Raw genomic sequence first — 69,599 nt, 5'->3', positions numbered from 1 at the left:
CCTTTAACGATTCGGTTCGTGTTTTCGAAATAGTAAACCGTCTGTCGCCGAGCATGTAGACCGGTCGACTCCGTTTCGCGAGTGGGTTCCTGTCTGAATGTGGGTGATGAGATTATCCAGACGTCCCAGCTGATTAGCACACACACTATCATCCAAGTGCAGAACGTTCCTGACCGCAGCGGCTCCAGATATTTGGCACTGGTGGCGACACGTCGATTTAGCAAATCAAGTGGACAAGCTGGACCGCACAGAACGCACGTAGGCGTATAGTGATACGTTTAAAACACAGAGCGACTTCGAACCATTTCAGTGCACTTATGGTAAACATACGTCAGCCACGTAAAAACTTAGAACGTCACCAAGACTGAACGTTCGACGGTTCTGAAGATAGATCGGTGATTATTTTGAGCAAACCTGAGACGACACTGTGTCACTTTAACCTCGCACTATCATAACCATTATCTGCTTACATCTACAAAACTCAGCACGTCCTTGTTCCAAAACACGACCTACGGACATCTGGGAGCAAAGGCGGTCTGATTTCTCCGAGATCTCGCGCGCAATCAAATCCAGCGTGACGGTTGATAACGATCTGTCACACTTTGGACAGGGTCCGCGGGTCGTGATGGGGCGCTCGTACGGGAAGGTCGCTGGGGAAGAGGGTGTTTGCAACACTCGGAACTAACCGACGGCCGATGGGACATCACCTCGAGAGGGTCGGAGTGGTGTTTACATAGGCTGCGTCATGGGCTGTCCCATGCTTGAGCGGTGTTTAAGCCATGGGGTATATGAGGGTATATACATATGAGCTAATATACTATATAGCTCATACCCTGGATACCCTGGATACTATATATGAGTATACAGAGTATAGTTATATGAGCTAATGTGTGAGCAAGTATCTGAGTCGGCGAGCGTGAGCCAGAGCCTGTGTCTGAGCCAGCGTCTGTCCCAGTCACGGATGTCGAGGGATTCTCTGCCGTAAACCGACACAGACGGCTCACGACGGCCACCGCCGAGGACTGCCAACGCCTGACCGAGCGATAACCAGCTCCTGACTGTCATATCCGCTGCCAAACACGACCCGCCGTCGAAACGGGGATTGGCGATCACGAGCCCCGAGCCTCGAGAGAGCTTAGACGCCCGAACTGGACCTGAGTGACCGTCAAGTCCCGATCTAGCAGATCGCAGAGTCCAAGATCAGACGGGTCCATGGGCGGGCCTCAAGTGCGTTCTCAAAACACCTTGACGTGTCAATATATGACAGAGGAAACCGCTCAGTCACCGCGCCGCCCACCCGCGGCGCCGTCGGCGGATCCGACACCTTGAGACCGTGACCTGCCTGCAGACGAGTCCCCTGCCCCATTCGCTTATCATCCGCCGCAACAGCTACTGTTTGACCATAACGGCTACCGTTTGTCCATAATGGGATGCGATGATGCCGTTCAAGGAAATCAACGGATCTGCTGCTGTATTCAACAAAGGTGTTACCAATACCGGGCCTTCGCAAATGATAATGCGATGCGTCTGGACTCAGGAATAAGCACCTGTGTATTAGCAAAAGGATGATCGTGGTACTCAGCATTCAGCAAGGTTTGAGGGAAGGATGAGTCGGCTGAAGTTATGTAGTCTTCAAAGAACTTCATAACAAAAGTGTTTGGATATTCATATGTAGTACGCCCACCGATTGAAAACATTTCTGCACCTGCTCATAGTGCATGTCAGCATTGAACAATGAGCATATCAAGAATTTACTTCAATTCATGTGCAATGTTTGTTTAAGCGCATCATGCGCCAACAAATCATGAACGGCTCACATTTCGCGATGAACTTTGAGAAGCATCCCTCGCACACCATTTCAGCCAATGTCACTCCCATTGTGATCGCTATCTGCGTTGTCTCCTCCCCGGTGTTCGGTGACACGAGCAGACAACAAAGACCGCTCCGTGTCACCGGAGCTCGGCAGTTTGACCGGGCGGGGAGGGAGGGGAGGGGAGGGGAGGGGATGGGGAACTGTTGCACCAACTCGGGGATGTGGCCAATTATTGGAGCCAAGGTCAGATCGAGGGCGCGCCGGCAGCAGAGCATGTACATACGCCGCCGTGCGCACGGCCGTGGTGTGACGGCAGACGACTCTCTCTCTCTCTCTCTCTCTCTCTCTCTCTCTCTCTCTCTCTCTCTCTCTCTCTCTCTCTCTCCTCTCTCTCTCTCTCTCTCTCTCTCTCTCTCTCTCTCTCTCTCTCTCCTCTCTCCCTCTCTCCTCTCTCTCTCTCTCTCTCTCTCTCTCTCTCTCTCTCACCGGTGCTGATCAACACGCCATCGTTACGTCACGTTACGTTGTCTTGGTGTGCGATGTTGACAGCTTAATTTGTGGTGTCATGTTACAGCGATGTCGAGGTTTTCGGTAACACCAATGTCAACCTCGCGAGGTGGTTAGAATCGAAGGCATACCTGTCAACATTTACATGATAGACGTCCGATCCTCTTTCATGTAGAAGACATGGATATGTACATAGTGCCAAACATCGTCCATTGTCAAACTGACAGGCTCTTTTCACACTGTCGTCATGCAAATCTCGTGTAATCTAAAGCAGGTGACATTCGATCGAATGTTTTGCACGGAGACGATACAATGGTCAGAAGTTTGGTCTCGTTTGCAGTTGTTTGACATTGTTCGTCGCTGAATGCGGCGAGACACCGCGGCGATCACTCAGACCAAGACACCTTGCCCGTTGTTTCTGGAAGTCGGGGACGGTAGCCGTTCATGTGACGGTAAATGTGACGGAGTACGTCACCGTGACGGCGCGCCTAGGCTCCATCGCCAGCCACCGTGCACAGTGGGTGCACGCTGCACAGTGCACACTATTATACGGTGCACAGCGCGCGTCCGATGCGCTTTGATTCACACCCAAACGAGGAAAGTGAAATGCGAGCGGCAGGCTGCTCAACAGGAGATCAGGAGAGTTCGACAGCTCGCATGAGAAACTGGAAACGGGCCGAGCAGTAGGTATACGAAAGGTTTGCGCAAGAGCATGGCCAAAAAGTGCGTAAGAAGATGAGAGAAGTTACGTTTAGGTACTGTTCAAAGGGATGACTTAATTTTCATTTTGTCACTTAATTGAAGACATTTCTCATGATTTTTTATTGGTAGGTATGCATTTATCGCAAGCCGTCATGCATGTCGATGGGCGGCAGTAAAAACGTTTCGGTCTCACACCTTCAATATAACTGCAGTGTGGCAGATTCGGAGCAAATGGAGTAATGGAGTATTATGTATGTAGAAGGCACGTAATTCTAATGACATGACATTGCCTCTTGTCCTATCAATTCCACGAACTATGGCTAAGCCTAAGCCCAGATCAGCATCACTCAGGCGCTAACTTCCGCTTACCTTCACGCAGAGCTGCTCGCATTTTTCCTCATTTTGCGCCGACACCTCCGGGAGAGAAACGGTGACTCGACAAAGCGCCAGCACCAGCGCACAGCACATGAGACGGTCGGCCATAGTCTCCAGTTCTCCGTACCGTCTCTGTGAGATCGGTCTGCTCGGCCCGTACCGATCACCTCACACCATGTCTCAGGGGCCTCACTCTCCCACAGTTAACGTCCCTCCCGCGCACTGTCCTGCCGATCACTGCCGGCGCGCGGCACAACCCGCGCGCTGCTGCCGCCGACACGGGGGAGGGGGAGGGGGAGGGCGCGCGCCCGGCGGAGAGCGCTGATTGGCTCCCGGCCGACTCGCTCCCACGGCCGGCGGGGGCGCTCGCCGGCCGCCCCATCGCGATCGGGATGTCTGCCTGACTGGGTGCTACCTGAGGATTTACGAGGTGCGCGGCAGAATAGCGACATTACCGTTGTCAAATGATGACAGTCAGAACATCCGTTCTGTATGACCTGGGGGTGAACGATGTAGCTGTCGTGTCCATGCACTTCATCCGTTTGGGAAGTTCGAAGATTAAATTGGAAATGTTGCAGCGACCAGCGATATCTTACAGCATTGCTTCTTTTTTAAAGAAATCACTGACAAAACCCTTCTACGGAAGGCATAGCCACACTTGTGCAGACCAGCCCATTTGATTTCGGTTGCTGTTTGCTATTTGAACTTTTGGTGACCTAAACTGATGCTGTAGAACATGCACCATAAGATTCATTTTAACAAATTGCATGAGATGACGTGATACAAACTTTTCAGAATTTCGCAATAAAAGTTGCGGAAAAAATGTTAGGTATATGCTGCAGGCTTGATGGAAGTGTAGGAGCACAGGAATTTTCGCTGACCGCCAGAGTATGTAAAACATAGACTTCGATTCAAGCCGAATAAGGCCAATTGTAGAAATTATCATTAATTTAGGTAGCTGCTTTTGTTTGTGTAACCTCGCTGCAATCGCATCATTATCATATCAAAGGAGGAGATACGAGAGCGGAAAGCCTTTCCCTTTCCGGGATCACCTGCTATTTATCTCACAGTTTTAGCTCACACCTAGCAGACAGCTACACCTATATCTCACCACAATTTATGTCTGTTTGACTGTGACTCAGTAAGACAACTGAGTTGCGGTTGCACAGCAAGTACGGCCATCAGTTGTGACTTGTGACCCCGAGCGAGCCCGAAGGACCGGCTGAGCAGTTTGTCTGCTTGAGGCGTGAAAAAAAATCGATGTATGTCGACTTCTTCAGCTGAAGAGCTTTCTTATACCTACACGTTGAAAAGCTGCAAAAACACATGCATCAAAACATATTCATTATTCATGCCGTTTTAAGGTAGTAGACATTGACCTCACCTCTAAAATGTAAGTTTTTTCGATATCAACGATCTATCCTCGGCGGAGCGAGTTGTTGGTTATTTTTCCAGCGGAGCGGTTGCGCTGCAGGCGAGCAGCAGTGTAGGGCGCCGCTGTCCGGAGCCAGTTACCGAGCTGATGAGCTGAACGAAGCCGCTGATCTCGCGTCTATCGGGGTGCCGGCCGAGCGTCGGGTGAGGGGAGGGGGGAGGGAGAGCGACCGTCGGCTCGTGCAGCTCGAGTCGACGGGTCGAGTCTGACGGCGGAGTAGGCCAGACTGCAAAAGAGGACTCTGGCAGACACGTGTGGCGGGATTCGTGAGGCTCAACCAGCAGGCTTTGTCAGACACGTGTGAAAGAACTTTGGATTTCCTAAAAAGACTCCGTCAATCTCTAAGTGTTTGACTCGAGGTCAGGCTTCGATGGTGGACTGGGTCTATCTTTTAGCTAATTTCACATTCTTTTATTATATCATCCTTATGTACACCACCATAGCTTCTAAGTGGCCCAAGTTTCAAGAGACACATCATCTCATCACAAACACTCTGGCGTAACAGAGCCGCTTAGCCAGCTAAGGCTGAGTATTTATCATGTTCTCGCCAGAGCCTTTGACTGAAGTTCTGTTTTGTGTCAGGTTATCATACGGCTTCAATCGATAATGTACAGTGTTCAAAGGTTTTACTGGAATGCAGAAATATTTACGGGTCAGTGGCTGTCGTTTACATGGAAAATGCGCTGCATGTATTCAATATGTGCAGCAGGGATAAATCGATGCAGGCTTGCGATTCAGGCCATATCATAAAGCTAACAAAGCGTCACCAAGCAGCATCAGGAGCACCTACCTATCCTACATTGAGGCCAAAAGGAATGCAAAAATATGTATATAGCAACAAACAAAACGGGATGACGATGAAAATGAGGCCCTATGGCGTGTTCGTGATGTGCCGTCCTATGGATATCCCATGCAAGATACATCTGATTCACGAGTATGGGTAAAAGTATTCACAGGTAAGTATAGTTGCAGTTCTAGATTGAAAATACATTTCATGTCGATTAAGTTTCGCAGCTTTGTAGGTGCATATTTACCTTTTTTAAGGTGTTGTGCAGCTTATGCAATCTATTGCCAATTAAAGTTGTTCACTTTTATCAATAGTAGAGAAGACAACGACAAAGTTCTTTTTTACGCTGCCCGAGGAGTAAATAGTAAGTTACCTATAGGATACGTCTGTCGGTTTGATAGTACTGTGAAGGAAACTAGGAGGGAAAAGGAAATTGCGAAGGAAAAACATTCATTTATTGTTTCGGCTCTCCTCCACCTTTACATATTTTAGATCACAGTCGTATTACTTAATTCTTCATTCATCAATGAACGCGACCCCATGTTATCTTTCGTCGTTTGCGACACTTGAATTTTACTTCCACCGCCCGATAGCATTGTTTACGCGTATGTTCGAATACAATAATAAACACTGTCCACATCAGAAGGCGCCGGCACTGTATCCGCCGTTCTCAGAGGTCAAACAGCGCTGGTGGAGGCGGCCGGCGGTATCGCACCAGCTGCCTGATTGGCCGAGCACACCTATACAGCTCACCGGCGGAAACCTGGCGGCGACTGCAACGGCGCAAAGGCGCTAGCACCGGAACACCTTGGTGACTGCAGCGCCCGGCCAGGAAGCTAACACCGGCGGCGGCGAGCGGAGAAAAACAGGACGAGCTCGCGGGCCCGGCTAACGCCCGCGTGTGTAACGTCCGCTCGCTAACGACAGTCCACCGTCGGTCACAGGTCAGAGGTCACAGAACTTTGCTTATGCATGTTTGGCGAGCGGTGTTATGCTAATCAGAGATTGCGCTGAGAGTAGGTAAAGTGCACGAAGTGAACTCCAACTTCGACGGAAAAGTATGTAAGACATTCAACTCTTGCCACCAAATGGAAAAATGTACTTTACAGATAAAATATTGTAATGTAAGATAAAAAATTTCAACTCATGGGCTGATTACGGTCTTTTCTAAGCTATTGTGTGATTAAATGGTTCACAGTTTGCAAGAAAACACATGTTTATCCTAACAATAACTAATAAGGTATATTACGTGCTATTATCACTTCATTCAAGTCACATCAGCGTAACGACAACGCAAAATCAGCTTCGAAATCTATACCCTACAACCTTTTCAAGGACTCCAAGCGGAGTTCTTTCCACTTTAATGTCCACCGGTGGGCAACTACAAGGCATTATGAGGCCTTATGTCTCATTAGGAATCCCCGAATATCGCACCACGTTCTGTTTCAGTTCACATTTGAATCACCACCGGCCTCAGTCACGTGGCACTGTGGCGAAGGGGGCGGCAGCTGAGGGAGATACCGATCCTGATCCCGCCGTCCGTCCGTCCGTCAGTCTGTCGCCCGGGGCGCGGCGGTCGGTATACCGCAGTGCGCCGGTGTCAGCCGGTATGGGTGCGGTGGCGCCGCGTGCCGACCGGACACAGGGCGTCTCCCGCCCCGCCCTGCGTCCGCCGGAACTGGCGCCGCCCCCGCCCCCCGCCCCCGCACCGGCCGCAGAGCGTGCCCCCACCCCTCCCTACACGGCGGGGAGCGGTAGAGGTCGGGTGGGCTGAACTTGCCCGAACCGAGAAACACACCCCCGTGGGAATCGACCGCCACCAGCCGGGCGTAGCTAAATCGGAAGGATGTGAGCGGAAATCAATAGAGGATTAAGTATTCAGTGTTTGTAACTCCCCGGTATTAGTGGGCTTTTACTGCCAGATTTATTAGCACGAATTCCGCTGTAATTTTGAGGCACGGCAACGAGTTTTGTTGGCAGTAAATCAGAGGACAGGTGCTCGCTATGATAGCCACCGGCCCTCAAATAACTAAACAACGTTCCACGGTGCACTCACAGGGGCGCCACAGGTGTGCAAGCCCTTAAAAACGTTCCTCTGTCAGCGGGCGACGGCCGCTGGCGTCGGCGACTTCCGATCCGCCAGGAAACGGCGGCGTCCGGGCGGCGGGCGGGCGGCGACATCCTGCCGCCCCCGCCCCCGCCCTGCAGGTGCTCTCGGGCCGCCGCCGCCGCCGCCGCCGCGCAAACACTGGCCGGGGTTGTGCTAATCACGTGCCCCTCTCTGGTCTGCGGTCACCCCTCCCTCCCTCCGCGGTGTGTCGGTCTCCCCCTCTCTCGCCGCCTTGCCGCTGGATTAGGTGAGATCGGAACCGCCGCCGGGCAGCAGAGGGACGCCAGCTGAAGGTGGCGTGAGAAGGCTAGGTGAAGACCAAGGGTGTGAATGGATCGGAGGAGAAGGAGCAGGCGAGAGAGAGAGAGAGAGAGAGAGAGAGAGAGAGAGAGAGAGAGAGAGAGAGGGAGAGAGAGAGATAGATAGAGAGAGAGAGAGAGAGAGAGAGAGAGAGAGAGAGAGAGAGAGAGAGAGAGAGAGAGAGAGAGAGAGAGAGAGAGAGAGAGAGAGAGAGAGAGAGAGAGAGAGAGAGAGAGAGAGAGAGATTTGTGTAGAAAAAGAGTGTGATGTGTGGGAAGGATTCCTCCTGGACTAGTCGTGTTTTTTATAAATGAATTGTTCCCCTAGATTTCAGCTTGTGTTACCAATAACAATTATTTTCCAGTAATGTGACTATAACCGTCATGAGGTGATCAATAGCCGCTGTTGACATGCGGCTTCGCGTTATTACTGCCGTTCTGTTGTTATTCCGAATCACCGCCGTTGATCTGTCGTTATCGCTCTCGATAGCCGGGCTGATCGGTCGTTATGTGCTCAGTTGCAGCCGTTATCTCACTCGATCAATCCGCGTCAATGACCGCCAACAGAACCCAACTAGCATACCATACAGGCGCCGGAGACCATCGAATGCCGCCAGCCAGCGCTCCAATTAATGAGAGCCATGCCGCCGTTCAAACTATAATCACAGAGCGGAGTGTAAGAGCATCTGCACAGGAACCTTGCCTAACAAGCTGAGGATGCGGTCGGAGTCACATTGGCTGCACGAACAGATAAATGGTAGCAATGCACAGTCTGTGTGCATGGCAACACACCTTAGGGAGTCTGTTGTGACTGCTAAGCACTGGCAGCGCTTAGCAGATATAAGCTTAGCAAATATTCCGATTGGAATAATATGAGCATAACAAATGAAAAATTCAGAGCCATTGATTTCCGAACTCTGTGTGGTGATCACCGGTGACCGTATATATCGGATCTCATCATCTTAAACATCAGCGTGTTTATGTGGCTGCTGCGTAGCACCGCTAGCGCAGACGTTGGACCCACCGTCACGGACGGGCTCATCGACTGAGCCTCGGCGTTCAGGAGTGGTCCGTCATACGCATAGCCACACAGACCTTGTATATTGGTTCAGATGGCGGGTCATTAATTACACAGTGATGTGGACAGTGTGAATTACGTCAATTTAAACGCCCAAGTTGAGGCTGTAAATCTTTGACGTTTAAATTAATTAGGCTACCGATGGGAGCTACACAAGATGCGTCGTAATGCACCGATCTAAAGTCTGGGTAAGTGAATGAGTTTGAACCACCAGAAGCAAAGTAAGCATGACATAACAATTTTGTAGCATACTCGTACATTACTCATATCGGAGCATCTCACTGTTCACATGACGCAAACAGGTATTCGCTCTGTATACACCTGTGTACACAAATGCATGCATTCAGATCCCATTCCGCAAATTATCGAACCACGACGCTGATCCGCATTTCACCGGTCGACTATCGGCGGTGATCTCGCAGCCCCTCGGAGGTCTGGAATGGCTCAGGGGCCCACACACTCGCCGTGGGCGCGTGCCTGGCGCCGGCAGTCGGCAACAGCGCTCATTATACAACGGGTCTGTGAAATATCGGTCCATTTGGCACGACCGCCACGGCCTCCCAGGAGACGCTCACCACACAGGGTGGCATATTTTTGCACAGATACCTACTCATCGGCACAGTGCAAGCGTTCAATATGGGAGCTCGGTTGTGTGAGAGATCCATGCATGCTATCTATCTCAGTTTCCTTCCGTTTCCTTCAACATCAACGATTGAAATAAAATAGGTACTTTCAACATCAACGATTGAAAGTTGAAACACTCATTGATTTCTGTGCAAGCTAGTTTGCTTTATCACATATTGAGCTTATCCATATATAGGTACTTGTCTGCTTTCACTTTTAAAAATAGTAGCGTTATGCTCACGGGTATGAGAGTACGACCTAGGATAAGACGATGTTATCAACTGCTTCTGGCAAAAATTGCAATTGCAATGATTTCGTCTCTAAATTTTTTTCCGCAGCCGATCTAAATTAAGACGCGTCAATGCACTCACGTCCCAGAGCCGGTTTTATATTGCTAATGTAAAGGCAGCAGCGTGACATGGTTTCGTCTTTTTGCCAATCGCACATAATGAAGACGACAATCTAGTTACCTTTGAGGCATGGCTAGTCATCGCCAGCACTGATCATTGGTCCCATTGGGAATATGACCTGTGACATTTTTTTTCAGCTAAACTGTTTGAAAATATTTGTGCCACTCTTACAGTACCACTTGCTTTTAGTGACGGGAAGAGGTGAACAATGTGATGTGATAACTCGTTGATATGATTTGTCGGTTTAAAATGGTCAAACGGGAGCTTTCCTGCACATTGTATTCCTCCTGTATTCCTTCCGTCTAGTATTTTAGCTGTCGAACTGGAAGGTGCAGAAGTCACTGTCATGACGTATAAGTTGTCATACTTATGTAAATGCAGTACGTGTTCGTTTGAATTGCATGCACTTTATGTTATTTATTTGACATATCATATGAGCCACTCGTGGGTCAGCACTAAACACGTATAAACAGCAATACCTTTACTAGGCACAGGTCTCCATCAGGGCCATCATTCCAGTTACCATGGCACTGCTAAATGTCGGTATGCTATTGCAGTACCCAACCATATCTCCATAATCTTCGCACCAGAACAATAGCCCATTTAACCGGCGGTAATCTCCGTGAATCGATACTTGTTAATAGAAACACAAACACAATGTCCCTTGTCATCATTCAGCGCCAAAACCATGAATGGCTTGGGTCATTTAGCTGCGCTCCCGTTAATTACCCAGCTGCAGCGTACTCAAAGAAAGCAAAGACTAGCTTGAGGAGATGAAGATGAGAAGCAAGACAAATCCTACACAACGAGCCAGCTGAACTTCAGGTTGTCTCTCAACAATCAGGGGGCACGCGACAGCCGGCCAATCTAGCGACATCAGATCAGAATTGCTCTCCTTGAAGACTACCCTGTGTGCGCAGCGAGCCGCATGAACTGAACATCTCCCTTGCACTCGAAGAAGTGTCGAGTGGCATACAGTGGCCAACAGAGGTCATCAGCTCAGCTGAACTGCGATCAGCGATGACCGACAAACGCTCGGCTTCTGTTTACGACGGTGTCTGACACCACGGTTAGCGTTCATGCAGTCAGATGTAAATCTAACCAGGACGTCAATGGTTGACGGGACGGGCGGTCTGGGCTAGAGGTGGCAAAATGTGGACCCGAGGACCCGGTCCAAAGAACCAGTCTGGACCCATATGGGTCCAGACCGGTTCCTGGAAATTTTCTGACGGGGCCAACCGGGTCTACCATAAACTGTACATCTTGCACACTACACATTATTGCAAAATATGAAGTGAATGAAGTGAATGTTTCTTGGCACACAGTAGCTCATGAGTATTCCCAGTGGGAAATAGGCTGCTTTACATGATGCAACTAATGATACCTACAAGTAGTTTGTATTAATTGACTTTTGGGGAACCGGGTCCAACTGGTTCCGATTCCAACCAAGGTCGGGTCCGACTGGTTCCAGAAATGTCCAGCCGGGTCTGGTTCGAGTCTGGTTCCCAAAATTTTCATCTTTTGCCACCTCTAGTCTGGGCCGTCTGATATACGGGCGGTACGGTACCTACGGCTGGCTACCTGACAGACCAGATCGACAGACCCCGGTATGGACCCGAGATGATGGGTAGAGAGGGACGGGAAGGGTGATGTCTGATAACCGCTGAATGCCGCTGAACATGTGACAGCTGGTGACATTTAGGCCGATTAATTGGTGGTTTAATTAGTAAATGACTTCAACTGATTAATTATTGCGTCAATTACAGTGTGGTTCAGCGCGGGTTGGTAGTTGCTACTTTTTAGTTGATACAGGCCGGCACAGCAAAAACGAAAATTACTCATTGTACTACTCGCCACGGTACGAGCAGCACAACATGACACAGGAGTACGAGTATGGGCCACAGCGTATCAGCCGAAATACGGTAGCATGTCGTGCCGCTACTCGTCGCAAAGAGTGTCACCATGTTAGTAGCATGCACAGACGATCTTATCTGCATGCTGAAGTTTCAGCTGAGTGAAATAGCAGCCAGGTGTCATACGAGTCACGCAGATTGATCAACCAAGATGTCTGCGTATGTACATAGTAACTGTAGCAATCAACTGTTTTGCATTCAATGCAGTTACCATCAATGAGCGATTGCACACAGGTACCGCTTGAACTTGTTTCTCTCCTCTCCGGAGTTCCCATTCATCGCCGAGATGGGCTGGCGTGACCGATCGGTGCTGGCCACCGGGCCGTCCCACGAACTCCTGAGACCGGTATGGCTCGGCCCGGCAGCGGAGGAGGGCCGGGGGCAGCCGGAACGCCCGTGAGAACCAGCCGCTGAACCGTCCACTATCGGCCGGACCGGTGAGCGCCGTCCGTGCAACCGACGGTCACGGAGAGGCGCCTGTGACCCCCGACCCGACCGCGACCGCCGCGACCCCGACCCCTGCCCCTGCAGACGGCAAGAGGCCAGGCTGGGCAGCAGCTCCGCGCCGTCCAGGATGAATGAATCGGAGTGCTTACTTCCCACTAGATACGAAGCCGATTGAAGTGAACGGTGATCACCGCTTAATTTTCAAATGAGCCTGTTGGTGTATGAAAACTGAAAATGGCAGTACATACACTCGTTTGCTTTCCTCCGTTTCATCAGCAGTAAGAAAAATAACTAACAAGTCTCGGATCTAAATTAACTCCAAAGATTCAATTTGAATGAATGGACCAGCTTCTTCGGGCCGCTAGACCAGACCCTGACAAAGCCTTGCCACAAGGTCTGGCTGTCAGTCACCGTCCTCAAATACCGCACCCACGTTCCTAACCAGCGCCCTTCCGAGCGGCCGGACACGCGTCTCTCGCTAATAACGTGCTCCCCTGTCGGAAGGGAGGGGCGCGCGGGCCAGGTGCTGCCGTCGGCCTGGGAGGGGGCCGGGGAGCGGGCCCCTGCAGGGGAGAGGTCAGCAGGTGGATTACCGTGGGAAGGCCCGCGGCGCCGCCTTAATAGATGAGTGGACACGACCGGCCGGTGGAGGAATGCCGGACGGGTGGTGTTGGTGCTGCACCACCCCGCCCGCCTGCATCTGTCGAGAGCCGCGGAATGCTGTCAGAGCGCTGTTTTTAAATGTCGGTCACCTGCCGGGGTATACGGATAACATCGGCCGGAAATGAGCTCTGCTGTAGAATGTAGATGTGGTAGAGAATCTAAACACCCAGCTGTTGAGGTGATCACCGAGCGGCTTTGTTTACTATGAGGTATTTCAACGATTACTCTTGCTTTTAATTCTTACGCACCTACTTTGTTTTACTACAGATTTAAAGAATGCAAGTAGGCGATCGCTCTGAACCACGATATAACGTTCATTTAACACAATCACCGTCCTGACCAACATGATGCATTAGCCTAACGTTAAGATCACATAGGGGAAGTTGGGGGAACGCCGAAGACTTTTTTTCTGACGCCCGTAGCACGCAAGGTAGACAACATACGCTATTCTTGTTGGCGTCATTCGAGAGGCCAGTCTTTTGCCTTTCAAACATACCAGGCGCATTTGATGAATTCGCATACCGTTAAGCGCACAAAGTAAAAATATCAAAGAAGTGACTTTTTCGGCGTTGCCCCGGACTGCGGGGAAAGCCGAAAATGGGAGAAATGATCTACGGGGAATGCCGACATTGATGTTTTGCCATTTTATCTCAAACTTTATCCAGAATTCATCAAAGCTGACACACGTTTCAAGAGCTTGAGGACGCGGTGCACACTGGAAGTTATAATTGTGTGATATAATAAGAAAATGCCAGGTAAATCATTCCTGATAGGTAACAGGCCGTTGTGTCGGTTGAAAGTGTAATTTGTGTGACTAAAAATACGTGTTGCTATTCTACAGCAGTAAAGTCCACGTAGCGTGCTTTTAACACGTGCGTAATCGCACGTTTTCGGCATTACCCCAGCCAGCCATACTTTCATTTGCAGGCCCATAACTTTTCAACGTGCTGTATAAATTTCAAATAGGCAGCACACTTATGCAAAGACATGCTAAAGATTACTTGACCGAATTAGCCAGACAAACGGTAGCATAATGAGTAAAAAATGCAGCTTCAAAGGCGCATGTAGTACAAGGGAAACGTACCTTGAAAACGCTCTTGGCGCCCTCACAGTCGAAGTATTCCGAATGACGACTCGTAACAAACATGCGATAATTGTAGTCACTTAAGCTTCAGAGCATCACTGACAGGTGGCATCCATGTTTTACGGTTTTCGAAATATCTCGAATTTCGGCTTTGCCCCAACTCCGGCATTGCCCCAACTTCCCCTAATATTTTTGACATTGCGAATATCAAGGCGCAGGAAATCAAGGGCCTGAAACGACATAACGGCCGACATTTTAGCTGCAATGCATCGCCTTGAGTGCATCAACTGCAACATTCGGCACGTGCAAGGTGAAAATTCAACGAGTTGAGAAGCGTTGAAAAATTGCATACAAAAGTTTCCAAGACGTTTCCAAGCTTGTCGAACGATTTATTCGAACGAATTTCGACATGTAAATTGATAAAAATTTAAAGCTGCGGTAATCTAACGTTCAAACGAAGTCAGACTATTGTGTCTCTTACAAAGCTCAATTTAATCTCGATTGGTGATTTGTGCTCGCCGCGACCATGGCGTTTTCGTCGTCGACCATCGAGGTGCCGCTGGCGGTGCAGCGGGCTCGGGAGAATCAGGTGCGTCGGTATGCCGCCTACCTGCAGCGAAGCCTGGACGGAGGCGAGCCCGACGACAACGAAGAAGAGGAGGCAGGTGACTGATACCTTCAGCGGCAGAGCGAGCTCGATGCTCGAATGGTTCGGTGTCAAAGATTAAACTAATTGAATGCAGCAGTTAAATGTAAATAGTTTAATGTGAAAAATGCACGGACGAACCATTGCTTTATCTTTACACGATCTCAATTACCCATATTAAATCAATTTTAATTCATGTCTCTTGGGCACCATGCCAAGTGCCAACGCTCCCCATCCGTCGGCAGAGGTGGACACGTGCTGGTCGTGGTGCGTCTGCATGGGCGCCCTGCTGGTCAACACATTCCTGATCGGCATCCACCACGCCTACAGCGTCCTCTTCATTGCATTCCGCCAGGAGTACGGACTCTCCTACGACACCGCATGTAAGTCGTGTCAGATTGGGTGGGAAGGACCCGCTATCTGGACGAAACTTTTAAAACGTGCGTCTTCCTTTTTTAGCCTGTTGAGCTGCTTGCTTTAATATTTATTCTTCAGCATCCCGTCATAGGCGGCGGGACGGGAGGGCACCGGGCCACCGTGTCCCCCTTTGATTTTGGCATTTTAACATTAGCCCTATGGGCGTTGCATGGAAAGAATGGGACCAAAAGTCGGCAGTGCCCCCCCCCCTTAATTGAAGGTGTTCCGCCGCTTCTGCATCCCGTCCCTTTCGGCAGCGTGGCTGGGCTCGCTCTCGTACGGCTTCTCGTCGTTTCTGGGCCCGTTCTCTGGCCTGGTGTTCCACAAGATCGGCCACCGGGCCTGTGCCACGATCGGCACCTTTATCGCCGTGGCCGGCCTGCTGGGCTGCAGCTTCGCCCACAGCGTCACCGAGCTGGCCGTCAGCTACGTCTTCCTGTTCGGCCTCGGCTCCAGTCTGTCCTACACGCCGTCCGTGGTCGTCAGCAAGTGAGTGGGGCCTATGGGAAGGGAAGTAAGCCCTCAGCAGGTATGGGAGGGGTTAATGAGCGAGAGATAGACGCTGCAAAGGCCCGGCGTAGCATGAATATGTCGTGCAAATATGCAGCAAGCATTTCAAATGCACGTATCATTTAATGTCACCGTAGTCCGAAGAGCGGAAATTCACGAGACTGACGATCGTTTATTGGAAGTTGGAAGTTCCGAACGGTGCAATGGTTGAGCGAAGTAGACTGCGCTATACATTAACAGGACACTAGGCATGTCCGACGCACATGAGTGCATGCATCGGAGTTCCATGGGCTTTGTCACCCGGTTGAATGTCCGGTTGGTATTTCCGAACAGAGTTTGCGGTGACGTCACAATCGAGGTTTGGAACTCTCTGACAAACGAACTCCCTGACAAACGACCCGTATAGGACGTCAATCGCTAGCTGATGAAACGTGCAGCAATTAGCTCAGTCATTTTGTCCACATGTAAACCCCCTTCAGACCAGTCTTCTCGCACCAGTACAACTGGTTCGGGGAGATGATAACATCTCAACCGGTGACTCATGCGGTCCAGACTACCCTAACGCTTGTCGGCGCCCACACGCGCACTGACACACACCGCGATCACGAACAAAGTGATTCACTGCATGACTCCCCTCTGGTCATCCTGACTCAATGAGAGCTGTCGTTCCCGGTAGCTCTAAACTCCATCAGAACCTGCGCCCAACGACAATAAAATTCCGTGCACGGTCACTGCACGCTGGGAGTGACCGGCGCGGTCTCAGCTGGTTTCAGCTCAATTCTGGGAGCTCTGCCGGCGCCGCCTTGTCATTGGCCGCCGGCAGCCCCGGAGTGACGATGACGCGACACACGGCGACACGGCACTACAGTCTCGGTGCCGTAAAACGGCCGCTGTTACACTGCTGCAGTCGAGAGAGACTCACAGGCTCGGCAGGTTTGCAGCCGCCATGACCGCCCAAATGCGTCACAAAGCGCGGTCGAGGGAGGCACCGGGTCACACCACGGATCAACGAGTGATATCATAGAGTTCCATGAACTCTGCAGAGCAGATACCTTCTCTTCTGGTGCTTTTATCCAATAGACTTGGACCGCATCCGAAGCGGACTGTTATGAACGGATTACGTTTGTTAGGGAATTCCACCCAATTGACCGTAAGCTCACACCTTCTTACACCTTCAGAATATTGTTTTTCAGATTGCAGGTCCAATACTCAGTAGCCGGCAGCATATGCATGTGAATTCATCTGTGATAATTGATAATATCCCAGTATATCGCTTTAGCGCATCGTCAAGGGTCGGTTAGGCCTCCGACACACGGCAGCCGGGCCGGGCGACATGCCATAATTCATAAACTGCGGCTAGGTTCGGCGTGTGGCCCGCCGGACCATTTGTTGTTTCAGCCGCCGTCCTTGGTCCATCTGCGAGGCCGCAGAGTACCACCACCAGTACTGTGCGTGACAAACAGGACGGCTGAATTATTCCACTACCGCGTTCGCCCATAAATAGTGTGTTTAAAACACACAAGCCCAAATCCGGCTGTTTTCCAGTGCGTCTATGATCCTGATTTCCGCACTCGGTGCGCCCGGTCGATCGGAATAAGGTGCAAGCATCACTTAGCGACAAGCGAAAATGCTATAAACGACAAAAACGGCGCCCGTCCATTGCGCTTCGGTCATTGGCGTGAAATATGAACACATACGCTTCTGTCTTCTAAACCCTATTGTTAAATGCTCGGCCCAAACACTTTATCTATACGGAATCGTAAATGGGGATAAGCACAGACGACATTCAACACTTATCACGAAGTCAGTCACGTAGACCCCGCTCCCAGAGTACCCCAGCTATTTGTGTCGACTCATGGTCGTTACATGTGTGCATGTTTATCCTTTCCCGTATTTACGTTATCTCTAACAGCCGTTCTGTTTTCTCCTCTGACCGGCAGTCCCTACTTTGACCGCCACCTGGGCCTCGCCACCGGAATAGTGATGTCTGGCACCATGATAGGGGGCATGATACTGCCTCCAGTTGCTCAGGTAAGCATGTGGGATTGGGAAGGATGAGACACGCTGAGGCACTGAATGCAAAGGCCGAGAGAAATGAACTGCACGTTACCTAATAGTCTCCTACCTTATCATAAATTTATGCTGTGCAGCCTGCAGGCGGGAAGCGCTGCCTTTTTTTACATGTATATTGTGGTAGTGTGTCTATGGTCTAATTAATTGTGTAGTCTGAGCACAGAGCATCCGTATATTAACAAATTCACCAAGCTACAAAAAGATGCCACCGCCTAATTTCACCCGTAGCTTTACCCCGCATTCGATGTCTCTCGGACGACGAAGATTCTATGCCGTCCCGCCAATCCCGTCCAAGGTCAGCGGGGGCGCGGCTGCGGTTATGGAATGTGATTGGCCGGACGGCGTAGAATCTTCGCCGTCCGAGAGACATCGAACGCGGGGTTAGTTATAGTCCCTATGCTACAAATGCGGTGCAGAACGTCAACTGTGCTGCCCCCTCTGCCGGCAGGTACTGCTGACATCTGTCGGATACCGGGCCACAATGCGAGTGCTGGCCGGAATCGGGTGTCTGGGGTTCGTCGGCGCCTCGACTTTCAGCGGCCGGGAGCGGCTCATACCGACCAACCAGACAGAGCCCGGCCGGCCCCGAGACGGTGAGTGGGGAGAAGGGAAGGAGAGAGCAAAATCCTGTCACACAAAATGATGAGTATGGATAGAGGAGAGGATGCTGTCAGATTACGACACTGCGGGCTATGTGGGAGACCAATACTGACAAAACGACAAAACGAACGGAAGCTTGCGCCTTGCAGTGTCAGCTACCAATAAGGTGCTAACTGCGCCGACCGTGCGACCTCCTATTCCAACGAGAGCAGTCCAGCTAGACCCGATCCCAACTGACATGGACCTGCCGCCCATTCTCCCTCGGCAGTGACGGTATACCTGCGTCAGGTGAGGAACACCCTCCGAGACCCCGTCTACTGCGTCTGGGTGTCGTGCATCATGCTGGTCCATCTCGGCTCCATGACGCCGATCATACACCTGGTGCAGCGGGGCCTGGACATCGGTGAGTGCCAACACGGAATGCTCAGTGATGGGAGAAAGACGTCTTCCTAGGACAAAGAGACGTACTGAGCCCTTTCCCCGTCCGTCTCCTTCTGAGGCCTGTGTCTTGTCAGTGCTTTCAAACCTTGTCTCTAATCATCTCTTTCGCCTTTTCCCCAGGTCTCAGTTTCGGCGAGGCCTCCTCGGCCGTATCTCTGATGTCGGTGGCCAGTGCTCTGGGCAGGATCGGCTTCGGTCGGGTCCTCGACCACCCTCGAGTCTCACAGAGACTCATGGCACAGCTCTCCATTTTCGGTGAGACGGCGGCGCCACCGGCACCGCCACCGGTTATCACAGGGTAACACAATTTTGTGAGCTACGAAGGTGATACATTCAGTTTAGTAGCGCATCGGTCGAAAGACATTGACCTGCTTCGGACACGGTACAAAGATGGGATATTAACAGAAGCTGTGTCACCATTGACAGATCTGTACCTATCTATAAATGTTTGTGCCTGTCCACTGCCTCCCCCCCCCTGACCGCTGCTCCACCCCCAGTGATGGGCCTGTCCCTGATCCTCGTGCCTGCCGTGGTGAACCTGCCACTGATGCTGGCGTTCGCGCTGGTGTACGGCGCCGCCGAGGGCCTCTACGTCGACCTGATGCCCCTGACCACACTGCGACTGATGGGACCGCGAGGAACGGCCGAGATCGCCTGGACGCTGCTGGTCGGGATGGTATCCATTCCGTGGATCATTGGACCGTTTGTGGCCGGTACGTATCCAGCAGTTACGTAGGTGTCACCGTAAAGTGAAGCATCCATCCTTGATGAATTCTGATGATGATGTTTAATGTTTATATTGGTTTAAGGGGACTGCAACAGTCATCGGCGTCCATTGAGCCATGCCATTGCCAGTTATTCGTCCACTCACCCATGTCGCTATACGTCCCGTATTTCTATTGTCAGCCGCTGAACTCATCCGTGGACCGTGACTAATTCCTCTGATCGGCATCGGACACTGGGTTTCACAGGTATTCTGCGAGAGACTGTGGGCTCCTATGACCTGGCGTTCATCCTCTGTGGAGCCGTCATCGTTGCCGCTGCCGGCATCCTGTTTGCGCTGCCGCTGGCTCTACGTCGCAGAGAGATGGGTGAGTGACTGCGACTGTTCACTGGTCGGGACCGTGCGATACGGTTGTGATAATGTCTGGTGTGGATAGGATAAAACTGCATGTGAGAATGGGACCTGTTTGTAACCGGCTTGGTCATCGCCTGTGTAAGCTAACTCAACTCTGCGCAGGGATGACGAGGAGCAGAAAGATCAAGATACCCACAGAACACAGAATATAAATATGACCGATATAGCTACAAAGCTCCAGGCAAACAGTCCTTCTTGCCCCATTGTCAGCTGCATGGATGGACTGACAAACTGTCTTCCCGTGCCCTTCATTCGCAGCGGACGGTTCGCCCGAAGGAGCCGGAGACGCGCCTGCACAGCTGACCCAGGCCAGCTTCGGCGCGCCCATTTTCGGCTACATCAGCATCCAGGACATGCCGCCCAGGTGAGTGACGTAATCTGTGCCTCAGCGAGAAGCAATTGGCATCCGATCGTTGCCGAGATCCGTGTGAAAATTATCCCTATCCTCTACCCTGCCTTGTAAGGAAATCTTTTCTTCTGGCATTATTGTGCCGTTTCTTACACGACGAGCACCACCGTCGATTCGCTCGCCCTTGATTGTTTGTGATCATGCTACAGACGGAAGAAAAATAGAATCAGCCTCTGACACACACACATCTGTCTGTGCTATTCCAGCTACCGGCAGCAGATCCGTTTCCGTCCGGGAAAGACAACCCAGCTGCAGCAGGGCCTCGGTCCGGGAGGGTTACAGAGCACTGCGCAGACCATCTCCAACCTGGAGATCCAGCCGCTCAACGCCAGCAGTCGCGCACACAACCGATGGACCGCCAGGTAGGCTGCTGTTATCCACAGCGTCAGTGCCGGGCACGGGTGAGCAGATGGACTGTGCTGGGGCTGAAACTGCGCGTCATGTGTCATGTGTTACTGCTCTGACGGGTGTGTGTATCTTTGTCCAATAGCCGGTCTCAGGAGGTCGTCTCTCGCCCTCTACCACTCGAGTACGACTCTCTGGCCGCGCTGCGGAGGAACATCCCCAGTCAGCGACCTGGCGCGGAGACCACCCCGCGGCCGGAGCCGGCAGCTCCACCGGCCGCAGCTCCGTCCGCCTCCAAGACACTGCCGCCGCCGCCGGCCGCGCTGCCGCCGCCCGTGGATCAGGTGCCGGCAGGATACGAAGCACTGCCCGTGGCCGGCTACCTGGTCCTGGAACCGGGCTCAGACCAGGCACGATTCGTGGTGGTGGACAGCCGCGCCGGGCAGACGCTCATGATGCGCACCTCTCTGACGCCCGGCCCGGCTGATGTAGAGGACGAGAGTGACGACCGACTGCGGCAGGTGCTGGAGACGATCGCTGAGGAGTCGCGCAGCAACATCGCCGTGGTGGACGGCGGCGAGGGAGCCAGCACGGCGCACGAGCGGTTCCGCCAGGTGCGCCGCGCCGTCACCGGCTGGCACGCCTACCAGGAGGCCGACGAGGCGGAGGTCACCAGTCTGACAGAGTCTCGGTCCGTGGAGGCAGCCACCGCCGGCCCAGTCACTGAGCAGGAGACGGCGCCGCCGCGACCCGCGTCCCTCTCGTCTATGGACGTGCGACCCACGGCCGCGACAGCCGCCTCGCTGTCTGACGCCGAGCTGGAGACGCCCGAGCAGCGCTCCGTGTCGCCCTCGGATATCACCCTGTCGGGTGTGGCCGACTCGCAGGAGTGGCACGAGCCGCGGCCCGGCTCAGCCATGTCCGACCGCGCCCGCTCGGCCGACACGCGGCGCCGGCGCAGTCTCGGACTCAGTCTCAGTCTCAGTCGGGGAGGAGAGGCGCGGCCCGCCAGCAGCGACCACGGCAGCCTGGGGAGCGTGTCGAGCGCGGAGGAGGCCGACTCGTCCACCGGCGACCGGCCTTACTACTGAAATAGCACAGAGCAGGCGGAGAAACAAGGAACTTATCGGGGTAAAGGTTACCAGGACCAACGACAGGCAGGGTAGCTTATGAGTAAACCCTTTAGAAAGCCCACGTGAGAGGGAGCTCGGAGAGTCAAAGGATAGCCACCCTGAATCCCACCATCCCTTACCACCTCAAAAACTTGATCATTTCATTCGAAATGTATTCGCTACCAGCTCCCGATGGGATGGATCACCGCAAAACATGGCCGTGGGGCGGTATAAATAAAGCTGATTTGGTCTGTGGACGGCCGAGCGCCGGACGGTACGGGGCGGTCCGATCAGGGTTTGCACCGGCCCGTGAAGCGCGGGTACAGACACACCTCTCGAATGTGGTAGCGGTTCAGCAGCCAGCAGAGTAGACGCTCCAGGCCCAGGCCGTACCCGCCATGCGGAGTTGTGCCGTAGACACGCTGTAACGAACAGCGGAGCGGGTGTTAGATATTTCCGGACCAGCCGAGTGTGAGGGGATGGTGCGTACTGGCTAGGGACAGCTACGATAGGCCATTTTTGAAGGTCCGCGGATGAAAAGCGTAAGAGGCTGGAACGATTTACAAGGCAGTCACGCTCAACTGACACTGCCCACAACTTAGGTTTTGGTGGGTAGAAAAGCCATGCGACGTGACAAAAAGATTATGCATCGAAGTGCAGGATTGCAGAAACGTTCATCTCACAAATGTCAAAAGGCAATGCTACCGAGCATATCAGAACCGGTTCAAGCAAGATACATGCTTTACCATGACAGATAGAAGATATGAATAGATCATCCCTGTTTTGGCACCCAGTGGCTACGACCAGAAAAAAACGACAACGATCAATGCCGACCGATTAAGTGCTGCCGATATAGGCAATTGTACCAAACCCATGACTCGTTGAAATACAAATACAGACTGCGCTGTCCAACTGTCGTCTCACCTGGTCCTTGTACCAGTAGTAGGGCTCCGAGGGGATGCCCTGCTTTTTAAACGCCTCCTCCAGCTGGGCCAGGTCGTTCATGCGCATCGACCCACCGACAATCTCACCGACGTTCGGCATCAGGACGTCCACCTGAGACAGGACGGGGGCGACGGGTCAGCCCGTCAACAACAGGCGGGTAAAAAAGACAATAGCTAAACTGACAATGGCACAGGAATCATCTGGTTTGCTGGGGCTTTGGGACGCGCCGACAGTGGAATTATTATGAGCCCAATAGAGGACTACAATGGAGATTGACACACATTTTAATACAAATGTAAAGGCTATTGAGATATCACAACACAAATTTTATGTTTCATCTATGAGACCGTTCACCCAAGATATCAGTATCGTCACCCTTCACACTTGAGCAGCCTTACCGACTCAGTGAGGCGCGGGTCCTCGGGACACTTGGCCATGTAGAACGCCTTGATCTCGTAGGGGAAGCGGCAGAGCATGATGGGCTCGTTGATCATGTCTGTCATCTTCCTCTCTGGCATCTCTGGGATGTCCTCGCCGAATTCGTAGAACGTGCCGTCCTCCTTGGTGATGTTGTTCTCCTTCAGGAACTTGATGGCGTCCGCGTAATCCATCCGGCGGAACGGACGCTTCGGCGGCTTGAAGTCCTGGAGGCGCAACATGAATCATGCAAAAATACATAAAAGAACTGACACATTCATTGCGAAAATGACAGGACGCTGACAATTTTAACATTACTTTTCTGATAAAAACTACAATAAATACACAACTACAGGGTGACTAGGAAGTCTGTAAAACCGAGGCTGAGTGACCTCGGAGACACACTGACCGGGTTCAGCTCGTAGACGATGTCGGCGAAGGGCGACTTGAGCACGCGGTCCACCACGTCACAGATGAGGTCCTCCAGCCGGTCCAGCAGGTCGTCAAACGTGATAAACGGACACTCGCCCTCAATGTGGGTGTACCTGATGATCGCAAAATTGGCGGAGTTGGTGATCAGAGATCAGAGATCAGAGAATGAAGAGCTCAGTTCGATCTTGAGCATATCACACAACGAAGTATAATTCGCAAAGCCAAAGGTGAATGGTGCATACCTGAATGAAACAATCGTACTTGATTTACTTTGCAGCTATAACAGCGCTCAATTCTCGTTTTAAAAACACATTCTTCCGGCTATATACCGCAGGTACCTCCAGAATAAAACCCCCACGTGATGCACTCACTCGGCCAGGTGCCGGCGCGTTCTGCTCTGCTCGGCACGGTAACTCTGTGCCACGCAGAAGACGTCTCCCAGCGCCGGGATGGCCGTCTCCAGGTACAGCTGACTGCTCTGAGTCAGGTAGGCCTCCTCGCCGAAATAGTTGAACTTGAACAGCGTCGAGCCACCCTCAACCTGACCGCGAAAAAAGGCGACACGTCAGCCACAACCCACAGACAACGTGATTATAGACGGCGAATGGTGCATCTCGTGAAATGTCACCTCACTGTTTTGTACGACCGAACAATGTATGAACTTTCGGCTGAACAATGTAAAGCTCGTTGGGATAAATCAAATCTGGAAAACTTAATACAGCAAAAGCCAGGTAGGCGGCCTGTCCCGTAGCTCAGTGCCTGTCCCGTTGCTCAGTTGGTAGAGCATTGGACTCCCGGTAGTGAGAGCCCGGGTTCGAGACGCTCCGGCGCTCGATATTTGAGACTCCTGACGGGGATGGTCTGCGGTTGGTGGGAGCAGCCGCAGCCAGTTGAAGTCAGTTGAGTGGGACAGACCGTGTCCGGCTTTGAAGGGCACGTTAAACTTTGGCATCTAAATTCTCCCGTTACCCGGAATTGCGCGATCGGACGGTAGGGGTCGGGGTCTACGCAACAAGCTCTGCTTAGCGTGGGCTCCGGCTCTGTCAATCCGTCCATTCAAACATTCGAGCTAAATTTATAAAAAAGACATTTTATTTTGCAAGTGGCTACCTGGGTTTGGACGAGCGTGGGTGGCGTCACCTCGAAGTACCCGCGGCTGAAGTAGTGCTCACGGAAGGCCTGTGTCAGCACTGAACGCATCTTTAACACCTTGGAGGTCTATGGAAAAGAAAAGAGATAGTTATGAATGCCACGTGACGAAAACTGCAGGTCATATTACGGTTACATAAGCATAGCTGATAAGACGAGCATACAGCAGCGGTTTTACATTAAAATTGCTTTGCATTTGCAATGCGTTTCTTATGCCTCTGCTACCGTCTTTGATTTCATCAAAAGTGGTATCTCTCCTTCGATTGTTTCTCCCGAAATCATAAATCAACTCCGCCGCACTCCTTCTTTTCCCCATTCACCAACGTCCTCATTCTCCAGCTTCCCTATTCCCCGCACCCTCAACTGACGTTCTCCCCACGGATCATGATGTGCCTGCCCCTCCCTATTCCCCGCTCAGTCCCAACTAACGTTCTCTCCGCGCGGATCATGATGCGCCTACCCTCCCTATTCCCCGCATCCTCAACTAACGTTCTCTCTGCGGCTCATGATGCGCCTACCCTCCCTATTCCCGGCACCCTAAACTAACGTTCTCTCCGCGGATCATGATGTGCCTGTCCCTCCCTATTCCCCGCAGCCCCAACTAACGTTCTCGCCACGGATCATGATGTGCCGGTTGTCGAGCTGCACGTCGGGGTTGGCCTCCTCGTTGAGTAGGGTGTCGGCTCCGCCGGCGGGTGCCAGGCCCACCAGCTCCCAGTAATCGACCTGCATCTCGTGGCCGCCCGGCGCCTGTTGGTGGGCACAAAGCGCGGCGTCAACATGAGTGCGTTTGGTAAATAACAGATAATAGAAGTGCGTGAGAAAATGAACACTTGTCCAATGATAGGGATGATTGACTACTGTATAGCCAATAGTTTCGGTAAAATACGGTCAAGTCAGAGGTAATGTAAAAGCAGATAGCAGATAAGAATAGAGCAATGGTGCAGCGAAACAGTAAAATAAATGTACGATTTTAAAATCAAACTCTTGGAGCATATTTATCATCACACTCCTTGAGAAAAAAAAAACACCTCGAACAATCAATATCCATCTTTCGCCAACCAACATCCAGACCCTTTCCCCACCAGATGGCCAGTCCCCGTGCGTGGCCGTACCGTTTTGCCCTCGGGCAGCGCCTTGACGGTGCCGTAGAGGCAGACAGACGACTCGGTAGAAAGCACCAGCGCCTCGTAGGTCTGGCACAGCTTGTCGGTGAGCACACACTGCAGGAAGCCCGTGCCGTCGCGCAGCACCACGAACATCATCGCCTTGCCTAGGGACACGACAGAGGTGGGTGGTGAGATGGGGAGGCGGGAAGCCGAGTTCGCACATTCTGCAGAGTAATATTTTTAGAACATTATCTGTTTTTGGTTGGCAAATGGCAAATCATCACACCGTTCATTAAAATTAAGCAGCCAGTTAAACTACATTTCGTTGGGTATCGCACATGCAAAGCTCATACATATAACTGATCCAGTGTTGTTTAATGTTCACTATTTCCCAGCAAGTTGCCTCTCTCATAGCTCCTATTTCCGTGCCCTCCTCCTGTCTCACATCCTACTCACCCTGCCTCCTGAGCCGGTGCACCCAGCCGTAGACCTGGACTCGCGTGTCGCGGTGCCGCTCCGTCTCACTGATCTTCACACGCACCGCGCGCGGCCAGCTGGGGTCCTCGGCGATGGTCACCTTTCGCGCCTCCTCCAGGTTTTTGGCGCGCTTCTCCGCGTCCTCAGCCTCCTTTTTGGCGCGCTCTGCGGCCTTTCTCACCTCATGTTGCCATATCTTGTGCACCTTCTTCAACTGGGACTTGGCAACAGGTTCGAATTGCTGATAAACAGAAAAGGAATAAGTATCAAATGAGCGAGCAAGATATGCTACGACAAGTCAAAATAATTTGAGTCTGAACACAAACTCCTCTGAATTGATATTGGAGCACGGCATTGCTCTGAGGTTAGGAGTAGACGATCAGCAATGAAGAGCAGCTAATGGAGAAATTACGTCTTAGCAAGCTACAATGTGATGGTGTTAGTGAGCGGTCCAGCAAGCTAGAATTTTAGGAGTCCAGGGTGAACAAAAAATCTAAAGTTGATTCAGTGAAGATGTAAAAATAATTGAAATTTGACACTTTCAAACGTAGCACATGCACGGTGGCCCACGTAGCTACAGTTTACCGCACAATAGATAAATTGACAGGCGCTGTTATGTTGGCTGCGACTCATCGCAAAGCACCGAACAGTTTCTGCGGTTAGCTAGTAAAAGCAATTACGCAAAACCGCAACTCGAAACTAAACCGACATTAATCTAATCACAACCGAACTACAATCAGACGATTGATTATTTCGTGATTAGTCATATGCCTCAGTCCTCACATTGCCAGAGGACAACATTTGCCAGAGGACAATGGGATGTGTTTGAAAGGCAAGTGCTCGCCCAGCAGGAGTGCAAAAATCCCGACGGACATTCAGGCCCCTGAAAGGGTGAGTCAGACTGAGCAAGGTTCGCAGTGCTACTGCAAAGGAAATCGAGCATCAGCCATTCAGAAATCAAGCCAGTAATTGTACGACCGGGTGCATGCAGTGTGAAACGATTATGGCAGGTAGTATATCGGCTGAACCGTGCCTGTGTCTGTGCAAACAACTGACTATCCGGTTCAGAATCTATAATTCAAATCGGAAGCTCCATTGTGCAGATCAAGCCGCCACCATGGATTTACCCCTGCGGTGGCGCCGAGGCCTTAACTCTCCGTCACTGCGCCACAGACGGCAGGACCTATATGGCCTTGGACGGCAGTGAGTTTGGGCCTCTTTTGGCCACCACATCTTCTATACAGATATTCCATTTGCATTTAATTGCTTGCAAAGTCAATTATACCGAAGCCAAACGTTTGCATCACCAGTGAATCTCTAAACACATTGATCGTCTCCATTGCGAAATGGAGGACGGATAATAACCCTCTCCGTCGGACAAACTTGATACAATCAGGAGGATGCTATGAGGGACTCTCATACGGCGTATGGCAAAACTAGGCCTAAGATAAACAAATCGAATAAAAAGCGAGCACGTCCTCAAGTGCAGGAGTAAGATACTTCTGGCTGTCATGAGCAGTTGAAACAAAACAGATGTAAACAAACGGAACGAATGTGACAGGTTTACGAACTAAACGCTTCATAGTCTACTCCACCTCATTTAATGCTCGAAAGAGATAATGCCACAACACGCATTCGATCATGCAACTACGATAATGCATTGATGACGATTGACGACTTTGAGACATTTTGCAGCGTCCAAAAGCGTCATGTTATAAATCAAGAATCATTTAGGAGGGGGCACCGGGGGCCGCTCCGCTCTCGCTGTGATACCCAATAATGGTCAGCGAATGAATTCCACTAGCATCCATATAATTGCGGAGCTCATGCAAGGTGCAGCTGTCAAAAGCATACCGTCGCCCATGCCATAAGCTATATGCTTCTACCATCATCGGTGCAGCGAGGTAAGCAATGCGGCACCACAGCAACCTACTAGGCAAGGTGTGCCAGTGCGCGGGACCGGGGCGGGCCCACCTGTCCCAGGAGTCGGTCCAGACCCAGCCGGGAGAGCACCGTCTCCTCACCGGCCGGCCAGCCGGAGGACTCCTCCGAGAGACAGCGCACGTGACGCCACCAGCGCGCCGCGTGCGTGCGCTCCGGCGGCGGCTCCGCCAGGCGGGCGAGCACGCGCAGGTCGAGGCGACTGGGCGAGTGGCCGCCGATATAGGAGAACTGGGCTAGGTGCGGCTCGAGTGCCGTCGACAGACAGGGAGAGGCGCCGCCTGAGGCCTGCAGACAGCCCGGGGCGAGAAATGACCCGTCGTAACGGGTGGAATTGGGTTGTGCAGTTTATTTTGGATGACCTACGCAAATGACAATTTGGTGAGGTAATGTGGTGTCATATACATTATACATATATAACACGAATAAGTATTTCAGGTATTATCAACATAAAACAGCTCTCTTTCCATGCGAGGTCACGCGACAGTCGAAGGGGCTCACAAAGACCTTGGAAGGCCTGGTGCTGGTATGAGCTGACCTCAGTCATGTCTAAGAGGGCCCAGCAGGCTTTAACACTCTGTGTGGACTGTGGGCGTGGGCCCACATTGGCCTGACTCCTACGACTACCACGGCCGACACATTCTCCATCTCTGGTCCCATTCGTTCTAGGGGAGATGCTGATTTTTTATATCATAACCACTAACCAATGTGTCGTGTAACACGACTGATAGACAACCAATGAATAATTTGACTGACTAGCTAAAACATGACTTTAGGCCAAGCAATATCGACTTCAACTCCGGAGTCGGAGTCGGTACGAGTTCGGCGTCTCCGGCCAGAACTGTCGACTCCGACCGACTCCGACTCCGCACGCCTACAGCTTTGCCCAACAACTCAATATGCTGTTTCAACATTCACCCAGACATTCATCCTACCTTGCCCTCCTCTTTGGCATCCACAAGGATAGTGGGCAGCGGCTCCTTGCCAGCATGGTGCATTGCACGCAGCACAGTCTTGAAAGGTGCCTCTGCCGTGCCCTTGCCAGTCTCATCTGACCCATTCTTCTCTGAGGTGTAGATCTCTGCTGTGGAAATAGACACAACACATCAGAGTGGCAGAATTTAGTGAAATATCGAAGTTCAATGAAACAAACTATGGTTTCTTTTCTAGCAGTGCCTGACATGAAATATCACTCCCTCCTCTTAGGAATTGCTCTCTCCACTCTCCACTCTCCACTCTCCACTCTCCACTCTCCACTCTCCACTCTCCACTCTCCACTCTCCACTCTCCACTCTCCACTCTCCACTCTCCACTCTCCACTCTCCACTCTCCACTCTCCACTCTCCACTCTCCACTCTCCACTCTCCACTCTCTCTCTCTCTCTCTCTCTCTCTCTCTCTCTCTCTCTCTCTCTCTCTCTCTCTCTCTCTCTCTCTCTCTCTCTCTCTCTCTCTCTCTCTCTCAAGTTTAACTATGCACATAGTCATGTATGGTTAGTCACCCTCACTGATTAGGCTGGCTTCAACCTGCCACAAACCTCAACCATGCCAGTCAGGGAGCTCATAAGCATCAGGCGTTCATCGCACCTTGAACCTCAGACTCTTGTATTTGTCACCAGGACGTGTACTCTCACTACATTAAGCTCAATGTTCTACTGAATGAGGCTTGGGACTGACATTTAAGCTCTTTTGGTTGCAAACTTTTCTACAATAGTTCCAGACTTTATTTCATCAACAACTCAGAGCAAGGTGACAAAATGCAATCAAAATAAGGAGAGAATAGAGGAAAATGCAAAGTAGGAGAATCAATCTGCTAGCTCATTCAGCTACTCCCTCCCCCCTCCAAAACAGTAACATTTTACCGACATTGCATAAACTTTGGCACTAAGGGAAAGATGTCTTAAATCACTTTACCTATACTTTCCTTAAAATACTAACCATATAAAAAAGGGCAATGCATGAAAGAATACACTTCAAATGCCTTTCCTACACACTACAGGGAGCCTCAAGTACAAGTAGGTAGGTATGCAAAATAGCTAATAAAATGGCTTGAGGCTCATAGTTCCAACCAATGACTGACAATTGACAAATCCAATTCTTGTGAGCTGATTTCATGTATCTACTTACCAATGCTCATATCACCCATTGCTTTCTCCATGGTTACCTGAAAAGTTCATAAATTAAGGTCAACTGGAGAGTGGAGCTCATATCAATTATCAATATGGAAAGTTAAAACTATCAAGTGTTGTAATGGAAAAACATTCTTGCTTCACTTGCTTTCCATCCATTCTCCTTGTTATTTGTCATCAAACTTTGAATTTTAATAGCAGAGATAGATAGATATTAGAGATATGCAATGCATGGGCCATGAGCTTAAATGGTTACAAATGTTAAAATTTGGCACAAATAAAATAAGATTCAAATTTTAGAGCATGTAGAATCTTTACAGAGTCTCTGGGACGTCCCATGTAGTGTCTATCCCTGCGTTTGATGTCTCTCGGACGACAAAGATTCTACGCTGTCCAGCCACCCAGTAAACATGCCGACGTCGGCCCGACGTCGGCCGACGTCGGGGTGACGTCGGCAACTCGGCATCGGCATGCCGACGTCGGCCCGACTTCGGTCCAACCTCGGCACGACGTCGTCTGGATGTCGGATATGCCCGCATGTACCGACGTCCAGCCGAGGTCCAGCCGACGTCGGGCCGACGTCGGACCGAGATCAACTGCTGAGGTCCAGCCGACGTCGGGCCGACGTCGGACCGACATCGGCCGCTGTTTTGACCGTTAAAATAATATAAAATACATGTTTCGTGTTTCATAAAGAGCTTCTGTATTCAAAATATCCTCAGGAAACTCAAATCTTCCTCCACGCCGCAACCCCCTGATCCGGACTGGACGGGAAACTTTATCCCATTTGGGATTGCCCGTAAGCCGAGCTCGCCCGTAGCCGGGTGCCGTGAGTGCTTGAGCCGGGTGCGGTGAGTGCTTGGGGCTGCTCGGCCTATCCTTTGGTCAGGCTCAGCCCCGGCAACTCACCAGGGCCGGGCCCAGTTCATATAGAAAGGCCAGTCGGCAAGTGTCACTTTGCCAAAGTGCCACTTATCAAAGGGACACTTTGGGAAACGTTGGTGCAGCCTGCAGGTGTGAAGTGGATATATGAATCCATTGCGGGGTCGCCCTTTCCAATAAGTGTCACGTAACAGCAATAAGACCAGGGACTCTATATGAACTGGACCCAGGGTGCTCGCCAAGAAGACCAATGTCTCCATCCTATCATCCTTCCGGCTCTGAAATGGTCTTGTCAGACCGAAAGGGCATAACCCAACAAAACAAACTAAATCCGTTATTTGGCTGCGTGGTGTAGTGGTTAGCGCACTAACCTCGCGTTCAAATGACACGGGGTTCAAATCTCACCGCCGGTTGATGCTTTTGGCGTGTTGTCCCAGTAAACATGCCGACGTCGGCGACTGGGGGGCTCGAATCCCGCCGCCGGTTGATATTTTTGGCGCGTTGTCCCAATAAACATGCTGACGTCGGCCCCGTCGGTCCAACGTCAAACGATCTCGTCAACCTCGGCAAACGACCTCGGCCCGACGTCGGCTCGACGTCGGCTGGACTTCGGAACTTGCGGGCATATCCGACGTCCAGCCGACGTCGGGCCGAGGTTGAACCGACGTCGGGCCGACGTCGGCATGTTTACTGGGCAATCACGTTCCATAACCGCAGTCAAGCCCCTGCTGACCTTGGACGGGATTGGCCGGACGACGTAGAATCTCCGTCGTCCGAGAGACCTCGAACGCGGGGTATATTTTTACAGTCTGGCAGTTTGGTAATAAGATGGTGATGCTGAGAATTCAAATTGGCAGCTGGTACTTTTAAATGGGAAATCCAGCAGTAGAGTGTTAACAAAAGTGTACTGAACAACACTTCATTCTCCATTGCACATTTAACCTAAAGCCTCAGACCTGACAGGCTGCCCAGCTTCTTACCTTCTTGTTATACAAATTGAAATAGCAGACAAGTTGACCTCAGGAAGAATGGGACAGATGCAAATTGAAATGACTGGAGGATTTATCCTCAATCAATTAATCTCCTATCGCCTATGTAGAAAAGGCCACAGTGTATATAAATAGGCTAAAACAACTTGAACTAATATGCACACTGGCTGGGGACGAGAAATTGTTACGACCGAATCGCCGGCCAAACAGAAACTAAAGATCACCTGAGAAAACAAATGTTTTCATCATGCATTATTATGCACATGTCTTGCAATCCATGTAATATGTTCTACTCAATACTCGTCCAGCGAGCAAAAACTTACGTCATACATACATTTTTGTACAAGAATACGTTCTGAAGCTTAAAACTGCAAATAATCTTTTTTAACCGCCAATGGCTTTTATTTAAGTTCCCAGAAATGGGTTACTTAAAATATTTATGGTGGAAAAAGTTTATCAAACATTGGCTGACGTCACTTCACTGAAAGCCTTCGTCAGCTGCGGATGAAGAAAGAACAGGTTTTTCTTCAGGGGAAGTCCCAGAGAATTGTAACAAGAGCGCTATGTTTGTAACAGGTGAAAGAAGCTAGATTTATGGAAGATTATCTACTTTGTTTATCCAGAGATGTAAAAGTACCTGTAGTCAAATGAAATTTATAGGTTCACATCTATTTTATTAGTGATTTTTAGCAGGAAAAAGTATCCCAAGATACCTTCAGTGGTTTATATGCAGAAAAATTTTGCATTTAGATCTAGTATGATTTATTTTTTTAGTTGTTTTCAATCTTGTATACTAAAAACAAGCCATCTGGCATTCTTTTGGCAGCGAGCCAGCGGCCACGGAGGCTGCGGCCACGTCGACAGCTCCAAATGGTATGTTGAATTTGCGTGTTTTGCTTGTTTTCTGTGCTACAAACTGGTTGGGGTGGCTCCTCAGTCTGTTTTCCATCAGTGATGCTGCATATTATGTCATTGTAGTGTACAGATTTGTCGAACTGCACCTGTAAAAGGTCTCGCCGGTCTAACGGCACAAGATTTGCCTGCGGGCACCATCGCTGGGCGTGACGTCAGTTTGGAATACCCCGCCCCCCAGCGGCCCCTCCCCTCCGCTCGAGGTGCGCTGCGGGTCCGTAATCACACATTCGTGTCGCTGGTGTTACGTCGGATGGTGGTGTGCGGTCAGTGTGCCGTACACAGACAGCTGTGCGGAGATTGCGTTTGTGAAAAGTCTTTAATTTGTCAGGGCTGTGGTGGAGGTGGAAAGTGAGGACGTAGAAAATACCAGTGCACGGCTGGCTCTGGACTTGGAACATACGACCAGAGGCCAGATCCAAACAAGGAAACAAAATGGACTTCTTCCCAGTCAGCCCGGGACCATTCCTGCCTGACATCGCCATTGATAGGAAGTCTAAAGATGATCTCAGCCTGAATCTTGACCTGGAGAACTTCCCAGAAAACATTTTTGATAAGCAAGAACCAGAAAAGTTTATTGAGCCTACAAAGGTATGTTCTTGTAACATTCATCAGATGTGATATATGCAATCACAATTGCACTGTATTGTAAATGTTGTCCAATCCTGAAGTGTTGTTTCAGTTAAATTGGTGCACTGTGAAAATGTGCATAATGCATATGTCATTCCACACTCCACACCTTGGGATATGCTCACTATTTTATTTCCCTGAGGTTTTTATGTTTGAGGGTCATTATTTGTATTGTGGAGTTGTGTGTTGAAAACCATCCCAACATGTTGATGTCTAAGAACATTAAAAACTTAATTCTGGTGTGAAGTGAACTCCCAAAAAATGCCACACCCTCCACCCTTAAATGTTTACCATTGTATGACACAAACAAAATTCTGCACTTGCCTTTAGTATAGATCCTTGACCTGTTTATTGCTGATGAAGATGTTTTTTGTGATACCAAACTGTGGATGTGCTCTTTTTCCAGGAGGATAGCCTGTTTGATCATGCACAGGGCAATGACTTCAGCATGTTTGACAACCTGGATTCATTCCTGCAAGAGTTTGGCAACAGTGTCAGCGAACCGGGCCTGCTGTCGCCCTCGCCAGCGCTGTCAGACAGTGGTCTGTCCAACACCAGCTCTGACCAGATCATGTCACCTGATGACAATGGCGAAGATGATCTGAGTGAGTGAGCTGGGCTTTGATGGACACATTGGGTCAAAAATAGACAAACAAATGAATGAATGGTTGGGTTGGTTGGCTTGCAAGGGATATTTAATGAAGGGGAATGTCCATAAATGTGAATCTCCAAGTTTGGAAGTGTTGCTCACCAGTCACCACTTAGTAGATTGTAATGTGTGTAACTGGTGCCTAATGATAGGGTAAAAGACTTCAGACTTCTTGTCTTGAGCCCCATCCTTAGTAGAACAAAGGCTATGTAAGATAATTTATCTACCCTCCCCCTCTGTACCATGCATGCATCACCAGCCACTTCCCTCTCTCGCCGCAGGCGGCACGGACATGTCGGAGCCGGAGCAGGAGTCGGAGCAGCTCGGCTCCAAACCGGAGCAGAGCGCCGCGGAGCCGGAGCGCTCCTTCAACCCGATCGACCTGATCAAGATCGAGCCGCCGTCCCCTGACTCCACAACCGAGCGGGTCGCCACCGTCTGCACAAGTAGGTCCCGGCGAACGTCTGACGAGCGCCGAGGGCGAACATGCCTACCGGTGGTTAGGGAGGCCGAGGGAGGGATAAGCGACAGCAGAACGCACGTGGTGATTGGAGAGCGCTTGAAGGGGATGCTGATGACTGGAATTTGTCTGTTACGATGTTTACGGATATGAAGTAACGCTGCAAAAGCAATTGAAACCTTGTTTTGATTTAGAACTGGGTTATGTGGTCAATGATTGTATTGTCAACCTTATCGATTTCTATCAGAGTAATGCAACGGTTATGGCGGCAATCTCACTTCTATCACGCTTCTGCGATCATATTTTGCTGGCTATACATAGAGACTGACGCAAACTTGCAAGTATTTCCTCCACGGTCTTGCAGCCAGTCTGGAGCTGTGCTAACCTGTTTGCTGTCTAGCCCACTCACGCTGTAACAATGGATTATCGGCTCTATTTGCGTCCAGCGTCGTTCAGTTCGTCCCGGTCGCGGCCGCCCTCCGACCTCGCCGTAATTATCATAACCAGTCGTTTCGAAGCGGCGCTCCTCAGCGGCCGTTGGCCCGCCGTGGTCCTCGGGGCGCCGGCGGCCCCCGCTCGGCGCCGAGGTGCATATTTCCACCGCCGGCCGGTTCGGCAGAAGTTGCGCAACTTGTTTGCCGTTGCACGCACTGCCGCCGGGCTGACCGGCGCGGGCCGCCGCGTATCGCCACCTCCAGTCGTTGACCGCGCTACGGCGAGCGTGAGGGAACTCCCGGCCGTGCTGCACGGTGTTCGGTCGCACTGCACTACTGCACGCTGGTCTGTGCGTACTGAGTACGGCACACGGTTCTGGGTGTGTTGAACGCCCTGGTCTAACCCGGTTTGGTAGTAGTGCGCGCGGGTCTGGTCGTACTGCAGGCCAGTTCGGTCGTACTGAACAGGTCTGGCGGTACTGCACAACGGCGATCCGTCGTTACGCTGCGTCACAGCGTTACATCCTGGCTTCATGTCTCGTCCTATTTCTTCGTTACATTTTCTCAGTTCATCGTTATCAGCTGGGAGTTGGACCATATGTTTTCTGGCCGAGCCACGTGGTCGCGGCCGGTGAAAGTCTGCGGCTGCGGCTACGGTGCTGCCGAGCCGCCCCCGAGGCCGGCCAGCGATCGATGGAAGCGAGGTCGGCGGTGGGGGCGGCGTGGTCGGTCGGCTGGCGCCCCCGCGAGGAGCACCTGAGCCGCGAACAGGCGACACATGTCCTGGCGGTTTGTCAGAGCCCATCGCCACCACAGCAGCTATAACTGCTGTGTGATGGGGCGGGCCGGATCGTAATTGTCTGCGGATGACGCGGTACATGTGCGTGCGGAAGGGCGGGGCGGACAGGGGAGTGGGGGAGAGGGGGTGTACTACCCGGGAGGGCGGGCGTGACACGCGGTCGACCTCGCCCGTCACGGGCCGTCAGCTATGTGTCGGCTCGGTACAGCGCAGGCACTGCTGATCTGGGTCAGAGCCGGTGGCATGACGGATTGAAATGAGGCCCACCGGCTCACCTCGGTTGATGAGCACGTCTTTGCAACTCGTTAATGAGAGCTGTGTATCGTAGACAGTTGACACACAACCAGTCTGACAGACTGAGGGCGTATCTGATTGGTGGGACTGTTCTTGTGGCGTCACCCCGCACCATCTTGCCCGTCTTCTGGGATCTGTCTGTCCCCCACCTGACACTAACTGCTGTCTCCACACCTGCGCCGCTCAACTTGCTTCCGGTTTCTAGCCGTTGCCTTTCCCTCGTGCTGATTACTGGGCGTCCGAACCGGTGCCGCCCGGACGTCTTTTGGACTCAACCCACCCCTCCTGCTGATGTACCCAAAACCGGCGCCGCCCGACCCGTCTTTTGAATCCATCCCATGGTGACTGGCTGTCCCCACACCGGCTCCGCCGCCCACCTGTCGTCGGGCCGCGGGACAGTCCCGTTAGACGGCATGAGTGTGCGTCAGCGGCCGGTCGGCGCAGGTGTGAGATGTACCGGTGTACTGTTCCATCCGTCTGTCTGTTGAACTCCCATGCGACGGCCGCCGTCTGTCCGGCGCCCGCGGCGGCGCGGTGCCGCCGGCGCCGGAACGGTGGGTCGAGCCGGGTGGGAGCGCCGGCCGTCCAACTCCCAGCGTTTCGCTCAGTGGTCACCGACGGACTGGCGAGTGTCTGGTTTACTGCCTCGCCACTTTGACGGAATGTCTGTATTACCAGTCGCCGGAAGACGGCATCACTCCCTCCGTCGCAGTTGGGGTACGAGGTTCGTCGTGTTCTGAGAATGACGCGGTGTGACGCGCCGTGACGATCTGCCGATCACGATCGTCACTCTCGGCCGGCAGAGCGGACGAGTCGGGATGCGGCGTCACGGCACACACTCACGCTGTCGTGACGCCGCCTTGTCGCTGTCAGCGTGGCGTCTCGCTCCGTCCGCTAAAGGAGCCAGATCGTTCGGAGCGGGCCTCTGGCCTTGGCTGCACCGGCAGCTCGTGCCCGCTCATGGAGTGAGTGGCCCAGTTTGCACGAGGAAAGTGCCGGCACTCACCACTGCCGTGAAAAGCGCAGTGGATTGTCGAAAAGTGAAATTTGGTCACCTTCTCAGATCCTGTCTGATTGGAACTGGGTCCGGTGACTGTTTTTCTGACGCTGCCCTTTCACTAGCCCGGGGATCCCCTCGACCCTCTCCGTCCCTCACCTCCCCTCCATGACCCCAATTCGGCCGCAAAAACACGGCGCCGGCCGGTGCGCCCCTCCGTCGCCCGCCGGTACCTTGACCGTCCTGAGTTCAATGCCGCGTCCTGCTGCATTGCAAATCCGCCGGCGGTGCCATGCGCGCGCGCGCCGGGGCCGGTGACCGCTGGCCGGTCTGGGCTCAGGACTCTCTTCCGCGCACGGCCGGCGTGCTGAAGCGGCATGTTGGGCCGGCGTGGTGCACGGATCAGACCGGTCCTACGCCGAGCTGCACTGCATGCCCAACTGCTCACCGCGCCGGTCGACCGCCTGAGCTGGCCGGCCGGGTCGGTTGACCCGGCAGAAGCCGGTGGGTCTACCGCCCACGTGGTCTGCAAATGCACACTGCACGGTGCACACTGCTCAAGTGCTCAGTCTTCAGGCAGCGTCTGGGCGAGATCCGGTCAATGGCTCAGGGTTTAAATTTGGATATGATTAAAAATGGCCGTTGAGTTAGCTACAAATGGATCGACATTGATATGCTAACTAACGGGTGTGCACTTAGTTTCTGGAAAAAGTTTGTGCTGCCATAACTTTAGTGTTTGAACTTGGATTAAGATGATATTTGGCACATATATAAATTGCAGCAATAGTTAAAGGGATTATCAGGGTTTAAAAATTGAAAGGAATCGGAATGTATTGCCTATCAGTTAAGTCTCCAGACTCTGCCGATTTCAACGATATACATAAAATGCCTATTGATGCTATACTTTGCAAGTTATAGCCGTTTGAAAAACGACAAAAATGTACTTACTCCCGCAAAACAAGTACTTGAGCGGTCAGATTGGCCCATCACTATAATGTAAACAAAGAGCGGCCTTGCGAAATTTTGCGGGATTGAGGATTTCTACAAGATTTCGGTGATAGGCATTGGTTGTCGATATACGATGGATTTTTGGTGAAGAACTCGACTGAAATTGAAACAAATTGAAGATTTGCTTGTCTAAGGCAGCAAGATTTATAAACATCGCCAAATTTATCATATGCAATTGGAGCTTGTTTCAGTTTTTATAGCAGGGTCATGATACAATTTTCTTTCAATGGTAGATTCGTCATGGTACAGTACAATTTAAATGGTAATTTCGAGTAATTTATGTCATTGAATTGAAACTGCAAGTACATCCCACAAAAGAGCTTATCCTCTTCAATTTTCAGTCTTGATCTGACTGATTAGTGATTTGTCAAGAGTGCGAAAAGTGAGGTGACAAGAGAGCTACAGGTTTTTCAAGATTTAAGTGTTCTTGAATAGCAGGTTGTACAACATTGTGCTGTGACATAATCATTGGGCCTTGTGCCCCCTGTGACAGAGCCCCTGCATCAGCTGGTCTGACACGGCTGGGCTCGCAAGTCGCAAAGAACGTCTTGGTGCTCTTAATTATGATTGATGATTGTGATGTGATAGGAGGGTACCTACATGGCAAAATACATTTGTATGTAATTTCTTGCCACGGTACCCACCTGCATGTACATTTTTGTTGTCTTTGTGTGAAAAATGAACATATTTTAAGGAAAATTAAGGCATTTCTGTTTGAAGCATGCAGAAATTCATGTATGATGCTGTCCCGGCAACTCATGTGGAACAGAACAGGCTGCAGAGTGCCAGATCGTGCTTGAACAGAGAGAATCATCAGCTATCTACATATGCGCATGCTTTGAAGTTCCCTGCCTTTTCCCACATTCTACTTGCTAGTTGTGAAAAGGATCGGACAAGGCGAGGTACTCATGCTCATGGTGCCACCATGTGCAATTACTGACTGGTGAATTCGGTGGCTAAAATCCTTAACGCTCTATGGATAATTATTCTGCTCTTATGTTCAGTATGTTGATATCAGAAACTCACCAAGGTAACCTGCCCTGTGGCATTTCTTAGTTCAAAAATGTAAGCATTACACTCATCAGTCATGTAACTTGTATTTACATCCATGAACAAACAATGTGCAAAGGGGCTACCCAACAAGCATTACTGTCTACAGCGTAGCGCGTACCGCCTCCGCAAGGGGCGCGCCCCTCTACAATGGGCATGCGCGAACCCCTTCTCTGCAATGGGCGCGCCGGCGAACGTACGCGAGCGATCACGGGTCGCCACCACCAGCTGGCGACTGACGGCGCAAGGCCATAAAACTACGACGGCGGGCCCGGCAGCAGCGCGCGGTGTGTGGGGGGGGGGGGGCGTTGGACACGGGATGGACGCACAGTCGCGCACCACGACCGACGGCGACATCACCTGCTGCGTCTGGCTCGGCGAGCGCAGCTGGGAGCCGGCTGGAACAGACAGAGCGGAGTCAGCCGGCGGAGAGACCCGGGGGACGGGAGAGAGACACGGGCCAACAAACTGGGAGAGATTCGAATGCCCGCACGACAGCAAGGAGCAAACATGCCCGTTATATTCACGTGTCGATTGTCATGACGTCAGTCTTGAGCACAAGCTGACTTCATCCCTACATCCCGTTTTACTTATAATCATAATTGAGGTCCTGGATCGGTACACCGGCTCAGTCACCTGTTGACGGCGGCGCACAGCGTGACCTACCCGCCCTACAGCCGGCCCCAGCAGGGTGAGTAGTGAGTACCAATACCCGCCCCCATGCCAATGCCAAAATCACTAGCACTGAGAGTTTTATGGAAAAGCCCTCCTCAGTGGCCGGTATGAGCTGGCCGTGCGGCGGCCGCGACTGACCTGCGGCCGCTGAAGGTCTGGTGAGTCGGACGGGCACCTCCGGCACTGTCGGCGACTCGGCAGGGCGGCCGATTTGAGCGCAGCGCTGTCCAGTCGGACTGACGGCAGCACAGAGACCAGCTGTCCGTGCAGGCAGCACCGGTGGCCCGAGTCGCTGCTGCTGCGGACCCGGCCCGGTACCGGCGCCGGGTGGTGGCCGGCCGCGGCCGGGAGCGAGTCCGCCGTCCGCTCCGCGTCCCCGGCCGCCCCGCCGCCGCTCTCTGGACCGGCCGGAACGGTGACGGTGACCGCGCTGATCTGAAGGCACACCTCCAGACGCTCCAGGGCCGGCAGCCAGGCCAAAGTCGGAGCGGCGGGCGGCGCCGGCGGAGTGGGGGAGACGGCCGCCGCAGCGGAGGTGTTGGGTGACACTGCGGGTAGGTTCCTCTCCGTGGTGTGGCTCCGTGCCGATCGCGAGGTACCCGAGTGTCCTTGCCGCCGGGGCACATCCATGGCGGCGGCGGCGGCGGCTCGGGCGGCTGGGGTAGTGGCGGCGGCGCCGGGCCACTCAGCTGCTGGCCAGCTGAGTGGCCAGGGACAGCCAGAGCAGCAGTGCCGGCTGCCAGCAGAGCAGGGCCGGCTCGGAGACGACCACCAGCAGCGGGCAGCTGTCCGCGGCGGCGGCAGCTGTCGGCAGCTGCAGCAGCGCCCGTACCGCCCGCTCGCCGCCGCCGCCGGGAGCCGGCGCGTCGGCCGCCTGGGGCGCGGCCAGCACGGGCCGGCCGTCCAGCTGACAGCGCACCGGGCGGCGCCGGCCCAGCACCAGCCGGTCTGACACAGCCGCACGTCCAGGTCGCACAGGTCCGTCTCTAGTGGCAGGTCCAGCTGCGAGCCGGCCGGCTCAGCGCCGGCGGTCCCCCCCCCCGTCCCCCGCCGGCGGTCCCCCGCCGGCGACCTGGTGCTCCTGGGCGGGCTGGCCGTCGGCCGCGGTCGAGACCAGCACCGCCTGGTCAGCCGTCACCTGCGATAGGGCGCACGGGGAAAAGGGATACAGTCAGGAGCCGCGGCTGTAGTTATTCATTTCCAATCGACAATAGGGCATTGGGGCAGTGTTCCCGCCACTTCTAATGAGTAGTAATGTCGAGCCTACCACAGTGTACTTCACAACTAGAAAACGCACTCAACAATAATCACACAACAAAGGCACACTCTCAGGGCCATTCTAACAAAACACCCGCGGTTATAATTAGCATTACTCGGTATAATGACTGACCGTGCATCGTGTGTGGACGTGGCAGTTGTAGAGCAGCGCAGCGGTCGGCCGGCGCCGCTCAAGCTGGGAGACACACCGGCACAGCCGGGACGGGTACATGGGCTGCTGCTCGTTCCACTGGATCGTCTGACAGCGCAGCTGGAGACGCACCTCACCGGCCTGAGGACGGGGGAAGACTGGGTGATACAACCGGGACAGACAAATAACACAGCTGCTTGTAGACGTATATACCTCCCCGGCCTGGTGACCGCGGGCGGGTAATACGACCTCATAGAACAGCGATCAGCCGGATCATCGGAGCAAAAAAAAAAAGCACGCATCTCAGGAGCCCATCTCCTTGCAAGTCTGCGATCATATCTCAACGCCCAACTGCAGCAGCTCTTCAAACAATGCAGCTGATGCTGTCCTTTCGAACATCCCCGCTATGCATGGACCCACGCCGCCCAGCTCCCCGTTGGCGGCCACCACTGTCAGCCGCCGCCCCTTCCTCCGCTGCGCGGAGACCCACCTTTTCCAAGTCTCCATGGCCAGCCAACACGGTGACTCGCGGCTCCAGCACCGTCAGCTACAGGTCGCGAGCCGGGGTGTTGGCCTCAAGCGCCACCGCCTCTCCGTGCGGCACTGGGCCCGGGCGGGCCTCTCCGTCCGCTGCGGGAGAGGGCAGAGGGTAGAGGAGAAGGTCAGGGCGGGCCTCCCCGCCTGCAGCAGAACAGGGGGAAGGAGCGGTCAGGTGGGTCTCCCCGTCCGCTGCAGGAGAGGGCAGAGGGGCGTTAGTGGTAGTGGGCAGATGAAACGGAATGTTTATTTCAAAGATATACACTTTTTCACTAGTACGGCAACTATACTTCTCAGAGGTGAAAATCGCTGCTGGGACGCACTGCCGAAAAAGAAGGAACTTGCAAGTCACAAGCAGCGATGGGGACGACTCATGAAGAACAGTGCATCATGTTAAACAACTTCAAGCTAACTCTGAGCGCTACTCAGTACTCAGTTCACTACTCACCCTGCTGGGCCGGCTGTAGGGCGGGTAGGTCACGCTTTGCGCCGCCGTCATCAGGTGACTGAGCCGGCGTACCGATCCAGGACCAGGAGCCCAAGCAGGCCCTTGTCCAGTTTCTGCAGCAGCAGCGTGTGCCGTCACCGGCAGAGCTGTCGCTGCCAGACGACTGCCGTCAGCGCCCGGCGCACGCGCTATAAACACTGCGCCGCGGCGAGCGAGCACGGCGCGCTGCATCAGCTGGTAGCTGCTGAGCGCCGCCAACCCCAGCACAGCAGCTGGCGGAGCGCCGCGCTACACGACGACCTGTCGGGGCGCGCGGGCGGGTCAGAGGGTGGGGGAGGGGGGGGGGGGCAACAGGGTCAATCACATCACCTCTCTCTGCAATGGGCGCGCGCGTGCGCACCGGCGATGGGCGCGCGCCGGCCGCCGCTGCCGATGGACGCGCGCCCGCCGCCGGTGCCCGATGGGCACGCGCTGGCCGCCGGTGCCGATGTGCGCGCGCCCGCCGCCGGTGCCGATGGGATGGGCACGCACCGGCCGCCGGTGCCGATGGGCGCGCGCCCGCCGCCGGTGCCGATGGGATGGGCGCACGCTCGCCGCCGGTGCCGATGGGATGGTCGCGCGCCTGCCGCCGGTGCCGATGGGCGCGCGCCGGCGCCGGTGCCGATGGGATGGGCGCGCACCGGCCGCCGGTGCTGATGGGATGGGCGCGCTGGCCGCCGGTGCCGATGGACGCGCGCCCGCCGACGGTGCCCGATGGGCGCGCGCTGGCCGCCGGTGCCGATGGGATGGGCGCGCGCTCGCCGCCGGTGCCGATGGGATGGTCGCGCGCCGGCCGCCGGTGCCGATGGGATGGGCGCGCACCGGCCGCCGGTGCCGATGGGCGCGCGCCCGCCGCCGGTGCCGATGGGATGGTCGCGCGCCGGCCGCCGGTGCCGATGGGCGCGCGCCGGCCGCCTATCAAGTTTACCTGTCCAGATGTACAGAAAGAATGTTTAGTCTGTCAAATACATGTACAGCTGGTATACCTACCCTGTAGCTGCAACTGTTTTGACCATGTGGCCCAGCAAAGTTATCTGGCCTAGGTAATGATTGTGATTCAGGGATGAATCCCTGGGAAGAAAATATAGATGATGGTGCTTAAGGAGATTGGAGATTGTCGTGAAGAAGCATTCCTTAATTAGTGTTAGTCACCATCCAAGCCATATGACCAAAACACACCACATCAATATTATCCCAAAATTATATTTAAAAACTTTATGGTTGGTTACACACAAGTTTTTTAGGTGACCACACTCAAACACGAGACTACTAGGGTGCCAACGTCACTTGTCAGGCTCAATGCACCAGCTGCTGTTCATACAATTTGGAAGACTCAACATCAGCTATCAGGTTCTACATCACATCAAGTGTTCAATGTAACAATGTTCGTGCCACTTTTACAAGTTGTGCTAAAAACCAGTTCAATTACAAAGGAAATGCCAAACCCACCTTCCACGACTGCTATTGACGGTACGGCATGTGGTGACGTTCTAGCCCTTTCTCCAAGCAAAAGATCTTGAGGGTTGAAGTGGCAGCTACACACAAGTGCTTCGTCAACCTGCTTGTCCGCCAAGCCATCTTCTAGGACAGCCATCCAACCAAGTCTCCTAAAAACAGCATGACTTTGTGATCAAAGGTCTGGGAAAATTGCAAGACTTGCCATTCCAGTACAAGTAACAGATAACAAGTAACCACAGATAGTACATTGAGTACTTTAGTTATATGTGTAGATGAACTCCGAGTTGTAGGTTGTAGGTTGTAAGCTGAAGCATGTAGGTTGTAGGTTCGTGGGAGGCTGTAGTTTAGTAGGTTATTAGGTAATAGGTAATATTAGGACTTAGGTCAAGTTCGCTTGTTTTTTTTTCCTCGGACCACTCAGACTTCATCCACACAATTTACTCGTACGCCTTACTGTTTGATGTATGAGTAACACTTCAAACATTTGTGTGTTCAAACACTTCAAACACTTCAAACATTTGATCATTACATTTGTGCATGTTTGACATAAAAACATATATTAATACAATTTCGTAAAATATGCAACTGTTTTTCACTTAGTGCCTGCCCCGCAATCTCCAGCATTTCAAATTGGACTTACTTGACACGGTTTTCGGAACATGGAAGAAGTTGAGACCGGGACAAATGACAATCAGCCTTTGTTTTTCCACAACCCTTCACACTACACCGCCGATTTCGCACTTGGCGGGATGGCGCCATTCCGTCCAACTCATACAGCCTCAGAAATTACAACAACACACTCAACTAACGGAATATCCGTCAAACAAATCTTATTTACGACGACACGAGCCAATGCTAACAACGCTTGCCAGTTGCGGAGTGGAGACGTCAGAGAGAAAAAAGTCTTTAGATTTCTCCAATTTCCCCACGTAACGTTGAACGGCCATTGCGGCCTTATCTGGTATGCGACGGCCTTATCTGGCATACAAAATATCTCTAGAAGTCTCTAGCTAGTGTTAAGCCTATGGACTTATAGGGAAATGTATCCGAGTACTTGGTACTGCCTCCTCCAGGTACTGGCTGGCAGACGGATCAACTTTGGAGGCCCACCATTTGGAAATTAGGCAATTTTGAGACGAATGACTTCGGATCGGGGCCTCAGCCACCTTCATCTACACGTTTCACTGAGTAACTCCGAAATTTCGGAAAAAACCCTGATAATACCTTTAAGAGATGTCAAAAGAATTAGGCGCTCTCTCCTCCCAGGCGGTCTACAGCCCACGTGCTATACAGACGCTCCCTGTTGAAATTGCGCGGCACCTCCGGGTTCAGGTGTGGCGATGGCTAGCGGGTTATGGACTTCAAATAGACGCTAATATGCACTTAACATCTTCCTTAGTACTATATCGTCTTCAAAAATCCCCATTCGGTCGCCGTTGAGATATGCCAAGAAGATTCCCTTCGCTGCTCACAAACGGTACGTGTGCGCCGTCCCGTAGATCCAGCGCTCCGCGCGCACAGTGACTGCATTGTGGTGTGATCATGACACCTATACTTTCCTCGGGCAGTGATGTTCCCAATGTGACAAAATTTCTTTATTTTATCACTGCTGTCAAAAGATATCGACGTCTGCATTGGCTACATAGGGCTAACATAATGATTGGATACCGCACGTGGGGATATGACGGTCCACTGACCAGGAGATCGCGTCAAAAGTGGTCAACAGGCTAAGGTTCCACATTTTGTGAACGTTTGCTTCTCGAGATGGTGTTTTACTCCATCTTCATTACATAAAATTTCCGTTTTAGGTGATCTAATTCCAGCATCCACAGGTGATTGCTTGAATCGTCTGTGCACTCAGCATTTATATGATAGCTTACAGATCCATGTCTCATTGCTCCTCTGCTGCTTTTATCGGCTGCCGACTGCTGGATCATGGTATCTCTACCCTTTTTGGTATACAATATCACAATTTAAAATTTTTCTTACAAACATGGAAAACGGGAGGACGGGAAGTGTATCGGGAACGCTCACAAGATGGTGAATACCTTTTACCATAACGAACCTCTTCTGCTGGGGCACTTTCGCCACGAATCAACACACCTGCACACTGTGCATGTGCCACGCACTTCCCCGTGCTTGTGTCGTTCCTCTAATGGCACAAGCTTTCTTTCTAGCAATACCTAGAAAGCGCCAGTGGGAAGAGAAGTTGTTTCTCTGGAATTTTTGTTATTTTTGTGAAAATTCCGCCACTCTTTTCCGTGTTCATGACTTAGTTGTAAGCTCCTTTCTGTATGAAAAAATAGTCGGTTTGTTCTGAATTTTGGCATGCTCATTCCCAAATGAATGATTATTCACAATACGAAAGTTTGTATTGATAGCTTTAATAGTTTTAAAGATACGGATGATCAATCTTTTTCCAGAAACTAAGTGCACACCCGTTATTTCTGCGAGTTCTAGAAATTGTGCGTTAGCCAACACGCGCAAATCTTGCAGATGATCTTGACTCGCAGAACAGGAATATGGCCTTCGCTAACTAACCTGCCGCACGGATTTTATAGTGGCCTTGCGTAGTAACCTTGTGCGTAGTATGAGCTACTCGAGACTGGGTGACAGGTGGCCTGCGACGGACCCCGTTTCGCTGCGTCGTCTTGTATCTGACCGGGACGGCGGCGCCGGGCGCAGAGACCGGGCTGCCCGCAGGGGTGGGCGCGGTCCCGACACGGCTCGGGCTCCTACCGAGAAGGGATGGACGGAGAAACTGGGCCGGCTCCTGGCCCAGACCGGTTTCTCTCTGTCGCTCCTTCTAGTGGATGGTATGAGACCCATAGGACGGAGATAAGCTCTCATATAACCATTACTTTGTTATACGATCCCTCTTCTAGCATATTGCTTTTCGATATGCCTGGGAATGCGCAGCCGTCACCGGTAAGAAATGCGGTTTCGCAACTCGGCCTTCTACTTCTCTGTACGCACGATGAGTTCACCGTGTGCGGATGCCTTTGAGCAGCGTCCGGGACGAGCGCTGGTTGCGTCTGTCGGGGGCACCGGCCGCTCCTTCCGGCCTGCATACCTGGCGGCGTGGCGACCCCGGCCGACCGGTCGGCGCTGCGCGCTGGGCCGGGGCTCCGCTGGTGCCGCAGCGGGCCGGCGCGTTATTCATGGGGGCGGCAGGTGTGTGCGGAGTCATCGTCCTCCACCGGCCGCCGGCGGTGGGGCGCCGCGGCCGGTCCTGCCGGTCCTGCCGGCGGCGGCCGCGGGGCCGGTGCGCGTCCCACCGCCACCGCCGCCGCCGCCGGCGCTGCGTCGCCCGGTGCGCGGTGGAGCGCGGACATTCCTCCGAACCGGCCGCCGCCGGGCCCGGCCATCGGCCTGTGTGCGCCGTTTGAATAGCCGGTGCGGTGAGCGTGCGAATCATCGCCGCCGTGGGTAGAGGCGGACGGTTGGCGCCGGACCTGGAAGGGACAGGTGAAGTTAGATGTCGCGCTAGTTAGAGATAGGTGGAAAATGGATCTACCATAAGCTACATCACTGTCGCCTTCGCTTTCATCAAGTCTTACTGCACTTGTACCATGCGAGTATTATTTTAGACTCGCCGCCCTAACTGCCCTGTCCCGGCGCCTCAGGCCCGGTTAGTGTCGCAGTCTGACCTGTCCGACCTCTATCAGTAATCAGTGCTCGGTGAACTCGTGTCCCCCGGCTGTGAGTGGCTCTCATACGGCGGCTGACACGTTCTCTAACCTTGGCCACTCGACCGGGACGGCTGCCGGTCAGTCGCTCGCTCTCGGTAACCGTCGGGTTTTGCACGGAGAAACGTAAACAGGCGACGCTGGGAAATGTCACCCGTCCGGTCCATGGCCAGATGTCAGTGCGCTTGCACAAAAACTAGTGATACTGTGTGGATGTCGCGACTCAGACATGCACGGCATTGGTGGCCTCTTAGTTTCATTTCTATTGGATAATTTTGACGCCCTAGTGATACAAGTAGGTAGCGTAGCGTAGGACTCCTTGAATCGACATCTGTGTAACTATTCTGTGAACAAACAACCGTACTGTTTAGCATGCTGTGCAGTGTTCACTGTTCAATGTTCATAACTATCCCGTGGTGGGCGTAAATATGATTAGTACGAACCACTCGCGTGCCGATCCATCGATACGTTTGTCTCGGCCCTGTGGTTGCGGCCGAACTAGACCCTGTGATGGCGGCCGAGTCCGGCCTCCCGGGAACGTTCTCGAAGCGGCGCGGCGGACCGGCACGGCGACTGTTTGTCGTTGAGCCGGCCGGGCCCGGCGCGCGTCAGCGGGAACAGCGGCAAACCCACCTGTCTACCTTCCTGCCGGGGGCCGGCTAACACGGACCGACAGCACCGTGCGGGTCGGACGGATCAGCCGCCGAGGCAACGGCCGGATTTGCTCGGCCGCTGCCGGCGCGGTGCGGGACCGCTTGTTTTTGACACGGCACTGCACAGCCGGTGCACATGCCTGGCTGGCGTGCAGCGTCGCCATGGAACGGATCAGCGCTCCAGATATCCACCTTTGTGACCGGTTGCATTCCGCGTACTCAGGCCGTGACGTATGCAGAGAGAAAGGTCCGTGTGTCCCCGGCGGCCGCGACACGTCATGGCTTCTGATTCGCTGCTGCGGCGCTGTATTCATCGGCCGAGCCGTCGGCACCGTTACGCGGCGCTGCGTTACGCAACTGGACGGCTTCCCGACGGTATTGGCAGCGGGGCAGGTGGAACACTAACTGGATAACGCCCCCGACCTCAGACTTCCCGTCAGCTAGGGCTTCGGCAAGGTCGTATCCGCCTTCTATGGGGACATATCGTCCTTCCGTTGGATGCTCAATGAGGCTGTCGCACCGGTTTTCTATGGACAGATGGTTCGTTGAAGGGGATGACGCGCACCCATGGCAGTGACCGGTTATGCCACAAACGCCCGAGGAACGGACCAATGACTTCACATTTGCCCAAGGGACGCACGCCTCGCCGATCGGGATTGTCACGGCTGCCTTTCAGCCTGGAGCGTGACTGGCACCCGTTTCCCTTCACCACCGTCGCCGCCCGGCCGCACACCCTTTCTCCCATGGTTTGTGGCGCCCTGACCCGGTCGGGCGGGCCGGGTCGCTCGTTTCGGGACCGCTCTCTCGGCCGGGTCGGCCCAGAGTTGATGTAGCTCCCTCTCTCCCTCTCTCCTTTTGAACAGCTCTCGGCGTCGCTCCCATGGCAGGTCGTGCTCGAGAGCGGCCGTAACGGCGGGAGGCAGGCTTTCGCCGGCGCCGCCCGCCGCCCCGGCTGTCACTGCAGCGGCATCAGAGTGATGGCACAGTTTTGTCAACTGGAGCGGCTGGGAACGCCCACACAGGAACGCTCGACCGCGGTCATCGGGTATTAGGCGACCGTAGCGACCGTCATACCTAGGCTGAGACGATGTCCGGAATGATACGTCACTGATGAACTGAGCCCGTTTAGGAGAGGCCCCGCCGCTTACAGATTTGCCCTTGAACCCGGTAATAGTTCATGAGACGCGAGCGAGACTAAGGGCTCAGCGCCGACTAGCAACCGCGTGGTGGCAGCGTGGTGTGAATTAAGCCGCGAGAGAATGCTGTCAGAACATCTCTGACGTCATCTCTTTGATCACCACGGAGAGATACTGCTGCATGAGGCGAAAGCGTTCGTATCGTAATCGGAGAGTGGTCAGCGAAAGTGCGCTCTATTAGCGCGCCGTCGTAGCCTCGCCCTCGGCAGTCATGAAAACTGTCGACTCTTTCTCCAGTCGGCGGAGACGCGTGGGCGATTCGACGGCGTCGTAGCCTCGGCGGCGGCGGTGGTTGGGGAACCGTTGGACGAACTGGCGGCGGTCGGCCATGACCGGCGGAAGCGCGGCCGTGTGCGCCGTGAGCCCGTTCCGCTCCGCTCGCCGCCTCCCCCGTCCGCCGGCTCATCGTCGCGTGGGCCGCCTGGCCGCCACCGCCGGCTGGCCGGTCGCTCGGTCGGTGGGTTCGGCACACGGCGCTCGGTGGATCCAGTGCGTCTAGCGGCTGGTAGGGACAATTATGAGACAGTGCTTGCGCGCTTTATACAAACTGAATTATCGCAAGGCTACTAAATCAAATTGTATTTGCGCATTGGTATCTTCGATCTTTGTTATTGTTTTGGCTGGCTGGCTGGCTGCCGACAGGTGTGCGGTTGTTATTCATTTTGGTTTTCGGCAGGAAGAGACATCTCATAATTTCGAAGAGATTACTTTTTTGCTATTGACACGCTCAGAAGATTGATTGGAAATGTGACGAGATGAAAATATTCAAATATTAAGTGAAAGTCAAGTTAAAGTAGCAAGAGGTTGTCACAAGTATAAATTGAAATAGATAGGTAGGTATGGAAGTGCATCTATATAAATCATATCGCCAATGAATGAATACCAACTGAGTTTATTGGTGGTTTATTGGTTTCCCAAATCCCAGATGAATCATTGTAGACCGTGTTTGATTGAATCAGAATGCATAATTTATGCTGGATTTACCATGTTCTAATTTAGTTTCATATAATAATACAGTATATGTAACTGGTTCATCTTCAGTTTAACATGTTATTGATATTTGCAACCATGTGTTTTGTCGGATTAATCAGAAATTAAAGTTTGACTTGCATGCTCATGCTGAGTGGCGAGCTTTCTGCTTTGGGCACCAAGTTTGATGTTGTGCCCACGCTTGACGCTCATAATATTTTATTTCTATATCAATATTTAGTTAATGAAACGTCATCTAAAATGGAAGTGAAAGATTATTATTCAATATCAATATTTGATGTCAATATTCTAGGATTAATGTAAAAAACATAGTGACCTACCTTCAGTGGCGGATCCAGGGGGGGCAAAATGGGCATTTGCCCCCCAAACGGCATAATTTTAACATTATGCCTATGGACGATGCATGGAAAGAATCGATAAATTGTTATGGTTTGCCCCCCCCCCAAAACTCTGAGCTGGATCCGCCTCTGCCTACCTTCTGATGTTTGTGAGATGTACCATAATTGAATATCAATATGAAGGGGCTAGCTTGTATTTCCTGGTCTAATGTCTGCTGTTGAAGGTCCTGCTTCAATCAATGATAGTACCTACTGGCTACTTGCCTGTCATGCATTGAAAATGGTGCAGTGTTTCTAATACATCTGTGATAACTGAAAGTTGTCTGTGAGAATGTGTCAAGGTGGATCAGAGTTTGTGCATTGCAACCAGAATAGGAATTGAGACTCTGGAAGACCATTATCAGCATTAGTGCATTCTAACACTGAACACTCCTTCCAGGCTCCAAAACTTGGTTATCATAATCTTTGTTATTTTTAAGCCAAAACCAATGAATGAATTTCAGTTTTACATGTGGTGTGTGCAGCTTCCAGCCAGCAGGAAATGTATTTCAAAATGAGCTATGGTTGACTTCATTCAGACCCCATTACACTTCCATAACATAGGTATTATGAGTCATGAAGAGAGGGCAACATTATTCATTATTACAAAATATGAATGCTTTTATTCATCTTGCCAGGGTCCAAGCATGCACGTATTTACTTTAATATCAATGCACATGACAGAACAGATAACATCAGCTCGTCAAACACATGAAACCACACGTATCAGGAGTCTACTGTTATTCTTTGAAAATAAGCCTATCTATGAACACCTTGATGAACTGCTTGGCAAATTAGTTGTGGTTATGACAAAGGTGCTTGCAGAATCATAACCAAACTACTGTAACAATAATAATCCCTGTTTTCTCTTGCTTTTTTCCATTTCAACTCGGATCTTCATTTAGGTACAATCATCTCTGGAATACCTATTTATCACACATTTCAATCCATCTTCTGATGAAAACAAACAATAAAATAACCAACGCTCACTTGCACTCACTCCTCATCTCAATCTTTAAATATCTCATTCTCATCACATTTTCCACCAATGTCCTGAGTGTGTCAATGTCAAAAAGGTAATCTCTTCGCAATTGTGAGTTGTCTCTTCCTGTCGAAAACAAAAATAAATAACAAACACACACCTGTTGGCAGCCAGCCAGCCCAAAAAATAACAAAGACGTCAGACACAGCTATCTGCTGCAATTAACGCATCATAACGCTAAGTTCAGTGCTCTAGCCAGTCAATAGCGGACAATGGACGCCCTCACCTGTGGCGATCGCAAGGTCTGGCTGATATGCAGAGCTGGTTTCCGGTCATACAAACTTGGATAATGTCCATTTCGACTCCGCGACATTCCTCCTGATCCACCCTGCATCATCCAAATGGTTTCCTATGCATGTCCTCATCCCTTTCCATCCCATCTTCATCCCATCTATATCCTGCTTCCATCCTACCCGAGCCATCATACCCTGTTCCACCGTACCTTTGCTCCATCGCTCCCTCCCCCGCGCCTCTAAGGCCGGACCGTGTCCGGTCCGCCGTCTCCGGGAGAAGTGTTTACAGGCGGGAGGCTGGCACGTTGCCGGCGCTGTTCGAACAGACTGTGTTTATACTGACCGACACATGCCGTGCAGGCGAGCCGGCCGATACAGGCGGGCGAAGGGTGATGACTGGTCCACCCGCCGGGCTTCCCAGAGCCCCGAAAGGCTGCCCGAATTGACGGAATGGGAGGGTAGTCTGCGTGACCTCTGACGCAGTTTTGGTGATGTGGGGTTTCCTCTGTTTGGACTTCACCAAACGTGCGTCATTGGCACGCTTCTCGAGGCGGTGGACGTCAGAGTTTGCTTGTTTTGAGTTTGTCTCCGATCGAGAAATGTTATCATTGGGATGCCAATTTCAAAACGGTTGGGTTCTAATGTTAACAACCTGCTGCTGTCTTCATGGGCCTATGAGCAAGGAACGCATAACATTGCGTAAGAAAATTCTCTTGATATGTTGTCAGCTGCCCGATATGACTGTATCGCGTTCGGCCATGAGGAAGCTCGCTGATATTTACCAAGAGGGCAGCGTCGAGCCTCTGCGCTATCGTACCGCCCCCGATAGCCGTATAGTTAGTATCTCCCGCAGCCCTGTCGGCCGGGTGGGACGGCACAGCTGGCGTCTGGGCCGGCGATACGGCCGTTCCGTTCCTTTCGACCCCAATCACGGACCCAGTCAGTCACGGTGGACGTCACGGACAGTCACGGTGGACATCCGCCGCCGAATGTCGGGCCGCCGGGAAAGATTGATAACGCCCCCAGGCTGATAGCGTCCTAGGTGTCCCCTCGACTTTCCTCGCATGCGAACACGCCACTTACACGTTCGTGGGCGGCGCCATGTTGCCTCCAAACCGGTCGTCGCAGTTTTATCCGGCCCTGCTGGTTGAGTCTGCGCCATTTTGCCGTGACCCGCTCGAAAGCCGGCACCTGTGCGCCTGGTCGGGCCGGCCGGCCGGCGTGGTCGTTTTTACCGGTCTACTTGCAAACTGCTTCCTGCAGTTGGCTGTCTGGACGATGTTCTATGTACACTGGTCTGAGTGTTCGGTATTGTACGGGGCCGGACTATGTGGTGCGTGTGCGTGGGAAGGACCATGCAAAGGACACGTGTACGCCCCCCCCCCCCCGATGACCGGACCATTGATCCCTGTGTGTACCGGTCGCCGGGGAGACCGACGGACGGGGGGGGGGGGCTGACGCCGTCCTGACTCACCCGGCCAGTGCGCCGCCACCTCAGGAGTGCCGACGTGGCCGGCACTGTGACGTCACATTGCGTCAGAGGCCGTCAGCCGCTACTGCGGGGATAGAGGGGGGCCGGACAGAGAGACTCCGCGCAGCTAGCACTGTGTCCGGGAGGCGGCTCTGGTGGAACGTAGGTCAGCAATTTGGTTCGCTCTAAATGGACGCCGACGCGGTCGTTATGGACAGCAGCCGAACCACGGATGGTCCGCGTGACCCCTGGTTACCACGCGGACCAGTCGGTGTTAAAAATAACGCGGAATAAATGCAACGTCCGGGCCATTGAGGTAAACTGCAGTTAGACCGCTCTAAGTGGGTCATTGGACGGTAAAAATAACGTTATTTTGGTGAAGGAACCGACGCGTTCATTTGTCTATTCAAGTTTCGGGTACATTGGGTGCGTCATGGTTCTTAGAGGTGTCCGATTTCCGCCCACCGAAGGTCGCTTTCGACGCCGTGGTGCTATTGTTTGATGTTCGTGATAATTTTTTTGTCTATGCATTTGAATCGTGTGGTCAACAGTGCCTAAGCCGTATGTACAACATTTCTAAGTAATCTGTACGCTGTGCTATCGCAGTCCTCCGCTGTCGCGCTCAGACGAACTAAGTTACAGTCGTACATGTGACACATTCTCTTCAAACGTTAACCGTTTCCGCTCTATGCCATAGTAATGATATCATTTCAAATGAAGCGAATCACGCCGACATTGTCTTTTGAGGCTCACAGCAAACGTAGACATGATTTGATATAAGCTGATTGGTTAGTTTTTCGATTCACCTTATCTGCAGACAAGTGCCAAGAACGATGAGGCTAACGCCAACCGCTAACGCATTATATCATACATCAGACACTTGACTACACCGAGACGCATTGAGTGTATCGGCTCACCGTCACTGGCTGATAGCCAGCGGTGGGGGGTCGTCATCAGCCGACCCTGACTCACGCCGCCGCCGACCCGTCTGTCCACAGACTCTTACGTCTCGCTAACGTCAGTGTACCGCCCTGCTGACCCCTCTCTCCCTCTGTTCACAGGTGTCGGCGAGCGGACGGCAGTACCGGCGGCGGCGCGTCCCGTCACCACCGCCCCCGCGCCGCCGACCGTCACCGTCCTCCGCCAGGCGCGGCCCGGACAGTCCATCCTCATACCCGTCAACATCAAAGGCTCCGGCAACATCAAGACGGTCAAGATCCTCAGCGCGCCCGGCAATGTCAAGGTGCGCAGGAGGCGGTTCAGGAGGGGAGGGGTGTCTTCTGTTAGCTGATGTTACCCCCAGCACCGACGCAGACTGGTCGGAGCGCGTTTGCCCCAGGGACTAAAATGGAACGTGTCTGCAGCAGTATGCGTACGTGGGACAGGAGTCTCGGCTCTTATCATCGTACATGGCTGAATTAACAGCCTGGAGTTAGATCTGACAACAAGTTCCGATATGCTTTGCTTCACATTTCCCTGTTGAATGTTGTGCCTTCTTCACACAAACACTCCCGAAAAATAGGCATCTACCCACCGTTCAAACGCTCCGTCTCTGTCCCGCAGTCTCCGACTATTGTGGGTGAGCTGCGCCCGACCGCCATCCGCCACGGCGGCACCACGCGCATGGTGTACAGTATCGCCGGCGGAGAGCGCCTCCACACCTCCACCGGTCCGGTCATCACCGTCTGCAGCAGCCGACAGGGGGACGCCGCCACCTCCGGCGTGGGACTGGCAGACGGACAGAAAAAGAAACTCGACCTCTCCAGTAGGTGGACTGATGGGGTAGAAATGCGAAGGAGGGGGAAGAGATTTACGTGTGATGGGCTTTGATGTAAGATTTGGGTTGATTAGTTCTCAAATTGGGTTCAGGTGATACGTAAGCCACTGGCTATCACTGTAGTGTATGACAGGCTGTGTCATGGTTGTGTTCTGTAACGTTTATGAGCTCGCTGTAATACGGGAACATTATTGCTATGAGATGATTTTTTTAGATGACCAAACAATATCCGCTTTTATCCGCCTACCTTTCTCGTGATTCGTTACTTCACACCCTACGAAGTTGGCGGCCGTACGCGGTGACTGGACGGTGTCCCAGCTGGCCCATATCCCTCCCCCGATCAGCTGACTGGGCAGGGTGCCACGACAGGGCCTCTCCTGGCGAAACCACTGTCAGACTCTGACTCCCGAGTCCTGCGCCGTGCCGCGTTCGTGATCCGTGCCGTGTCTCACCGTGCCCTGCCGTGCCGTGCTGTGGCATGCCGTGCCGTGCCGGGCTATATCTTGCCATGTCGAGTTTTGCCGTGCCGACCCGTGCGTATTCTGTGTTGTGTTGTGTTGTGTTGTGTTGTGTTGTGTTGTGTTGTGTTGTGTTGTCCTGTGCTGTGCCGTGCCGTGCAGTGTGACCTCTGAACCGGCCGTGTCCTTGGCAAGCTGTGTCGTGTCATGTGACCTCTAACCGTGTCATGCTTATTCCGTGTCGTGTCATACCATGTGACCTCTAACCTCGCCCTACCCCCTCCACAGTCGAGGAACGGCGACTGCTGAAGAAGGAGGGAGTCCTTCTGCCCACCCACTACCCACTCACTAGGGAGGAAGAGAGGGAACTGAAGAGGATCCGACGCAAGATCCGCAACAAGATGTCCGCCCAGGACAGCCGCAAGCGGAAAAAGGAGTACATTGACGGACTGGAGGACAGGTGGGTGGCGCTTGCTTGCATATGTGTATGTGTGTGTGTGGGGGGGGGGGGTAATATCAGGTAAATAAATAAAAAAGTATGAGTAATGGGTAGTTGTTGCGTGTGACAGATAGTTGATCTTCTGGAGTCGTCTGGTCTAGTTACTTGCCGGTGCAGGCCGATGTTTTGCTCTAAAGCTGGTAAATTCAAAAATTGATTTATCAGCCATGGGCAATATCCAACAACATGGATGTCACCTGCGCGATCAGGTTACCCTGGTTACCCGGTGTGTCAATGTTACTGACCGACGCACTATTTTGTCGCCAGGGTACGGATGTGCACTGCCGAGAACCAGGACCTGCACAAGCGCATCAAGCGGCTGGAGACTCAGAACGGCCAGCTGGCGGCTCAGAACAGCTCCCTGAGCACCCACAACGAGACGCTCACCTCGCAACTGAAGCGGCTACAGGTGAGACAACGACGGAGGAAAAGTGTAACAAATTTGTCAATGTTTGTTTTCGATTTCTATTGCGACAGTGTATTGATAAGGTGTAGTCAGTTGGCTGGAGCTGTAGGCTGGGGTTGAGGTCAATGCTCGAAGTGTCCTGACACGCGTCCCTCCGTTCTCGGCAGGCGCACATCACGCGGGTGGCATTGGGCGCCGGCCGCGGTGTGGCCCACCCGAGCACCTGCCTGATGATCTTGCTGCTGTCGCTGTCACTGTGCGTCCTGCCCAGCCTCAAAGACGAGGCGTCCGATGAGGCAGCGCTAGGCAAGGCTGATTCGAGCCGCGGGGCGCGCACCCTGCTCCAGTCGAGCAAGGCCGACTTCCTCAGCGCCTACCTGACGCGCAAGCCGCAGTTGGCCGGCCTGGCCGGCTTCGACCTGGAGTTATCGGACGCCGAGGACGACTCGGCGCCGGCGGCCGACCGGCCGGCCGTCGGCCCAGAGCCGCCGCGCAAACGGGCGCGGCTGGCCGAGCCGGCGCGCTGGCAGGACGCGCTGCGCGAGGACCCGCTGGACGACGGTCCGCCGCCGGAGCCGGGCCCGGCGGCCGGCGCGCAGCACAACGGCACCCGGCCGCCGGCCGCCAGCCTGGTGCTCACCGTGAAGCGGCAGTGAGCGCCGCCGGCGCCGCCTGGTGGCACGCCGCCAGCGCTGCCTATCGTCCATTCCATGAGGCGCCGGCCGGTGGGGGTTCGGAGCGCGATGCGAGGTGCGGTGTGGTTTTAGCCGGGTCGGCCGGGCCCGATGCGACTGCCGGCTGGGGCGCCCTCGCCGTGTAAATACGCATGTGTCGAGTCACTCTCTGGGGCCGCTGCCTCGCCGGCCGTCCCTCTCGCTGTCCGGGTGCGAGCAGCGGTGGCGGCGGCCGTACAAAGCGTCCCAGTGCGCTGGTGTTTTCTACGTTTAAACACTTTAAAAATGCATAAAAATAGCAAAAGATATATCAGATCTAAATCCAGTTACATGCTCCAAGAGTGACCCTTCAGCAATGCATAAACCAAATGCGGAATGCGACACCTTTATTTATAGATACGGTGATATTGTGCATTTCCGTCGATGTGTGTAGCGATTACTAGCTCGCTGGCTGCCAGCAGGGTCTCACGGGCTGGCCGCGCGCGTGTGTGCTTGCTCGGGAAGGGTGCGGGACTGCGGAATTGGTGCTGGAAACTTGGCCGTCGGCTCGGCTCGGCGACGGTGTGCGAGCGAGCGTCTGTGTATGGGTGTGTTCTACGCGTGCCGTTCGTGTGCCAGCCTGCCTGCCTGAGTGTTGTGCACCCCGGCCGACCTGACCTGACCTGACCTGGCCGGCCGGCCGGACCCGACTGACAAATATACTGGAGCATGGAGACTGTCTGTGGGTGACCGATGAGGCACAGGCCACGAGCGTGTATATAGGAAGGGGCGGAACTATGGAGAGATGAAGTCTTAGTAAACAAAACTGAACTAATCACAAGGAACAAAACACGCGCGGCGTCAATTTTTAGCCGTTGGAAAAAGAAAACGAGAGCTGGCAAGTGGTAAGACCAAGACATTTTTACGTTTCATTTGGGATTTGGCGACCAGTGGCGCTCAGCGGTTGGCGTTTTTTCCCGCTAGGTAGCGTTAATAAGCTGTACTTGCGTGTGAAGTCGCTAGATGGCACTAGCGGTAAGCGCCTGAAAGTAGACTGCACCGCAATACTTTGGTTTCTTCATTGAGCCGCAGCAGTGTCAGAACTGTCATAAAGGCATATAGGCGGCAGTAAACGGGCATGAGGGGGGTGGGACAGAGAAGCCATAAACCCACTTTCATTGGAGAATATATTCAGAACGGTTATGTACTCGTACTCGTAACGGCCGGTTAACCCGCGCGGGGCTGGGGTCTCCAGCCGAACGCGCGGGGCTGGGGGGGGGGGGGGGTGTAAATTTTACCCCCCTGTTATCTCCCGAACTAATGGTCCGATTTGGAAAATTCAAACGCCAATCGAAAACTCTCATCACGAACAACTAAAAACATGTACTTTATTTAAAGTTTGAGGTCAAGGTCAAGGTCAGGTCAAGGGTACAAATTGCAAGTTTCTACAGTATCGGCCTTGCACCGTAGTTGCCGAAGAATGGAGTCATGGACTGAGACTGATTGCCCAAAACGTGTTCTTAGGCTACCAAGACAATATTCGTTGCATACAATATCATTCAGAGGTCAAGGTCAAGGTCAGGCCAGGTCAGGTCAGGTCACCAAAAAAACAAAATATAGAAAAGGGCATGTGCGACACATGTTTTATGAGTCATTTTACTCATAGCATTCAATAGGCACACTCAATAAGTGATATGGACCACCTCTGGATGAATTTCAGGTCGAGGTCAGGTCAAGGTCAGGTCAAGTGAGTTCAAATTTTGAAGTTGGTTGTTAAGGCCTAAAAAGGTGTATATCTGATGCAGTTTTTCACGGCGATTCGAATGGTGCTATTTTTGTTTCCGTACGAGGTCTAGAACTTCCAAAAAAATCATTTTTCAAAAATTTTGTGTGTCGTGACGTCATAAGATTTTGAATAACTCCCACATTTTTTAACCGATTCTTCTAAAAATTGGTATGTAGGTGCACATAGACCACTTCTCTGACATATATTCCGGTTTTTTCGACACACCCAAAATTTTGGATTTTATAATTGTTTTCCCAAAAAAGTCAGTTTTTTGAAGAAAAAAATTGGGCCAAAATCCAAAATTTTCAAGAAACCGAGATAGCCATTTGATAGACAAAGTAAAATTAGGTATAACCTTTTTTGTTACGTCTTGATTTCCTTAAAAATTAAGATGTTAGCGGCGTTTGAAGTTTTGCCGTTTTTGAGGCGAAAATGGCGAACATGACGTCACTAAAACGTCAATTTCTCAAAAAAATTCCGACGGATTTCGCTCAAATTTTCAGGGAACATGTCAAATTGATGTAAGAAAAGGTACTGAAAGTTTGGCGGCGCTGCGCGCCGCCGTTTTTGAGATATTGCAAAAATTCGTGAGGGGGGGGGGTAAAATTTACCCCCCAGCCCCGCGCGGGTTAAGGGGCGTTTTTCGCCCCCCCCCCGTCTAACTCCGTAAATAAGGAAGCTACGGAAACAAAAATGGCACCAAACGAAAGGCCCTTAATAGACGATACTAAAGCACTTAAAATTTTTGACCTCAGGTCAATTCTCAAGGTCAGAGGTGAGAGGTCAAGGTCAAATGCAAAAATTGGCAAATGTGTAGCGATCTCAAAGCAAGTATTCTGGAGGATGAAAAAAAACGGCAAAATTTGGTGTAAAACGAGAGAGAATCTGACGAAAGAGAAAAGAGAATCTAAGGATTCTGAAAATGTGCTCAAAATCAAAGGTCAAGGTCAAGGTCATGCTCAAAATTGACCTCACACTTTGCACTTTTTTGTACATCTTGCGTTCTACATTCCAAGATGTTTTAGAATGTTTTGAGGGTTATCAGGTTCCTATTTGTGGTTCATCTTACGATACAAGGCTGCTCAAAGGTCAAGGTCACAGAGGAGTATCTTTGCTAGAGGAAAATAGATGCCAGATTCGTGATCAGCGGCTACGAATCAATCATAAACGACAACACGTGATATTCCAACGGTGGCCCTAAACAGCAACATTTTTTAGTTTGACCTGACCTGGAAGGTCAATGATGGACCTAATAATGTAAAGTTGGGTACCATTGGATTCGTCTCTTCCCAAAAAAATATGTTGGTTTTTGCCGCGAAGCTCTATCTCCAGCAGGAACGAAATGGCGCGGGGGTGGCACCCCCCCCCCCCATGTGCGTTCTGGGATGGGAAAATGGCAGGTGCGGGCGAGGGTTAAGTGAATGGTGATCGATTCATTGGCATAATGAATTAAGATGTATAAAGGAACAAAAGGTAAGTAGGCATGCCTACTGCCTAACATACATAAATGAAGTTACACATGTAGATGCAAAGGCAAAAACAAAAACAATCGGAAACAGGAAATAAAGTATTGATTTTGATTATCTCTATATGTCGCTGTGCAGGCATATAATACACTTTTAATCTAGGCTTCACTGCAGTTGCAATTGAAATTCTATTCGATCTGTGCGTTTTTCCGTTTAAATGATCTTTGCTTGGTTTCGCGCTATCAAAAGCAGCTGACATGGCAATGCAGGAGGCCCACGATTGTTTGGGCGTCGCGCTCAGTCGCTCACCGTGATATTAAAGAACTACCGACCAGCCAAAACAGAAATCTAGTAATTATAGTTTACCTACATGCATAGTTATAGGTAGTCCGAGCTCCTTGCAGTTCTTTCTTTTGGGCGATCACGTCAAAACGCTGACCAATAACTGCGATAAGATCATATTTGCATTATTCGTACATATTTGAGAAGAAGTGGGCGCCCAATAACAAACTGAACGTCATTGTACTGGAGGTTATTCCTAACAATATAGCAAAGTATTCTAAATGCGGGGCGCAATACGATGGACTATGGTAATAGATATGCTAACGTCTGACGTTTTCGACCGTAAATATATTCATAGCTATTTAAAAATGATTTTATACAATCAATTGAGGATACGGTCGCATAATCGTCTTACCTTCCGCGCAAATACGCTCAGCAAACCGTCCTTTTGATATGACTATATATCCAAGGGCACGGGGCAATCGGCGGTATGCTCGCCAGGTGCCGCTCGAACAGATATCAGCAAAGCCGTCCAAAAGGTAAGAATGAAATAACGCCCGTATATACGTACCACGGTACCTAACTGCTAACCTTATCGCCTTACCTTTAACTAAAAAGGTATTGAAATGATATTATTATGAACTGAGTTTTGAAAATACAACTTAATATAACAATTTACCAAGTCACTGATTCTTGCCAACCAAACGGCAACCTGTACTTTTTATATCCATTAGGCAAGTTCCTACACATGTTTAATCCACACGGGTGTGACCTTTAGAACGGACATCAGTTTCGTTATCCGTGAATGGCGATATTTTCGCGCCATTTCGAGGGAATTACACGTGCAATCGTGTCGTTTATGGCGCGTCAGAGCTATCTGCGGCGGAGGCGGCGCAGCGCGGCAGGCGCGGCGCGGGCCGGAGGTTTGCTCATTTGTCATGGAGCGCACAGATTGATAGCCAATCAGCAATCAGCGTCACTATCGCCGACTCCAGCCCACCTGCAGACGAGAGCGGCGAGAAAATGACAAAACCTGACACCGCAGTAGAACATGTTCAAATGTTTGATCTTCATGAGTATAGTGCCTTAGATCGTACCATTAAAATTAAACAAGAGTCATTTCACTCAAACATCCTCTCTCGGCTCTTCCCTCTCTTCATCTCTCTCTCTCTCTCCCTCTCTCTCTCGCTCTCTCTTTCTCTCTTCTCTCTCTCTCTCTCTCTCTCTCTCTCTCTCTCTCTCTCTCTCTCTCTCTCTCTCTCTCTCTCTCTCTCTCTCTCTCTCGCAACGTCTATGTATATAGATGTATTCCTGACATTTTCCCCGCCATTTCCCCGCCGATACCTACTTGAGCAAGTGCGCGTTACAGACAGACCTCGTGTACTGTCAAGCATTGGCCGCAACTCAATTGGTTGAGCATTTTCTTCGCTCATCTTCACGGGTCGGTCTTCCACTTACTCATGGTGCCTCCCTCATACCACCAGCGCTCTAAAAACTAATTAACACGCGGGATGCTGTTACACGGTTATGACGACAGTAGGGATATATGTACATTTGCATCGGCATGAATGTAGGAATCCTGACAGCTTGCAGCGTGGAAGAAGCCACTGCCCTTCACTCATTTCACACAGTGCACAAGTATTTACAGGCTGATTGGAACTTCTATTCATCTTCCCATCCGTTGACAAATGGAGAAAGACACTGGTAGATACTTGGGATAAACTGAGAAAAATGAAATGGTGATACAATGGATAATGAATTGGCTCTCCCATTTGTCATGTACATTGTACATATTTGCTTTGTTTTATGTAAATGGCAAATGCATGGTACCTATTATTAATTCCTGACTAATAAGGTAGTGACTGAAACGGTATAAAAACATTGGTTAATGAAACATAACCTGATTATAAATATGAAAAATTAAAAATTCATTCCTTTGCTATAAAAATATTAGCAGACTGGATATTTAACTACCGACCTACACCTTCAGTTCATGCCATACCATATGACATCCTTTTCAAATGCGCATTGCACTGTTGTTTTCTGATCAATAAAGTGGCATTACTAAGGCGAAATCCATGTTTAAAATCCTAAGTAACGTATGAACAGGCTGTGAGTTCCCTAATCAGCAAGGATTTTCACTTCTGAGTTGTTTAAGTCCCCAATAATTCAGGTGCGGAAGCGGAACTTCCTATATAGTTGGTGGGGCTGCTGCCCTACCCATTTGCCACTTTCCCCAATCAATAAGCGTTTTGCCCCATCAACTTAAGATGATTTCTAGGACTTTGTTCCTTATCATTTTTTTTTTGCATTGATAAACTTTGGAATGCCTGCGTAAAGATTAACGCTGTAATTATAGAAAATGATTCAGTGTAGCATTTTATTCCACTTGACAATCGGACATTGTAGGTTTGACGACTTTTTCGCTCCACCTACGTCCTTTGCCCGATAATCTACTGATCGGTCCGCAAATCATCCAAGCACTGATCACTGATTATATTGCCATCAGTGATCATAAGTCAGCTGTCAGGTACGTATACGTCTCGTAAGAATGTTATTGAGGGTCCGCCGTTCAAATGCACAAATTGCAGCTGTCACTATCAACATCGGCACAGGTGTACCTAACTACCCACCTACTTACAAATACTAGTCACACGCTGCTCAGTTACCGAAACGAGCTCACAAGCATACTTCACCACCGGTTGACTCGACGTAAGTGGCGCACCAATTCTGTCGGATAAGACAGAGCCACATTCGCTCGGCTGCTCGGAACATCATAGTTCCATCATAATACGAACGCACTAAGTCGGAGGACAGAGGAGGGGGCGTAGAGGGGGCGTGTCGGTGTCCGGTCGGCCGAAGCGCCGCCCTCAGTGACGCCACACCACCCACATGTGACGTCACGGCACATGTGTGGCGCGCGGGGCACAGGTGTGAGTGCGGCGGCCGCGGCGGGGGCAGACGGACCTGGCCGCGACCGGCGCCCGTAGCTCCCTGGGAGACGCTGCCTGGGTGGGTCTGCTCAGCGCCCCATCGGCGCGGCACAGCCGACAGATCCCGCTCAGAGGGCCGTCTGGCCTGTCCTGTGACTCCGCCCGTGAGTCGCGTCCGGCGCCGGCTGCCTGTCGGAGCTCCCGGCTCCCTCTCGCAGCTCCCGGCTCCCTCTCGCAGCTCCCGGCTCCTCTCCGGTCCTGTCGCTTCCCCAGCGGGCGCCAGTCGGCGTGGATGCGTGTGTCGGGGCTGCTGTGTGTGCTGCTGGCCGGGCTCGGTGGGGCGCCGGCAGCCCGAGCCAGCAGGCACCATCACGAGACGCGGCTGGCGTTTCGTAACGAGTGGACTGTGAAGGTGGATGGCGCGGCCGAGCAGGTGCAACAGGTGGCCGATCAGCTGGGACTGCACAACGCCGGAGCCGTGAGTACTCGCCCGATCCGGCCGAGCCACCGCACGTCCGAAAATCATCCACTAGATTTTCTAGACACCGCTTGGACACTCAGCCGGATGAACTCCCATTCCCGATGCCCCGCATTGGTTCATTATTACATCAGCAACAAATACATCAGCAACTAAAACATTGACCTACCAATAACAGCAAGGCGCATCTACGAGTTCAGCAGACAACCAGCACTGGAAAACATACGCTACTTACTACACACCAACTCTAGCAGATAAAGTGACCGCCAACTTTCTATGTGATCCAAACACCTGGAAATGACCCCTAGGCGTAAAGCGACCAACCGGTCTCTCAAGTTCCATTGACACCGCTGTCCCGCCTTTAGCCCTGGTCAGGGAGTGATTTTGACGGCAGTTTAGCCTGCAGTCCATCCCGAGAGCGCGTCCCACTTGGTCATAAAATCACTTACCGTATTGGCTCTAAGAAAATCTGGCACAGAGCAGTATGCGAATGTCGATGCAAGCAGAAGTCTTTTTTTCAACAATCACATATCTAAGTCGTCTATATGAGCAGCATTTTTTTTAATGAAATAATAACCTTTCTCCAGCCTGATGCAAATGTTTTGCGACAAACGGCTTTGACATTGAAATAGCTAGCTCAGTTTTAGACACTTTTTATTTATTTTACATTGTTGCATCAAGTGCGTTACGATTGTATCGCAGTGACCGTCACGCAGTGTTCAGTCACATATATATATATTATATATTTTACGATGGCGCCCTAAAATAAAAGTATATGAAATAATATGGCATATAAAGGTGGTACATACAATGATGGTGGGTAGCACTAAACAATTTCTTTGAAGGCAAAGGGGGCTGGGCTCATTTAGCTCAATGCCTAGCGATTTAACCCTCGCCCGTAAACGGTGTTTTGCCACCTTCACCCATGCAGGGGGGGGGGGTTGGTGCGCCCCCCTGGCGTTTGAAAACAGAGCGTCGTAGAGCTTAGCGGAAAAGACCAACGGATTGCTCTCAACGAGATCTCGCGAATGGTGGTATATTTTTTGGTCCTAGGTCAACATTTGACCTACTTATGACCGGTCAAAGGTCAAATTTTCGGAAAAATCTGACTTTTTCAGATTTCCGCGCCGATTGCGGCAAAAAGGTTAGAGATATCGACTTGAAACCTTCACTATCGTGATCCTTGATCAATTTTCTATCGTTTGGTGTGTATTTCGATGTCATAACTCTAAAAATGATGCGTTGGGAACATCGGAAGTCTGCAAGGTCATTTGTGCATTGGGTTACGTCAGGCGTGTGACGTCACTGACCTGACCCTGACCCAAAATGAACTACAAGAAACAACCGACGATGCCTGAAATGGATAGCAAATTCGAATTCAGGGCATCAAAATACCCCAAAAAGGCATACAAGTGCAAGAAGTCATTACAGGTCAACCGAGGTCACTGACCTTACCTTGACCTTTAGTAACATTAAAAATGTCAAAGGACATTGTGCCAATGTCAAATCAGCCAGTTGTGATTCTAAAACAATCCATCAGTGTGTCAGGTCAGTCGGCATTTATACCAATGTGAAGCAATCTCCAATTTAGCGTAAATCTGGCCGGAGGTTGTTCCCTTGATGACGTCATAACTCCGTGACCTGACATGACCTTGACAAAAAAATACCAAAAGTTGCGCAAAGGATGCCCCTAAGGGTACTGAAAATTTGAGCAGGCTCTCTGAAACGGTTCGGCGTGTAGCTAAGAAAAACCTCAGGGGGTTGCACCCCCTACATGGGCGAGGGTTAACATGTCATGTACGGATTCAGTGCGATGCCTTGAGAGAGACTTACTGCACTTGAGATTTGGGTACGTTAAATTATATGTCAACAAGTCAATTCATTACAAAAGGCTCCTGAAAGCTTAACTTCTAGCGTAATGGTTCGCGCACAGAAGCGTACATATATTTTGTCAAAAATGATATTCATATAGACGAACTTGGATAAGTGATAAGTGATAATACTTAACTGCTAGCGCAATGATTCACAAAATCGAATGAAGCCAGAGAAGATAGCCCATTTACATTGTTGAGCGATAGTGAAGAGTAACTCAGGACGTATATGTCTTCCGCAAATCCACTAGGAAGAGACTGAAACAAGACATCATCAATCACATTTTAATCTTAGCTGAACTGAGACGTAGCCAAATCTAATCAAGCCAGCTGTATTACATTTTCCACACTACTAGGAGAGCCGAGAGGTGAGATATACCCAGAATGTAGGTTCTACAGAAGCTACATATTCTTTGCGAAGTCGCACTAATATAAACTGAGAGTCATGCTGTATCAATCATAGATAGATGTGAGAGGAATAGGACTACATTCTGTAAATAGTTACCAAACGTACAAATATGACTTGTGACAACGATAACTTTTATATGGATTGATATTGTTGGACAATGCAATACCGGCGGCTATAGCCATTGCATTTCAAATACTTTCGAAAAGCAGCTTGCTTAGTGCATATGCATCACACTTCACATTACGAGTGACGCGGTGCGGCCCATGAAATCCCCGCACGTATTTGTATCACATGATAACGAATTCCGCTGTTGGTTTCACCGGCTGCTTGGTAGGTATGAGACGATTAGTCGCCGCGAAAAAAGGTATGAGCAACTTGATTTCGCTCTAATGAAGGAAAATATGTTGAAAAACAGGTTATACCAGCTGTCAAAGAATAGAAGCTCAAAACGTTTGGAGCTTGACCATCGACATGATAAACTCTTTCCTGCAGTTACGTTTATCAACAAAAGCAAATGTTAAAACTAAGTGGTGAAAATGGGGAGGCATAGGAAAGGGCAAGAAACATACTAATTCAAGTAATATAAATGTGTAAACCAGTGCAGAAACAATCTCAAACCGATCATGCAAACTGCAGCCTCGGAGTCAAAGCGAACGAGGCGGCACGGCAGTGCACCCGACGTCTGCCACTGGAGGTTAGGCTGTACCGCACAGCTCCGGTGTAGCGCGGTACAGTATACCTCCAAGTCGTCCGACGCCGCGCTCGGGAGCGGCGGCACGGCATATGTAATGCGTATTGTGTATTGTGTAACGATCCTCCGCGGCTGATAACATGGCCTAGGTCGGGCTACCTGCCCTTCTGGCTGATCAAGGTCACGACCTGCCCGCGCACACAATCAGGCCCTGGCCACACAGCGCGGGCGACGGGCCGCGGAACCCGACTCCGCTACCGCCCGGCGCCGTCAATCATGGTAAGCAGACACCGGCGTCACAGTCGCACAGGCTGACCGATAAAACACACACACATACAGACGGACAGACATACAGACACGTGTGGTATGGGGTCACCACTCAGCGACTGTGTGTCACAGTTTCACATGTGTCCCGAGCTCCGGTGTTCCGCATTGGTCTGTCTAGGCAAGTAGCGTGAGCGCAAAACAATGCCCGTGGTCCAAGAAAAGCAGGCACAAAAATATACGTGAACATCAAAGTGTAATCCTCAACCGTACCTTATCGCCGATTAAAAGCTAGGTAGATATTCTAAGGCGATTCTCCTGTCATGACTCATGTCTCATGCCATGCCACAGTGCAACTGAACCGATAATACTTATATACAAATTACCAGTGATGATATAGCGTGCTCACTGCTCAGCCAGGAAAATGGAAAAATGCTGCTAGAAATAAGTTTTGATGAAAAAACATTTAAGTTGCATTTGCCTTCTATCACAATCATCTGCCATTCATACGCGTGATCTAGCCTTTCAGTTTCGTATCTGCGGCTTCTGCGCGCTTGCCGCTCGATGCATATTGGCGACCTTCGCTAAGGGAGAGGTGTACTGATTACCGCTTGTGCAGCGCGCCAGCTCTCAAACAAGCCGTGTTTGCGTCTTGAGGGCACGTGTTGACGGTGGGGTGAAATTTAATTTTGATTCTGCTGTGACCGCTCTGATACGTGCAGCGCTATCGCTGCAGCAGCTAAGAATGTCATCCAGCACGTGGGCAAAGGCTGGTGCGATACCCGTGTTCACCGGGGTGAGGATTCGGGCTATTTTTACCCATCTACCCTAAACACTACGGGTGCGCCTCATGATAACGGTGGTTGCACTACAGAATGAAAAGTTTCAGCCACATCAATTGTTATTGAAAATACACTGAGCGCTATTGTGACAAATGATATTTTTTCCCATCAGTAATATTTTGCAATTAAGTGTATCATGTGCTCTTTATTTTATACGAGCATGGGCAAATTAACTAGTTGGATACTTTCCTCCCTGTGCATTTGTTTTAGTCGCCGCGGCTCTCTGATCTCTCCTTTCTTTGGATGACAGCCGTCGCCTTATGTGTCTCTGTTTCAGCTGAAGGGTCTCCGCCACGTATACCGGCTCGTTAAGACCGATCACCCTGAGTCGAGTGCCGAGGCGGCCGACCACATCACCAATGCCCTGTCCGCCCACCCCAAGGTCGGTTCGGAGAGCCCTCGACCCTCAGTGACACTGAGAACACTCGACACACCGTCTGAACGATCAGCTGTTGGTGAAGGGTGTGCGTCTGTGGATAAGCATTGTATGGAGAAACGTATGCCACAAGCTTCTTATATGAAGATACCGGGAGTTCCTAAATAAACAGTCGTATTTAAAAGCTGTATATTATCAGCATGGAAGGCACGACAAAAACGAATCACTTTCTTACATACACAATAGTCGATGCCATTTCACGTGATACCATCTTCTGTTTGCTGTCTTTTCATTTGCGGCCACAGAGGACGTGTTCCAGATGAGCCCCCTCTCGCTCCACACACAGCTCTGCGCGTCGCCGAGCGGACTCCACCGCAGCCCGGCAGATCTCCGGCCGCACTCGGCGCACCGCGGACGACACGGCCCTCTTGAGGTCATCTGTGGTTCTGGGGTTGCTTTTGTAGACCTGTGACTTCAGGTGACCCCAGAGAAAGAAGTCAAGTGGGGTCAGATCCGGAGAGTGCGGGGGCCAGGTCCGCACCTCTCTGCGGG

General features: G+C 51.8%; 5 protein-coding genes and 2 long non-coding RNA genes across 18 annotated transcripts in view; 3 read left to right on the top strand and 4 right to left on the bottom strand.

Annotated features, from left to right (window-relative positions):
• LOC122377867 overlaps positions 1-3,628 on the bottom strand; it is a gene marked incomplete at its 3' end in the record, with an annotated part of 19,426 nt that extends 15,798 nt beyond the window's left edge. Inside the window, exon 1 of the mRNA XM_043358383.1 lies at positions 3,392-3,628. Coding sequence (XP_043214318.1) covers positions 3,392-3,505 — 114 coding nt within the window. The remainder of the gene's footprint in view (positions 1-3,391) is intronic.
• A 10,735-nt stretch (positions 3,629-14,363) lies between these two features.
• Positions 14,364-22,850, top strand: LOC122377859. Of its 3 annotated transcripts, none has more exons than XM_043358365.1 (12): positions 14,364-14,912; positions 15,139-15,276; positions 15,568-15,799; positions 17,761-17,851; positions 18,342-18,486; positions 18,762-18,896; positions 19,055-19,189; positions 19,432-19,647; positions 19,906-20,025; positions 20,331-20,436; positions 20,688-20,843; positions 20,972-22,850. In XM_043358365.1, the coding sequence occupies exons 1-12, from the start codon at positions 14,774-14,776 to the stop codon at positions 21,915-21,917; spliced, it is 2,559 nt and encodes an 852-aa protein (XP_043214300.1). In that variant the 5' UTR covers positions 14,364-14,773; the 3' UTR covers positions 21,918-22,850. The 3 variants fall into 3 exon arrangements, with proteins under 3 accessions (XP_043214300.1, XP_043214303.1, XP_043214302.1); XM_043358368.1 differs by having other exon boundaries at positions 14,395-14,908; XM_043358367.1 differs by having other exon boundaries at positions 14,593-14,836.
• Positions 22,091-32,697, bottom strand: LOC122377860 (asparagine--tRNA ligase, cytoplasmic-like). 8 transcript variants are annotated; one of them, XM_043358370.1, is made up of 13 exons: positions 32,632-32,686; positions 30,535-30,571; positions 29,344-29,492; positions 28,442-28,696; positions 26,447-26,708; positions 25,997-26,154; positions 25,488-25,631; positions 24,843-24,950; positions 24,104-24,273; positions 23,710-23,845; positions 23,282-23,527; positions 22,863-22,994; positions 22,091-22,360 (listed from the first exon to the last, which is right to left on the bottom strand). In XM_043358370.1, the coding sequence occupies exons 2-13, from the start codon at positions 30,563-30,565 to the stop codon at positions 22,229-22,231; spliced, it is 1,923 nt and encodes a 640-aa protein (XP_043214305.1). In that variant the 5' UTR covers positions 30,566-30,571; positions 32,632-32,686; the 3' UTR covers positions 22,091-22,228. The 8 variants fall into 8 exon arrangements, with proteins under 8 accessions (XP_043214305.1, XP_043214304.1, XP_043214306.1 ...); XM_043358369.1 differs by having other exon boundaries at positions 32,399-32,671; XM_043358371.1 differs by lacking the exon at positions 32,632-32,686 and adding an exon at positions 32,399-32,624 and having other exon boundaries at positions 29,344-29,489.
• Positions 32,698-32,970: 273 nt separating this feature from the next.
• On the top strand, positions 32,971-58,383 carry LOC122377872 (cyclic AMP-responsive element-binding protein 3-like protein 2). The gene is made up of 9 exons (XM_043358388.1): positions 32,971-33,280; positions 33,651-33,910; positions 34,356-34,554; positions 34,880-35,044; positions 54,918-55,099; positions 55,420-55,621; positions 56,380-56,551; positions 56,858-56,999; positions 57,164-58,383. The coding sequence occupies exons 2-9, from the start codon at positions 33,755-33,757 to the stop codon at positions 57,650-57,652; spliced, it is 1,707 nt and encodes a 568-aa protein (XP_043214323.1). The 5' UTR covers positions 32,971-33,280; positions 33,651-33,754; the 3' UTR covers positions 57,653-58,383.
• Positions 39,671-40,662, bottom strand: LOC122377873. Its single transcript, XR_006255930.1, has 2 exons — positions 40,454-40,662; positions 39,671-40,038 (listed from the first exon to the last, which is right to left on the bottom strand). It is a non-coding gene; the product is annotated as an uncharacterized LOC122377873 (long non-coding RNA).
• On the bottom strand, positions 41,381-44,361 carry LOC122377874. Of its 2 annotated transcripts, none has more exons than XR_006255931.1 (5): positions 44,197-44,361; positions 42,709-43,008; positions 42,214-42,353; positions 41,706-41,864; positions 41,381-41,453 (listed from the first exon to the last, which is right to left on the bottom strand). It is a non-coding gene; the product is annotated as an uncharacterized LOC122377874 (long non-coding RNA). The 2 variants fall into 2 exon arrangements; XR_006255932.1 differs by lacking the exon at positions 44,197-44,361 and adding an exon at positions 43,570-43,606.
• Positions 58,384-64,090: 5,707 nt separating the features above from the next.
• LOC122377870 (neuroendocrine convertase 1-like) overlaps positions 64,091-69,599 on the top strand; it is a 16,790-nt gene continuing 11,281 nt past the window's right edge. The window contains exons 1-2 of one of the 2 annotated variants that reach the window (XM_043358385.1): positions 64,091-64,594; positions 68,949-69,053. In XM_043358385.1, the coding sequence (XP_043214320.1) occupies positions 64,409-64,594; positions 68,949-69,053 (291 nt within the window). In that variant the 5' untranslated portion in view covers positions 64,091-64,408. The remainder of the gene's footprint in view (positions 64,595-68,948; positions 69,054-69,599) is intronic. The other variant, XM_043358386.1, reaches the window with a different exon arrangement.

This window comes from Amphibalanus amphitrite, unplaced genomic scaffold, assembly GCF_019059575.1.
Source record: "Amphibalanus amphitrite isolate SeventyFive unplaced genomic scaffold, NRLGWU_Aamphi_draft 000052F_arrow, whole genome shotgun sequence".
Lineage (NCBI taxonomy): Eukaryota > Metazoa > Arthropoda > Thecostraca > Balanomorpha > Balanidae > Amphibalanus > Amphibalanus amphitrite.
The sequence above is the reverse complement of the archived record's forward strand: the minus strand, read 5'-3'. Positions and strand labels throughout refer to the sequence as shown.

Bases quoted from the DNA above. Each gene is read 5' to 3' on its own strand.
- LOC122377859 (XM_043358365.1), top strand. From the start codon at position 14,774: ATGGCGTTTTCGTCGTCGACCATCGAGGTGCCGCTGGCGGTGCAGCGG. The intron at 17,852-18,341 runs GTAAGCATGTGG...CTCTGCCGGCAG, and splicing joins TACTGCCTCCAGTTGCTCAG to GTACTGCTGACATCTGTCGG. The intron at 20,844-20,971 runs GTAGGCTGCTGT...TTTGTCCAATAG, and splicing joins CACAACCGATGGACCGCCAG to CCGGTCTCAGGAGGTCGTCT.
- LOC122377860 (XM_043358370.1), bottom strand. From the start codon at position 30,565: ATGGAGAAAGCAATGGGTGATATGAGCATTG. The intron at 28,697-29,343 runs GTAGGATGAATG...GGCTGTCTGCAG, and splicing joins ATGCCAAAGAGGAGGGCAAG to GCCTCAGGCGGCGCCTCTCC. The intron at 23,846-24,103 runs GTGAGTGCATCA...TGCGATCATCAG, and splicing joins ACGCGCCGGCACCTGGCCGA to GTACACCCACATTGAGGGCG.
- LOC122377872 (XM_043358388.1), top strand. From the start codon at position 33,755: ATGGACTTCTTCCCAGTCAGCCCGGGACCATTCCTGCCTGACATCGCC. The intron at 35,045-54,917 runs GTAGGTCCCGGC...CTCTGTTCACAG, and splicing joins GGTCGCCACCGTCTGCACAA to GTGTCGGCGAGCGGACGGCA. The intron at 55,100-55,419 runs GTGCGCAGGAGG...TCTGTCCCGCAG, and splicing joins GCGCGCCCGGCAATGTCAAG to TCTCCGACTATTGTGGGTGA.